General features: G+C 40.3%; 1 protein-coding gene across 1 annotated transcript; it reads left to right on the top strand.

Annotated features, from left to right (window-relative positions):
• The first annotated feature begins 17,903 nt into the window (after nucleotides 1–17,903).
• Nucleotides 17,904–51,370, top strand: N4BP2 (NEDD4 binding protein 2). The gene is made up of 17 exons (XM_009490637.2): nucleotides 17,904–17,992; nucleotides 23,616–23,958; nucleotides 25,829–27,059; nucleotides 27,913–28,037; nucleotides 29,236–29,324; nucleotides 31,085–31,161; nucleotides 32,979–33,134; nucleotides 34,304–36,627; nucleotides 38,017–38,102; nucleotides 38,833–38,875; nucleotides 39,922–40,166; nucleotides 41,594–41,712; nucleotides 43,047–43,185; nucleotides 43,289–43,474; nucleotides 45,711–45,879; nucleotides 47,723–47,846; nucleotides 48,709–51,370. Exons 2-17 carry the CDS (start codon nucleotides 23,742–23,744, stop codon nucleotides 48,752–48,754), a joined length of 5,376 nt encoding a protein of 1,791 aa, XP_009488912.1. The 5' UTR covers nucleotides 17,904–17,992; nucleotides 23,616–23,741; the 3' UTR covers nucleotides 48,755–51,370.
• Nucleotides 51,371–72,089: the final 20,719 nt, after the last annotated feature.

The following is a 72,089-nucleotide window of genomic DNA, read 5'->3' as shown; positions in this document are numbered from 1 at the left end:
CTATCTGAATTTGGCAATGCAGCTCGTGTACTCTGTGTAATATACTATAACTACGCTGTATCAAGGACATAAACACTTGCTTTCTTAAGTATATCTCTGTACTGTTCTTTTTATCTTCCAGACACTGCATGCTTATACCTAATCATTTATATTTTCAGGGAATTGCATGCTAAAATTGTAAACTTCCTTTATCTGAGACAATTAAAAAGGCAGACAAAGACTTTTAGCCAATATGTGAACATTTAAGTCACTGCTTTAGATGTGCTCAGTTTTTGCTTATGGAATGCCATTGATCTATATTTAATCAATATTTTTTAAACTTCCTTCAAGATCTGCTCAGCAGCCACCTCTAATCCAGCACATAGAGAAGAAAACTTGAGCGAACCAGTTTTTTCATCCATTTTCAGTATTGTTTAGCTTGACATTGCCTGGATGCACTGTTAGGCCTGTATCCTTGCTTCAAAAACTGTAACAATACGTTCTCTCACACAGCTTCATAGGAAAAAAGATGTAAATGAAAAAATATTTTGACAAGTCTATCAGATTCTGAATATAGTAAGAGAGAACAGAACAATGTTACTTCTAGGGGAAAAAAACTTTATCCGGCAATAGGTCCTTAAACCCCCTAAGGAAGCAGCTTCATATAGCAAGTAAGAAATAACACTAAAGGAAGTACACACCTGCTGACATAATCTATGAATAAAAAACCCAAGGGCTTTATAGTTTCTTGAATTTAAGCAAATTTGCAGTAATATTTAGTCTGTTTTACCAAATCCTTATTTTGGTGTTTGTGTTCCTTTCTAAAAGGTTTGTCCCTTGACCTGTTGCTAGATATCAGAAATGGGAACACAAGAAAAGGTATGAATGAGCAGGAGAAATGGGAAGGAGCAAAGATGAACACGTGGTAGAGAATCATCTGCAGCTGGCCGAGCATTAGGGCGTTTCATGTGAGCAAACAAAAAATGCAGAGACGGAAGGTGAGATAAATAGCCCTGAGTGAATTGCAAATATGTTTTAAATATTATTATTTGTGACCAGTAAGTACAATTTTACCAAATTCAAGCTGAACTGGAGAAGGCAAATTCTGAGAACAATACGGTTAAATGTCCTGTTACATATCTTAAAACTAGTTACACCTACAGTTCATATTTACTTAATATAAAGGCTCCTTTTGAATTCGATTTTGGCTTTGCATATTTGGAAGCTACAAAAATAATCTTTTCTAAAACTAGCTGAACAAACTTGCAAGAAGATTTTTAACAAAGAGAGCATACTATTAAAATTCAAAGTTAAAAATGAGATTGTTGTGGATTTCTTTTGCCCCCTGTTTACATATGAAGGGGAGTTCCAGGTCAACTGGAGAGCTACATCAAAATATATTGGGAGCTTTTGTTTCTGCGTGCATATGTCCTGCCTGCTGTTTTGATGCTGCCGTGGTTAGTAAATGTCTTATTGCTGAGCCCCGGGAAGAACATCTATGTGACAGTGGCTGTAGTCGCACTTGGGAGAGTGAACCTGCCATCCGCAAAGGGGTGAACCTGACAGTGTAGAGTGTTGACGGGTAAATGAAACAAGCGTAAATTATGGAAGTGTATGTTTTCTATTTCAATCCTAATAATAAGTGTAAACATAATCCAGATAGGGATTTACTTGTATGTGCCTTTGATCACTGCTGAATTTGAAAAGTAGATGTATAACCAGCAACAATTAGGAGAGTCCTGAAATATTTACCTTTAAGAGTCGTCAGAGTCACAAACTGCATAATGCTGCTGAGGAAAGTAATTACCAACATGTGTATGGATGAGGGGAAAACTGGCAATTTGTTCTTCTGCTGAGTATTTAACCTTTTCACTTTCTACTCTTCAGTGCTGTCTAGTATATATAGTTTATTTTTTTTATGTGGAAAACAGGCAAATTCATAACAAACGCTGATTTAAAGATAAAATGCTTACTTGGTTTTGAGGTATGCATTGTTCTCTCCTAACTATTGCCACTGCGCAGAAGAAGAAATCATAGCTTAGAAATTGAAGAACTACATAGGAAATATGAATTACTCATGTTTCAGTGGTCTTTTAAGTTAGTGTGTTCTTTCTTCCAGGTTTTGGGGAATGTAAACAGAGGAATAAAGTCATTGAAAGAGGTCAGTGTTTGATCATCTATTTGAAGAAACCTTAAACATGTTTTCATGATGGTTGTATCAACTGTACTGTTTTGTTTGGGTTTTTTTAAATGAGTTGTCTATTACAGATGGGCCCAGATCCAAATTACACCATGTCTCCTCCATCCTGAATTGTGTGTGCGAGCTAAATCTGGTTACAGATACCAATCTGAAAATCATGAGCTAGGGCAGGGTGGAATGGGGCTTGTCTTAAGATCTGACTCCCTTGTTCTCTGGACTTGGAATTGGCATGAATTTGGCAGGTCCAAACTAACTAATTTTTACCTAGTTCTCAAATAAATCAGAAACTGTAGACTGTCCTGTTACGAGGAGTGACTGTCATTTTATGTCTCTGAAACCCTAAGGTGGTCCTTAGCTTCCTGTGGCTTTCTAAATTTGAGTTTCTTTTGTTGCTGGTGTTACTCACTGGGAAAGAATGTGGCCCCATTTCCAGTGACAGAGGGTGTGAAATGTTAAAAAGTAGAAGTGATAGGTGGATCTTAAAGGAACCAAAAAGAAAAGAGGTCAGAATTTACAGGAAAGCAAAAGAAGGCCCGGTTCAGCAAGGACCAAATAGCCATGGAGTCGTTTTCCTGTCTAAATAATTACGTTCTATCATGTGACAAAGAATCACTGAACAAAGGATTTCCTTAAAAAAAAAAAAAAAGGGTATTCTGTACAGCTGTTTTTAAATGCACATCACTCCCTGCTACCTTCCCCCATCTCCTTGGCTTCTTGTTTCAGCATAAGACATTCAGCATACAAGTTATTCAAGTTTAGAAACTAGTTAGTGAAATTTCATTCATAAATGAGTGCTAGTGGGTTTAGACCATAACAAGTTCCCAATTTATTTTTATAAGCAGTTGGAGTAATTTGCAGACATTTGCGACAGAGGTCAAGCGCAAGGGTTGCTGTAGCTAGCCACTTTTTGTGTGACAAATGGTGATGGAGGAAAACTGACACTAAGCAGGATACCTGCAAGATACTTACATATCGTAGAATTTTGAAGCCATTGAATTGTGGTATCAGAAAATTTTGCAAAATATGAAGGTCTGGATAGGATCTGTACTTGGAAATAAGGCCTCTATGAAACTCTTTGGGGAAAGAAATAAAATAGATTTTTATATTTTTTTAATCTTCTCTTAATTGAAGGTCAGTCACTGTGAGGCAAACAGATTTGTAAATCACTTAGGATTGGCAAGCAATTAACTTCTGGTAAATGAATTGTACGGACAATGGCGTAGAGTCTGTCTTGACAGGTAAAAGCATTTGTTCATTCAAGTGACATTAATAGATGATTGAAATGTGCCTAAAATTCAGGCTCGTACTTAACACTAGATCTACTTAGAAATTCCATTCTGCAGCAAGGTCCAATATTTTAACATTTAAAAATTTCTGAATCAGAGCAAACAGTAGACATCCCAAAACTTCCAGTAGAATGAAAATACTGGATTTTATTTCGAATCACTGAAAAGTTTTAACGATTTTTTTCACCGTATTTTAGTAAGGTGAAATAGACTGGTAACCTTTAACATCACAAAAAACATAAAATATGAAAATATATAAACTAAAAGAGGCCAAAATTTTAGTTGAAATTTAATTACATAGTCAAAAGAAAACAATAACTGAAAGCTTTTTTTGCTTTGCTTTTCTTTATAATGTCAGATTGACTTTTTCAATAAATGGTTTGTTTTCAAGTGTTTAATTCTGCATCTCATTATGACTTGGTCACATTAAGTAAACTTGGGCATTAATATATTTGAGGAAATGCATCTGTTTTGCTCTATCCTTTAGGTGATACAGAATACCTTAATGTGATAAAATCCTAATACAAGCAAGGTAGTTCGTAGTTTTTATGTGCTATCGCGGTGAAGGTAAACAGGTAGGAACATAAGATTATTTTAACCCTGTAATACATATAATATGATATTGTTCCAACTAAAAGAAACAAACTTCTTCCCCTTTCTGCCTCTGCCCCATTTTTCCCTTGGTGAAGACAAAGTCCAACATAGGATGTTTCAGATTCAGTAGCTATCACTTATGTTAGGGACTTGACTCCGCATAAGATATCCCAGGAGAAGCTCAGCTGCCAAGAAAACAAAATGCTGCAGTCTCACTGCAAATTGTTGAATTATGTTAGTTCTGTCTTAACCTAGGAAATTTTAGCCCGGTTCAAAATCAGTGCAATTTCTTCTGCAGCTGTGGCTGTCCTCTTAACAGCAACTGCCTGAAGGCAGTTACCTTGCAGATTGAAAACCTGGAGATTTTCTGTCCTGGGGCAGTTTTGTTCTTACAGCTCTGGCTTTTCCAATGAATGGAGGCCATTAATGATATTGTTCCTTGGAAATATCCCCTTTCTTGATCAGCATACAATTGTTTTGTAAAAAACAGTAAGTAAACTTTCACATCCTGGTCAAATTCCAGGTCAGATAACAGCACCCTGCTTACAGAGTCCCTACAATTTCAACTGGATGGTATATTGATGCCTGTTAACCTACTCTGTGGTATTACATGGCGTAGTTAAACAGCTGTTGCTTTTTCTTTGAGAGGTGTTCTCAGCTAACTGATGTATAAAGTGCATCCCCCATGGTTGTTTTTTTTTTTTTTAACAAGACATTTTGGGGATGGTAAAAGTTATAGAAGTGTCAAACATTATTAATTTCTTTTCTGTTAAGCTTGGCCTAATTACTGCAGTGATATAAATGAAATATGATTTTTTACAATAATACAGATACGCAGTTTTACCACTAGCCTTGTTCTTAGACCATGTCTTAAATACACTGATCTCCAAGATCTCTGATATTAAATTTGCTATGGGATAGGATCAATACAGTTTTTAAAAATAAAGGCAGTGATATTCAACAGATAAGAACATGGTGGTTACAATGAAAGTCAGCTTATTACTTTTTATCATGTGCCAAGGAGGCATATTAAGCATCGTTTGTTTTTCCCTTCTGCAGGAAAGGATCAGGATGGATTTTTGATATCCATGAAATCTGACATACCAGACTGATAAAAACAGCGTAGCAGAGACATCCAATACAGGAATCAGATTCACCACAAATCAAAACTGAAGTGTGAGCTTATTCCAAATTCAGAAGGTCCTTGTAGCAGTGAGGCTTCTGTCAGCTATATAAGCATGACCTTATTCTTTGCCTGCAGAGAAGACAGAGTTAGGTATAATTCTTTACCTCTTGGATTACAGCATTTGCTATCATCATGTCTCTGCATCTCCTTTCCAAAAAACCCAAGCATCTTTGTAGTTCGTATATTCTGGCAATGTTTAGTATACCAGGTATAATAAGCAAATTTTATTTCTGTTCTGCAATATATCTGGAGTATATCATTAAAGTACAAGTACTTTAAATGGAGACTAGTAATACACTGCTTTAGAATGCCTTTAAACAAGAATTTGAAAATTTACAACTATTAACTTTCAGCAGTAACCTTATAAACTCCTTTGATAGTTTACTCATGGGTAGGTGAATCAAAGTACTGACTTGTTAAGTAACTTGCCAATTCATTAGTGGTAATGCTGGAATTAGTGTGACCTGCTCACCTAAAAATGTGATTCTATTGAAACCAGCAGAATTTTTGCTGTTGTCTTCAGTGGGGCAAAAATTGCCCCATGATCTAGATTTTTGCTGCTAAACAATACTAGGTTTTCCCCATTTTAAATAATGCTGAAATAGGACCCTGTATAAAGGGAATTAAGGCATTATTTTAATGTAGGTGTAGTAAAAATGTACTATTTGGACTGAAAAAAATGTATATGTGAATTAACTAACATTACTGCCATGATACCAGCCTGACAGTTTCCACAGTTAACTATGGAATCGATAGCTACATGGAACAGAAGATCATTATACTTCAATTATAGAAACCAGATGTGGAGTTCTTTATGGAGATAAAACACCACAATTCACTATGCATTTGACTTAAGTCTGGAGAGGGGTGGAGGAGAAGAGACAGTTATGTGACTTATTCTGCAAACATTTATTTTTATAAAGCTTCCATCCTTCCCCCCCCTTTATTTTTTTTTTTACTTGGGGAATTAAATTTTTACTTCGGAAATCAAATTCTGGCTGAGGGAAGAGTTATCTTTTGTAGAAACACAAACTCCAAGATCATGGACAAAGTAATATTAACTGGAGACACAGACATTCCAAGAAGCCAAGTTAAACATCTTAAATCAGCATTAAGGTAAATCTGTTGGGGGGGGGTGGGGGGAGGAAAAGCTAACACTTTTCATTTCCCCCAATGGTAAATGAAACCTAAAGCTGGCAACAGAATGTGGAAGGCTCCCTAGGAAGAAGAAGGGTTATAACATGGAGGGACTGAATCAACTTTTGTCGTTTTCTGCAGGAACTAGATGAGGGCTCTTTTCATGTCTCCTTTCTGGAGGATGAAAAAACCCATGATAATTCGGGGCTTTGATTGTATATATTAATGGTCCAAAGTAAAATTCTGAATAATGATAAAAACTATGCTTTAAGTTCCTGGAAAGATAACTTATTTCAGATTTACTGCAGACAGGCATGCATTTTTAACGCACCCTGATTTCTCAGGCACTTTCCTACAGTATTTCTTACTGTATATTCAACATGTTACTGTAAGTAAAAATAAGTCTTTAAAACTGACAAAGTTAAACATGTCTTTCTTGCCACACCAGAATGTTCTTAAAACCAAAAGTTTAGCTGCAAATTGTTATTGCAAATCAAAATCGAATCTAATCTTTTTTAACTATAGACCCTCAAAGACAATTTGAGCATAGAAGAAAGGAAATCACAATTTGCTGAGTAGACTTAGGCTGTATATAATTAGAAATATTAAAAGGGCCTGACATTTCCTTGGTTTTATGGCCCAACTCTGGTAATAATACTGTTTTAATGTGAGTTATAACATAGGCAAGAACATCGTTTAGTATTTTTACTTTGAGAAGGCGGCATTGTAGAAACTGAAATGGAAAATCTGTTGTTAAAGCATTCAGTGAAGACCAGACTAAATGCTTGAGCCAAACAGCAGATTACATGCTGTATGTTCAAGCCACTCCAAGTAAAAACAAGCCAACTATAGACATAAGGAGAGACAAAGGAATGAAAAAAATCCCCAGAGTAGCAGATATTGGGTGATTATTGTGTTATGTTTGAAAAAGTTGTATGAAAACTCAAAATAAAGGACACATATACTTAAAAGAACCTCTGTTACAGTGATTATAATGATCTAGATACCCAAATCCCTCCTATTTAAAGTGTTAACTGTGGTAGTGAGAAATCTGCCAGTACCCAAATTAGTCTGGCATTTTCATGGTGTCAAATACTGTAATATGTACAACTGGCAAAGAACAACATAGTTTCGTGCATCAAGTGCCAGCAGCAACACCCCACTAGCAATGCAGTTCAATGGAGGCTATCAGACTCGAGCGTACTGAAAACCGCTCTCTCCCTCTTTTTTGGCAACCTTAAAAATATAGAGACGCAGTCATTAGACTGGAATTTACATGACCTATTTTTCCAAACGTATGATTAACACATTACCAGCATCACACCCTTAAAGAAAAACGATTTTGTTTCTGATACTTGTCCAGACACTGAACACATGAAGTAAGGAAACAGTTCCTGCTATGTGCATGAAACTATCACTTGGCACCACACGCACATACAAATTCTGATCAAGGCTTTTCCTCCAGATTTTGGGACGTGTACAGTATCGGTGTATTGAATAATTATTTATTTTCCTTTTGTGAGTCATGGCAAGAGACAGCTTTTTTGAAACTTAACAGCACATCCTGTGGATGAGTATGTATATGCTTCACGTATGGTATTAGAAATGTAAACGTTTGTCCCTTGTTTATTTAAATATTGCACACCATGTAACCACAAGATAAGCACTGAAATAGCAAAGTGACAGGTGAATTAGCAATGCCTAAATCAATTCAATTCCTAAACCATTAAATGCTTTGAATACTAATTTCAAAATTTCTAAGATTACTTTTATTGCAAAATATATACAGTCCTACATATAAAACCTATTTGCTTTTCAGTTGCTGTGCTACCAAATAGGCAGCGCTTTGGGACTGTGACCTCCACAAGCTCTAGAGAAATTACTCTGAGCACCCTTCTGCAGTTTTCGTAAGACAGCTATAGTGAGCCACCCATGCATACTTCGTTCACCTTAAAACTAGCTATTATTTTTGCACTTGGTTATTCTTTATTGGCATTAAAACTAAAGTTACATCTCTGATGCAAACAGGTCGGTCCTGGTGGCAGAGGGAAAGAGTCTCCAATGCCCCAGAAGGAAGCAGCAGTGGGAGTACGAGTGACCAAGACACAAAGCTGGCCGTGACTTCTCGGTCTTTCTGGCGAGGCATGTAAGAGTAGGTGCTAAATAAGTAGCGCTTTAGTGGTCTGCTAAAAGCCACTTCTTTTTCTCTCTTTGAAGGAAACTGAAGGGCAAACGAGGCTGGGGGCCTCACTGAATGGGGCCTCGTCCTTGAATGGAATGAATCACAATATGAGGGACCTCCGGGCTGGGAGACAACCTTACTCCCCCCGGGGGGAAATGCTTCTCCCCTTTCACAGGAGTGTCGTTGCTTCTGTTCCCTAGGAAGATCACAGTGGGACACCTCCAGCCAAGGTCCTCCTGAGGCATTGTGCCTTGATGGGAGGTGGTTGAACACAGACGGCAGGGAAGTATCTCAAGACAATGGAGTGTGGGAAGGCACCCATCTCCTTCTGGGAATCAGATGAACAAGCAGGAAGAAGTGGAGACCCTGCCTATTATCTTGCTCGGGCAGGCAGGGAGACAGTGCTGGCAAGGATGCCCATGGCTATGTAATGAAGTCCTATTCTTAGAAATCAGGAATGGGTAAACGTCATCAGTAATTTTCCCATTATATTTTAATGCCCGTTTGTTGACCGTGAAATTTCTCAGATCAACAAGCTTCTATAAAATTACAGAAAAGTTTCCCAGTGGAAGCTCCTCATCTTGAGTGTTGGGGTTTGTATTTTTATTTATTTATTTATTTATTATTTAAGAGCTTTGCCCCTTTTCTTGTGTTGATAAATTCACAATTCTTGTTCAGGTGCCTAGTTCCCTTCATTGTGGCTTCGCAGCAGTTCTAGTTTAAGACCTGCTTATCATCATCCCAAATCCGTCGGAAGCGTATCTCTTTCCTTTCATCTTTCCATGACCTTCCATTGTCCATCTCCATCCAACGCCCGTCGCTTGCTGCAGATGACGAAGCCCTCTCCTCATCAGTTGCTATTCTGTTCTCCTGTGGCAGCTCATGGCCTCCGCTGCAATCACGCCAGGTCCCACCAGACCCTCATCAGCTTCCTTAAAAACTCTTGGATCTCGTGTCTGCCGCTTACATACCATTTCTCCTCCAGCGTCAGCCCGCAGATCCACTGCATCATTCTGGACATTAGGAGCCTCCTCTTCTGCTGCCACGTTAGAAATTGCTTAGTAAAACAGGGCAGCGGCACCAGAAGTTGAACACTCACCCTTTTTTGTTACCCATTGGTAAACCCGTCGCTCCACGGCTAAATAGCTTTCACGACGCTCTTCTCGACCTCTGCCATCACCGGTTCTTTGCTCAACTCACCAACATCCTGCAGCCAGCAACATGCCCTCTACAGGCGAGGGCCTGTCTTTTCACACCGGTGGTTCCCGTACCGCTGGAAGCACACGGTCACCCTTTCCTAAGGGTGTCGGCGGTCAGGTTTTACCGGCAGCCGCTGGCAAAGGTGGCGAGGGCCGCCTCCTGCCAGACGCGGGCCGGCGGAGGGCAGCTCTGCTCCGGGGGAGCAGAGCTGCCCTCCGCCGGCCCGCGTCTGGCAGGAGGCGGCTCCCCGCCTTCTTCTCCTTTTCCCTCTGGAGCAACCCCTCGGGGGGTCCCCCGGAGGACGCCGGGCCCCGCCGCAAGCAGGCTCCCCCCGCTTCGCCCGAGGCGGGGAGCAGCCCCCGCCCAGCGCCAGCCCGGCCTCCGAGGCGGCCCCTCGGGACGCGGCCGGGCGAGGCGGCGCCGCGGGCCCGGGCGGGCAGGGGGAGGGGGGCGGCGCGGAGCCTCCTCCCGGGCTGCTCTTCCCCGGCCGGACGGAGAGCGGCACTGTGTCCCCGCGGCGCACGCTCCGCCGGAGCCTCCCCCTCTCCCCGGCCGCCCCGAGCAGCTCCCCAGTCCCTGCGTCCGCCACCGGCGGAAGCAAGCGAGCCGAGCGGCGGGAGGTAAAGGCCGGCGGGGTCTGGCGCGAAGCTGCGGCACCGGGGAGGAGCCTCGCCCTCCCCCTGCTCCCGATAGGGCGCGGGGCCCGCAGCCGTTCGCCGCGGCCTCCGCCATTTCGGGGGCGGGGAGGCGGGCAGCTCACCCCCCCCCCCCCTCCCTCCGCCGGCGGCCGTGCGGGGGCCCTCCGCGCCGCGTCCCCGCTTCGCGGCGGGCCCGGTGGCGCGGAGGGGCCCCGTCCCCAGGCGTCACGGGAGAGGAGTTGCCTGCGGGTGGGAGGGGAGGCGGCGGGGCGGGTGCTGCGCGGCGGGCCCGCCCGCCAGCCGGGGGCTCGGCCGTGGGTCGCGGGCCCCGCCAGCGGCTGCCCTGCGCGGCGAAGGGGGCCGGGGCCGCGCTGTCGCTAGGGGCGGGTGGGCCCCGCCGCCGCTCGGGCCTGCCCTCGCCCGGGGCCGGCCTGCCCGCGGGCCTCGCGGCTGGAGCCGCCGCTGGGTCGCCGCTCGCCGCCGCTGTGGTGAGCGCGGCGGGCGCTCCTCGGCGTGAAGTGCCGGCGGCCTGCCCTGCCCTGCCCTGCCCCGCCGGCGGCCCTTCCTCGCCCGTCACCCCGTAAGCGCGCTCGGCGGCGGCCAGGCGCCCGGCCTTCCCCTCGGAAGCACCGGCTCCTGCGAAGGGCCGCGGCCCCGGCCCCGGCCTGCCCTGCCCAGCCCCGCCGGCGGCGGTGGCCTGTGTGGCGGCACCAGCCGCTGGGGGACGGGCCGGGGCTGGCGCCTCGGTGGAAACGCTTCGCCCGTTTCTCCCCAGCAAACCTGTGGAGCGCCCGTGAACTTCAAAAGCACCTCCCAAAGAGTAGGGCCCCGCGAGATATATCCACCCCGTGCAAAATGAAATCAAGAGGTTTTTAGCATTTCAAGGGGCTGTTGGTTTTGAACAGTCGAGAAACGCTGAAACGTGTTTATCGTGCGGTTGTCTAAGTTGTGTCCTCGTAGCGTAGCGTTCCCACGTGCTTTGGACACGCTCTGCAGCTTTGCTGATCGAGTGCCGTAAGGTGGCTGGGGCTTCGGAGGAGCCCGACTTCAAAGGAGAGGAAAAAACCCACATATTTACTGTTACTTTTTTAAAACTGTTGTTCTAAACGACTAAGAACAGTTCGACTCTTAAGAAACGCTTAGAATGTTTTTATACAGCGTCTTGACAAAGTTTAGTATGCCTCTCAAGTCTTTCAGTAGGACCTTGCAGTGAAGAAATGAGAATAATTCCTATAGAACTTAGGCAAAAAAACCTCCAAAAGTATTTTGGATAGTTCAGGTAAAGCAAAAGAAGAGATAATCGGGTTGCTTTTCACCCATTTCACCTTCACTGGAATAAAAGCTTTAGATAATATGTCTTGGGATGTGATTGGCGAGCCGAACATTGAGATATAAACCTGAAGCAAATTACAGAAGGGCAGAAAAATTTAAGTATGGTATATGTTTGTAAGCATGAGAGTTTTAGCCCTGATTCATCTGGGTACAGTCACCAGACTGGGCATGACTAGGGCAGGGCTTGCTTGTGTCACGTGTTGGCAGCACTTCCAAGGTGCAATAGTTTGCGTTCCTATAGGTTACGTGAAGAACATGTGAAGGAAATTTAACAGTATCAAAGCTCATCTTAATCCTTTAATTTCCTCTTTATAGGCTTTCTCCTGTTGTGTTTTGATTTGTTTTAACTGTGGAATTGCCCTGTGGTTTTTTGTGGTCTCATTTACACTTTTTTTTTTTGTGAGAAGTTTCCCTTTATTTATTCACATTAGTGCTTTTCAGCTGGGGAAGGCACTGATATAGAGGGAAGCGAGATTCTTAGTGTTACCAGTGTGAAAGCACAATAACACCTGACAAAAATGTTAGCCCAGGCATGGTGTTAGGGAACATCCATGGTATACTTACAGCTGTTTCACTTCATGGTGTAGGTGGATTGCTGACCTGTTACCTTGTCCATTTTACAAAAGAGAATTATGTTGTTTTGAATTAGTGTATAAATATGTTGTAACAGGGACTTCGGAGGGTGGTTGTTCTGAGGTGTTGCATGGTCTCTGTCTTTCAGTCCTACCTGTGTGCTGAGCTGTCTGTGCTAAATGGCTGACATAATCAAATTATTATTTTAAATAGAGGAGTTTTGCATGCAAATTTAGCTCTGGTACAAGTTCCTGAATTAAAAATGCTTGAGTTATAGGCAGTTGCTGCCTTTGTTTTTCTTACAGAGGCTCTGCTACTACAAAAATGTCAGTAGGGCGTTAATTAGCTGCCAGTTACACTGCCTCTCAGAATTAAGTAAGGCCGTACATTGATACTTTCTTCTGAATCCAGCTGTGCTTATAGAAGAGGTTAAATTTTCCAGTTGTTTCTTCTCATGACACCGCTGAGGATTTTTGATCTACTGGTGGGTTGGTTTATGTAACTGATCTGTGCTCCATCTCAAAAATGGCCTGTGTTAACTCAAACCACCATTTAAAACTATTAAATTGACCTGGCTGACATTTTTTAGTCATGTAAGGTGAACTCATGTGAACTACTTTCTGAAGGTAAATTACAGGTTTAAGTCTCTATCAAGTAAGTAATGACAGTTGTTTGGAAGCCGTGAGCTTTTTGTTGGTGTACCTAGATCAGGATGAGGTCATCTATATGTGGTTTACATTAAGCTGAAAACAGTTTTTAGTACATACACAGCTATTAAAGTCTGCTGAACATGTCTGTTCAGCTGGCCTAGTGGCTTCAGCAAGGGAAATGCATTTGAACATATGAAATAGATATAATTGCCCTGATAGGTCTGTGTAATGTAGTTTCCAGCCTAGGACCTGATATGTGATTTTAATTTTTTTTTCCCCCCGAAAATATTTAGGATGTCTACATGAATAAGCTATTCTTATTCCTATCTGGCTTTCTTTATGTGATTTGGTTTCTTGCTTCCTTTTTTAAGTTGTAACTGCGTTTTAAGTTGTAATGGTGCAACTTGAATCAGTATTACGTGTCACTATAGTATGTTCCTGTTTGGGAAATGTGGAGCGGTTCTCATGTTGCTATTGTATGTGGACCACCAGCAAAGTTCACAAACTGCTTTACGTCTCTTCCCAACCTGACTCCTCAGCTTCCTGATGTGGCCACTACTGTTCTGAGGTTGCTGGTTAATAGCTAACACCTTGGTGAAAACTCTGGTTTATGTTCCAGCACGCTGTGTGTGCTGATGCTCCGGCAGTCATGATCTTCTCATAAGTTTCCTGTTCGTGCAAGCGCTTTCTGCAAACCTGAATGCATCTTGATTTTGTTTCTGTATTTGAGCCCATGCTGAAGTCCAAAAATTTCTTGTGCTTCAGCTTTGTCCCAGTGTGCAACAAACCTTCATTTAGAGTCACAGAACTGAAAACTGTATGAGGCTGTAAGGAGGGAAGTGGCAGCTGGGGATCACCAGAATGCAGCACTGTACGCGTGACAGACTTGAAGGTCTTAAGCAGACCTGCGGGTATGAAGAGCTTATACTGCAGAAAGCTGGCCAGACAGTGCTGCCTTTGAGTTCTTCTGTGTATCAGACATAAGCGAAAGGTGTGGAGCTTCTCAGCCTTTGCGCATGGAAGCACCAGAACCAAGACCTGGTCATGTTGCAGAAGCCCTGTTAGGTGTCTACATAGGTCTGAAGATTCATGCTCTGGAGTCTGAGTCTTTGACAGCCTTTGTTCCCAGCCGCATTAGAGTTACAGCATCATCTATAAGAAGAAAGTAAACCTGCCTTCATTTGCATCAACAGCTAAAGCAAGCCAAGATTTGGGGAAGTAGCGTTTGCATTTATTGGCAGCCCTGACTGCTGCCAGTGCAGAAAACTCTAAATAAGTATTCTTTAAATGTTCCGCTTTTCCTTCCTCCATAATGCCACCTGCATGTGTGTGCCTATACTAATAAGCATCACCTGTGATCTTCAGTAATACTCCTCTTACAGTATCTTCTTATCTTGATGGAACCAGTCCTCATGCTTGCTGCTGCCCTTTTGCTGACTTTCCGAGTACTAAAATAAATGCTTGCCCTTTGGCCAGGTCTGAGTCACAGGAAAAAAAAAAACCAAACCAAAAATCCTTATGAAACAGGAAACAGTAATATAGCAGTATTAAAATTAACCTCATTAGGAGAGTCTTGCTCAGCTTTATAATGTCATATTTTCCTTTTTTTATCAACCTCAAGTATTTTGTGCATTAGATTATATCATAGCTTCTTAGCTAGATCTTTCCAGAGTTGCAATTTATAAAAGATTACAAGCTGTTTCCAGCAATTCAGAGAGGCACCAAGTCTTGAATTACAAGATCAGGCACTGCTGTCTGTATGAAGGCTTTTCAGACATGGGTATGAAAATTCATCTGGAGAGGATGTGAAAGGAAATTCTGTTGTGCTGAGGAACTGTAATTTTGCAGAGACATGTTACTTTTATTCACTGACCTTCAGCCTGACTTTTGGACAAGAGTCTCTGGAAACACGGTGTGGGCAAGTTGCAGCTCCGTCTAGCAGGAGTTCTCTTTTCTCTTTCCAAATACCTGTCTCTTTCTCACTGTTTTATAACATGGAGCAGGAATACAATCTTAAGCAGTAGTACTGATTGGAGGTGTGAAACTACAGAAGCACCACCATAACCACGAGTCTGGTCTCCTTTGTTACAGCCTGTTACATTGCTCTGGTGGCCTGGCACAGGTCACGGCAAAGCAGCTGAGCTATGTGGACTTTGCACTGGGGAAAGCCCAGGTAGCCCCAGAGCTCTGCCTCCCGGAAGATTTCCCCACAAAGCTGAGTTTGGCACGGGCACGGGTAATCCTTGCTTCACCATGCCTGAACAGGGCTGTGAGCTGTATGGGAGGCTACCGAAGAGTGTAGGAGGGAAGCTTTAAAAGGATCTGGTATCTCTAAGCTCTCGTGGGGTTGGAATGACATTTTGCAGATACTCTTATTATTTTCTGGGGGAAACAAACCAACCAACCAAAAAACCCAAGCAACAACCCTTTCCACCTAAACAAGGAAAACAACTGCTCGTTGATTTTTCTAGCTCGTCAGGCTGCATATCTGCACCCTCCATAATCCCAAGGCCACTTTTTTTGCCATGTCCCAAGCTTTGACCTTCAACACACAGCAAAAGGAATGCAAGTACAGAAGTAATTCTTACCAAGCAGACCTGGTGCTGGAGAGTGTGCTTACTGGTGTCTCTCCTCCTCCTCCCTCGCTGCTTTAATCATGTGCACCCAGCAGGAGATCTGCCTGTCTCCGAGAGCGCACCTTTCTGAGAGCTAGTCCTCACCTGTACGGAGGGCCTCTGGCAAGAGCAGCTTCCCGGCCGAAGGGGAAACTGCGTGATGTGGAATTCGACAGCTTCTGTCGCCTGTCAAACACCAGCCAGCTGCCACAGCAAGTTGACTTCTCATGGCGTGGCATGTGGAGAAGAGCCTTTGAGTCCTTCCTAGCAGACAGGGCTCTGCTCTTCCTGAAAGTTGTATTTACTTCCTAAGCATCTGCTTCGGATGAGTTTGTGCTGGTTTTGTACTCTTGAACTGTGTGTGTACTTGATGGGCAAAGGTTTTGTTTTGTACTCAAAGCAAAATTTATTTTCTGCTGCTGCCTCAAAAGAATATGTCTCTGGTCCAGGCTATACACAAGGCTTAAAAATCACAAAAGTGGAAAAGCCCCCTAGCAGAGCAGATTGTGTAAAGCAAGTGTATTGAGACATATGCGTCAGTGTCTTGCACTTTGACAGAATTTGATGTGAAAAGACGACCTTAGTTAAAACTGTTGAAATAGCCAAAGCCCTTGGAACAACCAGTAGAAATAACACTGAGTGGGAGAAGGAAAAGAGCAGAAAAGATGCTTGAAGTGTTTTTAAAAGCATTTTGTTTCTAGCTGGGTATAGATTTTCACATTAAATAACAAAGCATTTAGGTGGCCTGTTCTGTTGCTGACTACTGGCAGAAATGGAGGAACACAAAAGGCTCCCAAACAGTCTCCTTTGCTTCTCTTAAGCTTACTGAGAAAAATCTGCTGGAGGGCATTTCCTTTTTTCCTTCCCTTTTTTACCTTGTGATTTTTAGAGAGGGGACTTGAATGTTGTCCAGAAAAAAAAGCTTCTTGTATAAATACAACTAGAGAGTACAATGATTTGGTCTCAGTTTGATTTCATTAGCTGCTCTTTTCTCATGTGCTTGTATTTGAATACTTGCTAGTTTTGCTCCATTTATGAGACTTCAAGGTGCAAGTGAACAAGTGTGGAAATAACCTTTGTATGTTAATACATGTCTTAGTAGAGCCTGATTCAGAAAGCAGAAACCTGAGTAGTGGAAAAAATGCAGCAGAAATAATGTAGCATTACACTGTTACCAGGTACACTTCAGCCTTTTCGTTCTGTTCTAGGCTGAATTTATTTCAGAGATGAAATGTTCTGTAAAATTCGGCCTTTCCTGGTGTGGTTTTTATGAAGCCACATGTTTGAGAGCGGGGTGAACAGCGTTCTCTGGCTGCAACCTGTCCTTTGTAAATTTGGATTCTTATCATCAAGTTCTTGCTTATGTGAAGTGCTGTGTATGTTTTGATGACAATTCTTACTGCTTTGTAGCAGTGGAGTGAGGTTAGATGCAAAATGGGAGGCTGGTTTCTCCATCTCTTGTGAAGACTGTTATAAGGTAGTTGAGTCCTCAACCTGCCGTGGTAAGAGTGCGACAGAATATTTGTTCCAAATTCTTTACCTGATTAGGTGTGTATGCTCGTAGGGGGTTTTGTTGTTGTTGTTTTGGGTTTTTTTAATTTATTTTAATTTGATTGAAAGCACAAGACTCTTGTCAGGAAAGTGAGCTCTAGGCTAATGTGTGTACTGGAATTAAGCCAGGCTTTGAGTAGATCTTCGGTGTGTACACAGTGGATTAGGAGTTTGCAGCCTCTTCAATAAACAGAGGTGCAGTTTTTTTAGCATCGGTAGGGCATTGCAAATTAGTGGTGTATCTGTAAGTAACATATTCTGATTTTGATGTACCAGGTTTTCTTTGCCTAATTCCCCACATGATGGAACAAATCTTTTCTTGACCAGCATGGATATGTAAACCTTTTCAAGATGGTTAAGAACTGTGGTGAAGAACCAAGTGGAATGACAAGTGAGGAAACTTACTTTTATTCCTAACTAATTCTGTTGCCGTTGTGTTATTTCTCTATGTGATGTAAGTCAGCTTTTCTAGATGAGAAATCAGCAGCTGAAATCAAGTAGGTGTTCTTATCCTTAGGAAAACTTACATTTGAGCTCAGCTTGGCATGTTGGGTACTTTGTCAGTAAAATGTTAGCTGTGCTTGATCTACTAAAAACAATTACATGTATTGCTCAGTGTTAAAACTTTTGCTTTAAGTTGTATGGTCTGTGAGCAAAATATCATTTTAATTTGTGTTCTAATCATTCCTTTGTCAGGAGGGCGCATCCACTTCTGCTGACGTCTAACTTGTATGTTTGAAAGTATGGTTTCCTGACAGAAGAGTGCATTATATTTTTTAACAGCAGATCTTTATTGAATGTGCCATCAGTGGTGGTTTTGGAAAGATGAGAAGGGACCTACTGTGGGGCAACTCAGTGAAGCTGAAAATGTAAGTTCTGTGACATTGCTATATTATTTCAATTACAAATACAGAATTTTGTTTCAGTCTCCAGCATGTCAGTATATATGTGTGTGTGTGTTTTTTGAAAGCCAGAAGATTCAAATGAACATTTAATGATAAATATTTTATATAGTTTGAAATTTAAAAATTGTTTAAACACCTCCCCAAAACAAAACAAAACCAAAAGCAAACCAAAACAAAAAAAATGCCAGTCCCAAACCCAACCTCTGTTATGTTTATGGGGTTAACTTCCTTAAATTGATCAGAGAAATTTTAAAATATATGCAAATCAGGCAGCTTTGGTCATGGTGGTTAAATGTTACATTGTGCCAAGGCCGGAGGCTTCCTTTGTCCTTAAAAAAGGAAGAGAAGTAATGTTGATAACTTATTTGTCATTTGAACTTGATCACAGTTAAACCAGAAATGTGCCATGCTGCTGAATGCTTTTAGTAAACCTTGAGTAGTGGTCAGAATATTTTTCTGGTCTGTTTGCTTAAAAAATAAGTTATTGTAATGACTTTGAAAAAATATATTTTCTGCTCATCATTTCCCAACACAGTATCTCTGATTTAAAGAGCTTTGTGAATACTTGAGTATCAACTAACTCACTTAAAAAGTAGTTTAGTATATTTCTTCCTTTATTATGTGTGTTCTGTCTCTTCTTGAATACTAGCTGTTTCCTTCCCTTCCTATAATTGAGATTATATGTGCACTAGGACTTGCAGTCAGTCAGTCCACTCTACTTGAGAATTTTGATGCATCTTGAAAATGCAAGCTGCCATGTGTGGTTTCCAAGAAGACATCCCAGTGTAAAAGATGTACGAGATGTGTCAGGCCTTGATCACATCTTTATTCAGCAACTGCATATACATTTTCATATTACACTGAAAATGAAACAATAATGCATATCTCAAGCCTGAGACTTACCTTGCTTTTCCAGAAATTTTAGTACAGTCAGATTGCGCCTAATACTGTTTTATAGTAGCTTTTGTTTGATTTTGTAAAAATACAGTTCTTCAACAATATATAGTAGTTTTTAGAAAGCAGGGGGGAATTTCTAGCTTTTGCTATGGAAAACGAAAGATGTTTAGCTGGACAAATTTAATGGAGCCTCAGTGTAAACATGACTTGTGCCTTTTAGCTTAGTTTTAGAAAATGCATTTGTAGCCTGATTTTTTGTAATTTCTTCAAAGTTCTGGGAGAATTCTTCACAGCAAGTTTACTGATAAAACAGTACTGGTCAGCAATGAGATGGCTTGTGTATGACACATCTATATTAGCAATTACTTCCTAACAAAAATGAAATCTTAGCTTTTTTAAAAATCTTACTAAAAAATCAAATTAAAAATTGTTTTAGAGGGTCTTGGGGATTTTTTTTCATGCCTTATATTTTTGTTTGGATGGTTTAAATGTTTTGAATTCTTTAGATTATGTGTCATAAGAAAGAGTACACTTTAACTTAATTGTAAGTTGTCCTTACAGAAATTCAAAGTAAAGTTATAATTTGCTTTACCTATGTTGGAGCCTGGAGGTTGGGGTTTGTTTTTTTTTTTTTACATTTTTTTCCCCTTAATGTGAGGAGTCTGACCAGGATGACTATTACACTTCTGCTACTTTGGATTAATTTCTTCTATGGACAACTGTATTAATGAAAATAAAATTGATCCTTTTGGAATGTGTAACTGCAAGGGAATTCCTTGATTTAAATTCACTCCATGCTTTATGGAAGATTTTTCTTATATTTCCTAAGACTAATGCTTCATCAATTAGTTTATTAATTTAGGTATGAGAATGCAAAAAATGGAGGGGGGAGAGAAAAACTTACATATTTTTCCTCTTCTGTATAACTGACAGATACTTTGTATTTATTGAAAACATTGGTGGTCTTTCTTTCTTTCCCCTAGGAAATTATAAACACATTCTTAGAACTAGTTTATGAAATGATTGGTTTTCCTTTCACTGGAAAGGAAAGTTGAATGTTGTTAGGAAGGTGCTGGGATTGAGACTTGAGGTCTTTGTCCATCCTCTTGCTGTGCCAGGTTGGCCACTTCTCTACATTTCATTGTTCTGTCTGTCAAACAGAAAAGAAAATTTTGTTGTGTTAGGTTGATTACATCAGTGCCTGCCTCTTTCTGTAGTGACTGGCTTTCCTGTAATGGATGTTGATCTCTGGCTACGTGTGTCTGTGCCTATAGAATGTCTGTCATGCATCCATCTAGCTCTTTAGGGGTAGCAGTACTGGAACAGGCAACATCTAAGGCTCATAATCTACCATCAGAAATAAACTCTGGCCAGCTAGAAAGATGATGATGTTAAAGTGCCCTGACCTGACAAATCTACTTTTTCTCTTCTAGGTTGGTAGGGTTTGAAAATTACCTTATTTTGTAGAGAATACCAGTATCTTAATATCTCTTTTACTTGTAAGATTGCTTAATTTGGAAGGTAATTTTCATATGGGCAGATTTTTGAACATAGTTTGTGGTAGTTGAATTAAATTGGGAGGAGATCCTTAAAGTCAGGAGATGTGTATTTCTGAAGAACTATGAGTAAAGAGGTGCTTGTGGATTTTGTTTTGCTTTGTTTTTAAAGGTGAAGTTGAGACTGCCACAGGAGCATTGTTTTTCATCAGTGCTGAAAAGAAACAGCTGTTTGTTCTAATTGGATGTGTGTCGAACGGCAGTACCCAGAACTGACTAGCAAACCTCTGAGTATATTGCAGCCTCTGGCTAATTGTCTAGAAATCCCTTCCAGCGTGTTCAGTGCCCCCCTGCTCTTTCAAATCATTATGTTATTACAACTCCATTTTCATCTATCTTGGGGAAAAAAAAAAACCAAAAACCTCATCCACAGCAAACTACAGACTGATTCATATGATGTTATCCAGAACCAATGAATATAGCTGACCTGCAAGTCTGGGTATTGGGTTATTCAAAATTATTTCCTCTTTCATAGTAAACTAATTTTCAAAAGGAGGAATATCTGAAAAGGCAAGTCCCTAGATAAAATCCTGTGTAAAGTTCAGGGCACACTCTTAAAAGCAAGTGAAAATTATTCCTTTCAGTTGAGCATGTTAGTGTTATCTCTTATGTAATATAGTACAGTATGCTTTGTATGCACGCAGGCATCTATTTTTATGTCTTTTTATTGTGCTTAGTAATATCAACAGAAGATATCACCCAGGAATCTGTCCAGGAATTTCATTGAAAATATTGTGGTAAACAAAGGAGATTGTGTCAAAATATCTGTCTGCGATACTGGCCACAGTAAATAGCTTATTTAAATGAAATCCTGGGCAATGCTGATCTATCTTTTTGGTAGGTTTAACAACTTCTACAATTTTACTAAGACTTTAGATAGAGAGATGGGACAAAATGAGGATCAGTGCATTGCCTTGGCATACGTGGATGTAGTGGGAGTCACCAAGGTTTTGACCTGTGTGTAAGTTCTGAGGTGACGGATGTCTTTTTCCCTTCTGCCACCTTTTCCCTTCTGTGATGAATTGTGATAAACAGTTTAGGCCTCAATAATCCTGAAGCAATGCAGTGTAAATTCGCTGGTTGAGATTCATGCAGACTGAAGTATGTGGCTTTGTTAGGTCATCAGAGTAAGGCATCCTAATATATAGTGGGATACACAGCCTAATGCAGGAAATACTTCACTATAGGATATTCCCTTCCCAGTGTAAGGCAATCGATTGTTAAAAATCCTAGCTACAGAGCGTGTTTTTCAGCAGCAGGTCCTTACAGGATTGATCCTTGTAAGAGAGTCAGATTAAAACATTGACAGCGCTTGGAATGTTCTGTTTGAAGTCCCTTGGTGCTCAGTAATATCAAGGTGCATGAATACCTTTCTCCCTTGCAGGATCTTTTCTTTGTAACCTGTTTTAGTGAGGAACAGTCGCACTTTTTAGCACTGACACATTGTGTGAGGTTAGGTCTCAACCTGTTTTAGTGGCTGAAGGATGAATCAATTGGGAATACCAGTTTGAAAAACCATGACTTGCTATAACTTTTTTCTAATTGTTTTGCTTGAATACTTTTTTGTGACAGTAAAGAATGGTGTAAGGATGGCTAATCAGAGAGGTGAACCAAAAAAAGTCTAATGAAAAAAACAGCTGCGATTGTCCCAGCTCAGTCTGGCTACCGAGCATCTTCCACTGTCATTTCTCCTTTATTTTTGGAAGTCTGCTTCTTCCTTTTCCTGTGTATTGTTTTCCTTGTGCATTTCAGACTTCCTTGACCTTTTCATTGTTTCAGGCATCTGTCTCGTTTGTCTGTCTAAGGTCTATATACATATGGTAGAAACTCCTGGGATCCTGGAGTTGTCTGTTTTTCTTACAGAAATCTCTATGACTTGGGAACGTAACAGTACACACTCTTCTAAATGATACTTCTCTTGGTTGCTGGAAGAGATTGCAAGTGAATAATGGAGAAGTGCTGTCTGAATCTGGCACTGATCTGGTATCGTCATTTGTGTGCCAATGATCCAAGGAGGGAAGGACTAAGTGAATTTAGAAGTGCTGTCATTGATTTATCTGCACATGTGTAATTGGTGATCACTGGCAAAATAATCTTTATATAGAAACAGGTATTTCATGGCCTACTCAGTAACTGTTATCACTAAATAGTGACTCTTTGCTGTAATTAACTTCTGATTCTCAGCCTTACCAAGCTTTGCTTGTCTTCTGAGTAATTATTTGTAAAAATTATAAATTAGTTTCTTATGAGAGCTGTGACATTATTTGATATAAAGAAAAGAGTGAGATCACACCATACTCTGTGCTTGTACTTCAATTAATAATTGCTTTCCTTTTCTATACAAGATGAATGCAGTAATTGCAGTTATTATAGATGCCATAATGTTTTAACTAGATGTATGCAAAGGCTTTATGATGGGGGGGTGGTGGACAGAAGCCTCTTCTTGCTTTATGGCTTATAAAGCTGTAAAATGTTTTTACAAATTAAAAAACCCCACACAGGCCAAGGTTGGAAGGCACTTCTGGATGTCATCTGGTTCGACCCACCTGCTCAAGCAGGGTCACCTGGAGCAGATTGCTCGGGGCCATGTTTGGTCAGGTTTTGATAATCTGTATGGTTGGAGACTCCACAACCTCTCTGTGCAACCTATGCCAGTGTTTGACCATTGAAGAACCCTAACTGTTTACTCTTAAAAAATCCAGGGGGGAGACATAAAGGACTTCTGGAAGATTTGGAGATGTCTGTTATGTTTTCCAGTACTTTTTTAAGAGGAGCAAAGTTTCTGAATTTTAACAGAGTAGAAGCGTACCATAATGTTAACTGGTCATCAGTAGGTATTAGCAGAGGAATATTTGTGAACTGGCTGCCTTGCATTGCTTCCTTTACTTTTCTGGATTTTTCTTTTAAACTCTGTTTTATTTGTTCTCTCTTCCAGACACAGATTCAGTATCTAGTTAGTTGGAAAATAAGGCTGCTACTTAGCTGTCAGCCATTTGAAAAGAAGAAAGGCAGCCTTCTAGAAAATGCTTTCCTGGATGCTTGTGTATTTTTTTTGACCTTTTAGCTATCTAAATAGGAGATGTGGAAATGTGACTGTGTATTTTCTTAAAATTTCTCTGTTCTCTTTTTTCCAGGTCTGCTATTTCTGTTATGCATATCCCAGTTATGAGAGGTTTTTTTGTGACTTCTGAGCTTGGTGCTGCTGTCAGCCTCATGTGAACAGACTAAAACGAAAAGCAAGCTGATTTTTAGAAAACAAAATGCCGCGGAGAAGGAAAACTGGTGGGAGTCCTTCTCGGAAGAATGGCAATTTTGACAGAACTGCTGTTGCTGTATCCCAAGGGGACCCAAGCCACTCAGTGTCACCAGCAGTGCATAGTGTCAATAAGGAAGAGCTCTTCAACAGCATGTCAGAAATGTTTTCTGACTTGGATCCTAGTGTGGTTTATATGGTTCTGTCTGAATGTGATTTTAAAGGTAAATAATGTACAGTTGGCATTACAGTTTTGTTCCATACACAGACAGCCCTTAACTAGGGCGACTTCAGAAAAGTTGGTGTGGGTGTTGCAAGCGTATTTGTGAGTTTAGCTTTTAATGAGTAGGTGAGTCATATTATTTTGAAATTTTATAGCTCTTTCCATGCAAGATTCTCCAAGTTTGACAACGTTTCTGTGAGGCTGGTAATTTGCAGTAGCAGTGTGCTCCCTAAATGGAGGTACAGTTTAAGTGGCTTTTCCTGTGACACAGAGCAGGCAGTGGTACAGTTGTGAGGAGAATCTGTTTTTTCCAAGTAGTTTCTGTGCTGTATCTTCTAGATGCACAAACTGTTTCTGCAGGAGGGGTATTTTATGTTCTAGATCACAGTTTTTTAAGACAGTGGTACACCGTATGTGGTCCTGGCAGTGTTTGCTTTTCCTTGAATACTTGAATTGAGGTTTTGTTTTACTTTCTATTTTGCACTGTCATCTTGTCATCACCACTGAGGATTAGTTTTTGCAAGATAAAGTCTGTTAGTCACGTTGAATTCTCTGCAGCCTCGCTTGGACTGTGTTTCTCCCCCTGTATTCTGCCAAGCTACGTACCCACCTCTCCTGACAGACTATTTTCATGTCTGTGCCCATGCTTTTGTGGTTTTGAAATTCTTCTATATACAAGTTCATTCATTTATAATAAAAGTAATGGATGAGGTGCTGGACAGCAACATCCAAGGAGTTATTTGGCAGGGGAATAAGTCATATATGGAGCATTTTAATCAATCTGTATTCATATGATCAGATGTGATTAGTTGAGATTTTTCTAAGACTATTTGCAAAGAAGGCAGACCTTGGCATTTTTTATACGTATGAAAGCTAGGTAGCCATTAAAAGGACTGCTTTTATTGCTGTTTTTACCTTACCTAAATTGTATGGAGTTTATAACTTAATAGCAGTCTGACGCTTGTTGCTATGATTGCTGTTCCTTTTGAAATTGATGGAATTACTGATTCATGCTTTGAACTCTTAATAAGATTTACCTTTACCAAAATTACAGATTTATCTAGAAGCTTATTGGAGACTTCAGTAAACACACCGAGGTCATTATTATGTTGTACTGTTAACCGTAGTTTAAAAATTGAAAGATTAGAATCTTTTCATATGAGTAATAGTAAGTTGCTCTCATAGAGAAGATGGAAGGACAAGGAAGATTTTATTTAACGGGTGTGCAGAAGGAGTTGCACTTCAATGGACTTGGACTTTTTGCTACACTGTGTTTCAGGAAAAACAGCTTAGCTTTAGAGCTCAGATGATGCTTGTGCCAGGTTTTCATTTTGTTCATGTTGATCACAGGCAACCTATACTCCATTTAGTGGCTTTACAAAGAATTAATGCAGATACTGGATTTTTCAGGCTGTATTAGGTATGACATTTTCCATTGGGCCTAGCCATAACGAACATATTTTGCATACTTTTATCTCTTTAGTCCTCAGTAGTGTTTTTAAGTTCATTTTACACTATTTTGCCTATATGAGATAGGTAAGAAATAAGTATCTATTTAAACACCCAGTTCTGATTTTTTTTTCCAGTTAAACTTAATAATTTTTAGACACTAGACACTATTTCCTTAGTAATTTTTATGCGTGTTAGGTTATTATTTTGCAATATGTCTGTATTGAGTTCTGCCTTTACCTCTAATGAGAAACAGATCAAGGGAGTTGCAGAAGGTGTGTTAAAAGATGGATAGGTGAACTGTCTTTTTGGTTGTCTCTCTAGTTGTGATAAATACTCTTTCAAGTAAAAAAAAAATGCATTCACATCAGCTTGTGTTTGTTCAGTTGACCACGCTTTATTCTCTTTACCTTATTCAACAGTAGAAAACGCTATGGATTATCTGCTAGAGCTGTCCACCCACGCCAAAGGAGTAGCATCTTCAAAAACCTTGGGTTTTGATTCAGTAGCATCATCACTAGCTCTTGTTAATCAGCAAAGACCTGTTGCAAATGAAAGAATAGGGGAAAGTACTGCAGAACAAAGTAATTCTGAAGAAGAAAAAGAAAAGGTCCTATCACCTGATGTGCAGCTGACTGAAGAACTGGATTCTTTAATAGAAAATGCCTTTCAGAGATACAGCTCGAGTGATGAATTGCCTAATTCTGCAAAAGACCAAATAGTACAGAAGCACTCTGTGGAACATGATGGCTTTAATGAATTTCCTGAACGGGAAAAATCTGATTCAGGTTGCAATGTCCTACTTTCTCCCCAGGAAACAGTGACAAATAATGAGGTTTTAGAAAACTTCTTCTGTTCTCAGCTGCCAGTGAGTCAGCTGAGCATCCAGACAAGCTCACCAGCTGCGTCAGACACTTTTGCACACACGTTGGAAGATTCTGATTTGTCAGAAATGCATGTTCAGCATGATGTAACTTCAGAAGTCTATGAACAATCAAATGGAGAAATATCATATGGAAATTCTGAACAGGCACAAGATACTGTTTTGGATCAAAAAAGCATGACTGCTGCTTCTGTTGAGTCATCCCAAAGACCTCTGGAACTTGGAGTAGCTGTCACTGGAAATCCTAATTCAGAGTGCCTGGAACAGCATGAAGAGGTAGTGACTGCCTTGAACAGCCACCAGAGCACTTCTCTTCCAGAGGGCTATGTCTCTCTTGAAACATCCAGTTTCAAAACACCCAAGGCTGAAGATTTTCAGCAAACTCAGCAGAGTTATAACTTAAATTTTTCTACACCGCCATGTCAACCTCAACAAAACTGGAATCTCATGGCTCCTGTGTTTTACCCATCCAGTGGAAGTCACAGCTTTGTAACTCCTGTGGCTGTCAGTTCAGGGCAGTGGACACCTGTTTCAGACTGTAGGACTTTGGAAAAAGGACTTTTTTTTTCCTCTCCAGTGGTTTCAAATGCCTGGGATAGCAACCCTTCTCTGAAGGTATGGGGAAATCAAGATAGAAACTCAAAATTGAACCTCTCGCAAGCACAGCAGCCACCTGTTTGTCACATGATGAGAAAAAAGATGCACCTTATAGGTCAAGTACTTGTTCTTCTCAGAGGTGTTCCAGGATCAGGAAAATCATATTTGGCAAGGTAGAACATCTATATTGTGAGCTTCTAAAAGAAATTGCTTAATTGTGTACAGGACTTAGTGCAGGCAGAGACAATATTCTGACATTTTGCAGGCAGAGACAATATTCTGACATTTGTAAATACTTATACCCTAATTGCTGGCTACATGGCAATGTAGCATGATGAGTAGAAATAATTCCAGAGAGCCGAGTTGCTTGCAGCTCCTTGACCTCTAGTGGAAATTGAAATAGGAAGGGTTAGCTTTAACTTCTGTCACTGGCTGAAGGAGTTTGTCAGCAGAGGATCACTGCAGTAGTATTAGGTCTGCTGTGTTCTTCCACTCCCTGTTTGTTTTGGGTGTTTCCTTCCAATAACATGGGTGCAAATATGCCAGCTCTTTATAGGCAGAAATTCCCGTTCTGCTGTTGGAACTCTTTTGTGTAAGTAGTATGTGTAGAGTTTCTTGGGTTGAATTCTTGATTTCTTTTCTAAGTCTCCAAAAGCCTAGATTGAGCTTAGACTCCTTTGGCTGGCACCAGAAATATTGGTGCAATTAAAACTGTATGTGTATTTGTCAGCATGAAAGTATGTCACTAGATGTACATGGAAAAATACCTCTTTTGTTTTGAAATGAGACTTCTAGGGAACCTCTGTCAGCTCTTTCCCCTGGATATCCTCAGCCTTTGGAAATGGCACAAAACTATTATCGATCACCTTTGCCTGAAGGGTGATTTTTTTTCTTCTACCTAAATTTGCTGCTTCCGTTCCAAATAATCTTGGTTTTGTGCAAGAGACTAAATACATATATATATGGTAGCAGATATCAGGGCTGGGGAGAAGAGGGGAAAGCTATTTACTTCTTGATCTTTCACAGGACTTTGCTTGAGGATAACCCAGGTGGAATCATTCTTAGTACTGATGATTACTTTTATAAACATGGACAATACCATTATGATCCCAATTGCTTAGGGGAAGCACATGACTGGAACAGGAAACGAGGTGAGAAATAAATAAGGGATTAGCTTGCTTGTTTACAGTTCAATGCTTATGTGCTGTTTAAAAAGCTGCCTGTCTTGTAATGCCTGTGTGACAGGACAAGCATTTATCCCATCATAGAAGTATTTTTTAATATGTGTGTGGAAAAAGAGTATGAGCACAAACTCAGAAGTCATCTGTCCATTGTGTGTTTTGCAATTTAAAATGTCAGTGTCTTTGTCAAAAGATTGTTTTGTCCTCAGATTTCATCATGGTATGTATTTTGGGTTGTGTCCCATTTCTGGAGTGGTAATTTGTACCATCTCCCAGAAATATTTCTTCTGAGATAAGCCATTACATATGCATATGCAATAAGTAATGAGGATGTTGATACAAATAACACTTAGACAGATATTTTCCTGACCTTGATTATTTTTTCTCTTGAGCACTAAATTGTTGGCAAATTTAAAGCAAAATTATAAGAGCAAGAAAGAATAAATTATTCTTTTTTTTTTTCATAATTGGTTTATTTTTTGATAGTGGCTCCTGCTAAGCTCACTATAGAACAACTCTTTTTAAGCTTTTATTTGCTAAATTTGAACCATGATCACTTTTCTGCTGTCAAATTTCTAACCAGTGGAGAAATGGGTTAATAAGAAATATGTGATTCAACAACTTTGATTGTTCAGACGCATTGTAACATAGCTACAAAAACATGGTGCTGTATCTCAAAGCTAGTGATTCTAAACATTTCATTACTGTGTATTTAAATTACAATAATTCTTTTGATTTTTCATATTTTATACAGTTTACAGAGTGGACTAATCTTAAGACTGTTATAAAGCCAAGAATTTTGTATGCAACAAAGAAGTCCACTTTAAGGTGATCATGTAGGTTTTTTTTAGTTTAATTTACTGATTGATTAGTCATCTTGGTGCATTTCACATCTGCATTTTCATTCCTTGATTATCATACATACGTTAATTCAAATGAATAATGCCATATCTCAGTAGCTTTACATGCAATGGGGGGTTTTATAAATTAAGAGGGCCTTGAAACAGATCAAGCTGTGGCAAGAATTCTTTACACAGTGGTTAATCGTTATAGATTGTCTACTTTAAAAAATATTACAAGTTTAGAGAATTAGTGTAACTGTTACGTGTCCACCCTATTATAATGAAATTAACTATATTGCATTCTTTTGTGCACATGTGTCTTTCAGCCAAAGAAGCATTTGAAATGAGAATCTCTCCTATAATAATAGACAACACAAACATACAAGCATGGGAGATGAAGCCTTATGTTACTTTGGTTAGTATTACAATTTGATGAATGTGAAAATGGGTTATTGTCCAGAATGGCAACAACCTATGATTTAAAATGAGATTGTCTTTCTCAGTCTAGCTGTTATTCCACAAGGAAGTCTGGAGTCAAAAAAGTGTTACATGGAATCATATTACCCAGTGTCGTATTCTGTGCGCATCTTGAGTATTGACCTGGCCTGGTTTCCAAGTGACAAAGCCAAGTGCTTTGTACTTGGAAGCAAAAATAAATATTGTTGAGGAAACTGAATTCTGTTCCTCTTTTATATGATCAGTAAAATCATAAGCTACTTTTAAAACATAATCAGCACTAATTAATGAGTGGTGTTTGATGCTCCATGAAACTTGAAAACTCAGTCTTAGTTTCATCCTAAATATGACATAGAGGCAGATACCAGCTGACCAAGCAGAGGGCTAGAGTTATCAAATGTTGCTAGCTTGCTTGAAGTTATGCAGGTTTACTTAATAATTTTTATTGAAGTGAGGTAATCAAAATAATGCACCTGCACTATTTTATGTTAGTAGTGTAGTGCTTTTATTTAGTGACTAAAAGTTACCAGCTTTTATTTGGTACTAAGTAAATGCAATCTATATGTAACTTCCAAAGTTATGTTTAATGATTTAAATAGCTTGGTGAACTCTGTTATAGGTTCCTCATACTCCAGTTTTCTGGAGCTTCTAACCTTTTCAGTTAATGGTTTCTAAATGGGCATCAGCACTTTGAGACTCTAGCTCTTACTTTGCTGTTGATCGTTCGTCATTTTGGTTGGTAGTTTTAATATTTTTGTTAGGCTTACAGAACTGCATTATTTTATAAAATTGGTTCTGGTTAACAGAGATAACATGCTGGAAGAAATATTATAACGTAGATCTGGGATTTTTCCTACCATGGTATAGAAACACATCAGAGAGTGTAGTATTCTACATATGCTGCATGTGGTAATGGATTAGTGAAGAGTGGGACTTAACACAGGTCATTTTTATTAATAAAAATTTTATTTTGTTATCCTTGCATTTATTAACAATTGTCAGATTAACAGTTCTTTCATAAATTAAATCCTTGATTTTGCTGTATACCGAAATAAAGATACAACAAATGTTCTTCCAAGAAGTGCAGGGTTTGGTAAGGTGACAAGAATTTTTTCTGAAAACAGGAACGGGGAGAAATGGCACAGCATTCACAGTGTTTCTCCTGATTAGACTTTGGGCTCCTTTTCTGTCATGATGAGACTAGACCATGTAAGGACCATTTACTTGGAGCCTGCTCGAGTTTCCCATATAGCAGGAAGGCCGTCCACAATAGCTGTGTTAATGTAATTGAACGGCTTGGTTTGGAACTGGCTCGCATCTGGTCAGCTCTGAATGTAAGCAGTGAGCTTTTCTCTGTCTTGGAGAGGCTGTGTAGACATGTGCATACTATACCTGGAAAGAGGAGATGCTCTGCCGTCTTGACTCAGAGGAGGTAGAACATTTAAAGGGATGATATAAAATAGTGATTTTTTTTTTTTCTGCAATCATGGCACACATTTAATTTTACAGTGAGACACACATATGCATGTTTTTAAAAATCTTCATTTATATACTCAGAAGTGAAACACTGAACAAAAATATGTTATTCCAAATGATTAATTGGTTTTGAAAAATACAAAAAACATCTTTAAAGAAGCAGGCTATACATGTTGTGTGCTTTTTCATAGAAATTAGAAATGGGTGATATGGCTTGTTCTGTTTTATATCTGTTTTATTCAGGCTCAGCAGTTCAAATACAAAGTCATGTTCCGAGAACCAGACACTTGGTGGAAGTTTAAACCAAAAGAACTTGAAAGGTAAGAATGTAAAGGAAAAATTCATATTAGACTGTATATCTTTCACAGTCTATGAACTATGATTTTTAAAAAGGTATCGCTTAGTATAGTGGCTGGTGAAGTAGTAAGATATCAGTCAAGATTTTTGTGATAATAAGTAACATTTTAATATTTTTTTCCCTACAATATTAACTTTTGTGGGATTTTATATGTATTAATGAGGTTTTTTTTCTGTCACTTTATTCTAATTACAAAAGATTGTAATTTATCTATTAGCAATAGATACTATGTAATGTTTTCATGATTGCATTTCTTTTGCATTTAAGGTACAGTGACTGCTCCCTTGGGTTCCTGAGGTTGCAAAAATGATGTCAGGTTGGGGCTGGTTTTGCATCCAGCTGGTCTGTTGTCTTACTTGAAATGTTTCTCCTGTCACTGAATTTAAGGCAATCAGCACCTCATAGCCTGAGGGGGACAACCCCCTGTGCATCACCATTGTTGTTTACCTCTTCTTTAGCAGCACCTTCTTACACAATCATAGAGCCATTACTTACAGCCAAAATAGGCAGGAGATAAACCCTATGTAAGTGAATAATACAGAAACTACAAAATTGGCTGAATGCCAGGTTCAAAGGGTGTGATTTGTGGTTCAAAGTCCAAGAGGGGGCTGATGTCAGTCTAGGATGAATACTAGTGCCACTACTATTTTAATGTCCTTTTTATGACTTGGATGTTGGGACAGTGCATTCTCAGCAGATTTACAGATGGTACTGAACTGAGTAAAGAGAAGGTTAAGGAAGGATTGTATTGTCTTCAGCTACCTTTTGGGAGGTTATAGAGAAGACTAAAAAGATCTCTTCTGAGAATTGTGCAGGGATAGGACAAACCAAACATAAGCAAGTTTGAACTTGGGAAAATTTGATTAGATAAAGAAAAAAAAACCCCAAAACTTACTTTGAAAGGGTGGTCAGGCACTGAAAGAGGTTGCCCAGAGGGTCCATAGACTTTCAGTCATTAGGAATATTCAGAATTTGACAAGACTGCTCTCTGCAACCTGATCTAGCTGTACCTTCTCTGAGTAGGAGGTTGGACTATGTGACCTCCGGAGGTCCCTTTCAATGTAAATTATTTTGTGATTTCATAATACCTGCTGCCATCTGAATTTGCATGCTTAGCTTAAGGTTGGCCAGTTGTCAAGTGAGGCACAGAAGATTATTTGCTCTCCTAAAGTAGAACTTAAACATTTTCTCCTGTTCCTTCAATTTCTTTTTTGCCATCCTTGGCAGGATTCACTTGTTCTAGGTGGAACTGCTGCAGAGCACATTGCTAGTTGGTGTTCAGTGGAGTCAGTGAAAATTCCTAGCCGAAGGGTGTCCAAAATAATAGGTGAACAGATTTTCGTCCAGGCCCAAGGAATTCTTAGTTTAGCAAAACCAGGGAAGGAAGACTGAATTCAGAAATTTTCCATACCGAGTTTGATATGCTGCATGACTGTCAGGATCAGATATGGTATGTTTCTGATACTTATTTGAAGAAGATGCATTATTGGTACAGTTACAGATTTTAGTATTAAGCAAAACATCCTATTGCAGAACAGGGCCACCAGGTGGGGTGGAGAAGTCAAATGGAGCTGCGATTTGTCTGAGATTCTCTGTTTGGAATGCCTTAGTGCACTGATACAGAAAGAATTGCTGTTTCACAGCTTTTGCCCTGGCCCCCTGAATTCTCTTGTTAATCTTGCTGTAAACTTATTATCATTATTATTAAATTATTCTCTTCTGTCATTGTAATATACAAATCTGAAATGTTTCTTTTTTAAATTTGTTTTTAATTCATAGGCGAAACAGTCATGGTGTATCTAAAGAAAAGATCAAAAGAATGTTGGAACGGTATGAACGCTGCCTTACTGTTACTTCAATATTGGATTCTTCAATCCCACATAAATCAGAAGCTGCTGGCTGGAGTGAAGATCCCTGTCAGGAGGAAGGCCATAGGTTAGATTCTTTTACTAGCTTTGTATTCTCAAATAAAAGGCTAAAAATTCAAACTTCATGGCAACGGAACCTGGATAATGCTGTTGAACAGTGAATGCATTAAAAAAATCCGTTAAATAATAAAAAGAAATACACTACATAGTTTTCTTAATTGTTAAGAATTTCAGGATTTCTAGAGATGAGCAGTCAAGGGATTTAGTCAACTTTCTGATGCTTTTTGAAAACCTCCCAATATGGCTGCATGTTACTTTTCAATAAGCCAATCTTGATTGACTTCCTCTTATCTTAGAAATGTGCTGTTGGATGTATGTTGTAGATACAAAAACCTTAAAATCTATAAAATGCTTTTCAGAAGAATGTGGTCCCAAATATGAGCAAATTACTATTTCTGAATTTGTATGTTGGTATTAGATGATGTCTTTGTGGTAGAAGGTGGATTCTTTGTGCTGTAGTAACGAGTTATCTACGTGCTCTTGAGTATATTTAATTTAGACTTATCTAGATTTATGTTGGTTGTATACATTACTTTTGTAGTGGCTAATCTGAATAATGCTGTATATACCTTATAACAATGCACAGGAAATCAGATTTTATTGTAGTTATTATTTCATTTAGTTTTTGCATGCTTAATATATTTGAAATGAAGTGGGCACGGATAATTAATGGAATGTAGTTGATTGTGAAAAATGGTATGACAAGAAATGGCACGTCCTCTCCTAATTAACTTCTGGACTGTCTTCAGCATTGAGCCATCAGGAGAGCGCAACAGTCATTAAATAAAAGCATATTTACCAGGTCTGCTGATCTGGGGGAAATGTCTGGCAGCAGGGTGCTTCAGTACACAACTGAATGCTGGGAACGGGGGACAACAGACTACTGAGAAAGTATTCTTAGCTCCATGCTGAAGTAAAAAGGGGATACTTACCAAGGAAAGTTTTGCTTTGCTTAGCAACTTCTTTTTTATAAAGGACTGTCGAAGTTAGGGCTAAGTCATCTTAAATTTGTTTTCCTCTCACTAGAGTTCTCCAGCTGGATGATTAGTGTCCTAAAAGGTGGTTTCTGGTCTGTAATTTGAAAATACTAAATAGCCAAACCAAAATTAAAAATGTGGACAAGCGCTTAAAGAAGGTTTGAAATGGGTTTATCTTTCATTCCAATTTGTCTTCCAGAGAGAGAGAGGCACATTCTGATGTAAAGGAAGAAAAACCTTTTGCTTCGGATGTGGAGCCTCTTGAATTAGCTGAAGATGATAAAACTCTTCCTGGTACTTCTCTAACATTAGAAAGTAACTGTGATCCTGAACATTTTCAGAAAGAGGAAAAAGAAATAGAAAATAACTCAATGGAACACAATTCTGAGAACAGCACTGTTCAAGGTGACTTGGATGTTTATTTATCAGATTGTGTAGAAAAAGAACTGCCCTTGGAGAAGAAGGAAGAAAAGGGAGAAAAAATAGAAAAAAATACTGAAACAGAAATGGATGACGTTGATGTGACCATGACTGAAGAAACCGTGTGCTTGCATACAGGAGGAGTTGAGGAACACAGTGATAACAACATTCTCAAAGTTCAAACTGAAGTTGAACAACCTGGCGAAATATGTACGGAACCAAAATTAACACAAAGTAGTAACATAGTGGAACAAAGCAGTTCAACTTTTGACACGCCAGGAAAGCCAGAACTGCTAAACTTTCTGGGTGACTGGCCTGTGGAGCAAACAATGGGACAGAGAGTCAAAAGAGCTAGAAGACTAGAAAAATCTTCCCTGAAGAGTGATCCAGAAGGTAAAACTCCCAGTCAGCAGCATCCTGAGTTACGTAAAGAGCAAGCGGGCCTGCCTGGGACCTGTGCTGTTGAAAAAGGACATGAGGAAGAAAATCTAGCCTCTAGCTGTTCCTCTGTTAGTTCAGATAAAGTCACACTGGAATTGCAAATGATAGGACATTGGCCTGTCTCAGGCTCATTAGAACAGAGACAGCAAAGGTCAAGGAGAATGAGAAAGACAAGTCTAAATCAGTCCGATGAAGATAGAAATACTGAAGGTGAGATTAATAGAAATGCTCTTGACACTGTAGATGTGCTTCGTGGGACACCTGTGAACAGTGCAGAGCAAATGGATACAAAGAATTTGCATATGCACCAAGCTGAAACAGTAGCTAGTGAAACAGTAGGTGAGAAGAAAACCCTGCAAAATAAGAGAATGAGGAAACACCACAAATTAGCCCTCACTTTTACAAACAACAATTTGCCCCATCCCAAAGAAGAGGAACGCTTGCCTATGCGTAATGCAGCAGAAGAGAAACATGACATATGCTCATGTAGACAAAAAAGTAGCCATTCACAGACTGAATCGCAGGACTTTGCTCTCTTGTGGAGATTAGAAAAGAAACTGCTTTTTCCTGAGACTACCAAAGTATTGCATGGCAGACTGGATGGCTTCAAACCCAAAGATGTAGATGATGCCTCAGATTCTCAGGAAAAAATACCCTATCGAGTTACATATGATAAAAGTACATTTGTGGAAGAAAGTGAACTTACCAATATTGATGAGTCTGAAAAGCTAAATATGCTATGTAAGCTCTTTGAGTCTGTTTCATTTGAAGCTCTGAAAGATCTGTATGAAAGATGTAACAAAGACATAGACTGGGCCACAGGTCTGCTGTTAGACTCTGATGAGAAGTTATGCAAAGATGTTGATACTGAATGCTTTCAAGTAAGAGAAGCTGAGCCAGTTGTTGCAGACCTTGATTTCAAGGCAAGTACAAACTATGGTGAGAATCTCAAAGACTGTGAGCAAATAATTGGGGCTGGTGATATCTCTGAGCCTTCAGAAGACAAGAGCTCATCACTTAGCATTGCAGAAAGTAGGGCTAGCAAGGCAACTGTGACAGATGCTGATGTGTCTGACTCATTGACTGCTACCTTGTTGAATGATTCAGTGGAACTGAAAAATTCTGGAGATGCAGCCCCTAGAACTGATGCAGGCAGCTCAGCAGCAGGTATCATTGAGCCATCTGTTTCAGGAAAGCAGAAGATAGAGTCTGAGAGTCCTGTTGAAGAAACTATAAATAAGCCACCAGTCTCACAACTTGATGCAGGTTTATGTATACCCATGACTTTGCCTCATGGTCCTAACACAACTTCTACCAATTTGAAATTTGAATTAAATAATGAAAGTGACAGTAACCCTTCAGAAAGCAAGGCAGAGAATTCCAAGGTGATTGCTTCGTCACTGGAAATGGATCATCCACCTCTGGTGGGTCCTAGGAGTGATAAAGAACTGGAGGCAGATGAAGAAACACAGGGGAGTTCCAGGGTGATATGTGGTAAAGAAGTTGTTGAAACTCCAAGCTGGGATGAAACGAAAGCCAAGATACAAAGCCCTATACCAGCAACACGTGCAGCCTTCAATATAGATTGCCTAGAACTAACCTTACCTCCTGAACTGGCACTCCAGTTGAAAGAAATATTTGGTCCTGTTGGCATTGATGCAGGTATGGGCATAATTATATCCATATTTTTATGAAAAAACTCATCTGGGTAAGAAAACATTTCTTCCTTTGCCTTTGCTTTTTTCCCCTTCATGCTTGATTTTTAGGGAACAGATTTGCACAATTCCTTGTAATACTGTTGTTTGCTTTTGTTAATCCAAAAACTGAACTGAACTAAGCATGGCAAAAAATATAAATGCAGTAGTCTGCCTTCTGCCTCTGTCTTTTCATATATGTACGTGCTTTAAAAGCATAAGAAAATATATTGGCTTATTTGCATTTTGAGCAACAGGCCTTTGAGCCTATATTCAAACTATGAAGGGATATTAAGATGACAAGGAAAATGCAAGTTATGACTGGTTAGGAAAAAAGAAAGAAAAAAGAAAGCTTTAGGCACTAGTTAAATTGTGGAAGGAGAAGATGAATGGTTTAGAGAGAAGGTAAAGTGTGGCTATACTTAAAATATGAAAACAGACTAGTCTGCTGAGAAACTATGATTAAGGGAGCCATAAGCAGCTTGAACATGCATCTCAAAAGATAAAGACTGATAGAAAAAGGAAGAAAGGAAAATACAAGGAATATATATCTTGTTTGCTTTCTCTCTCTTTTTTTCTTTTTTTTCTCCTGAAGATTACTTGATGTGAAACCCTGGATACGTGATTTATTGGTGGGTTTGACTGCTGGCCTCTTTGCGTTCCATGCCTACCTCCTCCAAAAACAGACTTTTGTTTTTGATAGCAGAAGGGTGGTTTATTGTGTCTGCAATATGCCCTGCCTTTTTGTTTGATACATATGTACTTCTTGCCTTGTACTTTTTGAAAGGGTGAGAGACAATATCAGGAAGATCTTTTAGGGAAAAGATGTATCATTATGATACCATGATAATTCCTGCTGTTTCCTTTAGAGTTAGACGGGATACTTGGAGTTTGCTTCTCTGAGTTTGTGTATTTGAAGGGAGGGATGTGACTGCTGTTGGGCAATGGTGAGTGTGTTGTGTTACGTAAAAGCACTTACCTGTGGATTGCAATAAAATAGAGGGAATCACAGTTTCACGAATTAAACTGTGGTTGTAAATTAACAGTGGCTTTGTAAAAGAAGGTTCTGCTAGAAAAATGGAAAAAGGAGTTGCTCATGTAGTCATATTTCAACAAGATACAGTTAATTTTAACTTGTTTTTTCCTACCCTTTCTGAGTTTTTGAACACCAGATAATTAATTCTGTGTGGAATGCTTTTTTTTTTTTAACTTGGCAGTTGCTGAAGTTTTTTTCAGGAATGACAGTTTGTGCAGAATCTCCAGAATTCAAATTAATAAGTCTAGGCTACTGTACTTTAATTGCTTAGATAAGTTTTTATAGAATGCTTTAATGAATGTATTTCCTTTCTTCCATAAGGATCACTGACTGTTGAGGATTGTGTGGTTCATATTGATCTGAATTTGGCAAGAGTAATTCATGAAAAATGGAAAGAATCTATTCTGGTTAGTAGATTTCTTGGTCATGCTTGCGTTTTGCAGACCTTTTGTCTCCTTATGTGTTGGTCTAAATATGTAGGATATAAGTATCTTTGTGAGAACAATGATAAAGTATAGTATTATTTTGTAAAATATATGTATATCAGCATGTCATAATAATCAGAGCTGTTGAAAGACAGTTTAAGGGATGAAGAAACTGCATGTCATGAGTGCTTCATCACAAAACCAAGATTCTTAGAAAAGAAGGATCATAATGCACAATTTCACTACAAGACTGATTAAAAACTCCACTGGCCAAAAATCATTGCTGGCTTTTTTGACATGTATGAAGAGTTCTTTTGAACTCTTACTCATATAATGAATAATTATGTACACAAAACATCTCCATGTACATTAATTGAGGAGAGTTCTCTAACCTCCGTTCCATCATAGCCTAATGAAACTCAGAATGCTTTTTGGCAAATTTTTTGTTTGGTTTATTTAATTAAGGTTATGAAATCTTAGCAGTGGGGTATGTTCCTCTAGTTTGATGTGTTTTCAGAGAGAGTTCTATCTTTTAAACTTCACTCCATAATTATTTTTCTTAAATATATTTTTTTTTAAAATATCCAGTCTTTGAGAAATACTGGGAGACATTATTTTGAAGCTGGTTTACTTAGAAGATAACACTTGTGAAGTTTCACTGCAAAATTTATAGCTTACTTACAATATTCATGGTTTTACTATTTTTATTTAGAAGCGTCAGAGGAGAGATGAATCATGTAAGTTGTCTGCAGAAGGTATGTTATGTATTTCTCTTAATTGTAAGAATACTTAGTTCTCATTATAAAAATATTTAATTCTTTGAAACTTCAGTAAGGTTGCAAATATTCTGTCTATTGAAAAAGGATGGGTTCATTTCTTAAGCTAAATTTTTATTTATTGCCCTTGGTTCCATTTACCATTTTCTTACAGAGGTGTGGGGAGAAAAAGAAGTTAATTATAAGCAGAATCACTAGTCCCAGGTAGATGCAAGCAAAAAGCCTATCATTTTGTGTACTTCTGAGAACTTCGAGAAGCTCCGGCTGGGTCAGACAGCTGTTGGTAGGACTACCGTAATCTCTGTGACAAGGAAAGGTGTGGCCAGAGAATTACTAGCAGAGTAAGATTTCTGCAGGTGAGGGAAGGAGGTCAGGAATACAACATGCGCACATTTTTGTCCTTGTCAGAAGAATTGATTGTAGCAGGAGGATGTATGTCCTTGTTCAAACAGTGTTAAAATCTCTAGCAATCTAGTTTTCATTCAGCTCCCAGAAGAAATGTCCCTCTACAGCAGAACTCCACTGCTCTGGGACCTGGGTGTGAAGACTTGGATTGCAATGTGGGTGCAAACTCTGCACTCAAATGACCAAACAGTCCTGTTAGCATTGTAAAAGTGTAAAACCAGATTGTTAAGCATCTGTCCTTAAGTTGTAGAGGAAAGGCAGGTAAACATGTAAACACATGAGTCAATAATTCTCTTATAAAAGCAAACAAACCTCCCCGCTTAACCTATCTGCAGGGTAATTTACACCTGTAAGGTATGTCTTGGCACTTGAAAATTTGGTGAGGGAGTCTGATGGTTTTGCTTTTGTTTTACAAAATAGATAAAGATGACCAGACAGTCTTTGTAAAATAGAAGTGAGGAAGGTGAAAACAATGTGGTGTTTTCTGTTTTTGCATTAATAATGTCATTTTAACAAAACCCAAACCATCTAGGTTGAAAAACTTACCTTAATTGTTTTGGCTTTGCTTGTATAAATAAGCTAATAATTGTTTTGTCACCTCATTTTTATTGCTTTTGAAGGTCCTACTGTGATTCAGCAGACAGATACAGATGACGCAGAAATGCTGTTATCTCAGAATGCAGACAGTAAAATACAGAAGAAAAAAATGAGCTGGGTTTCAGGCTCATCTAACGACATACAGACTAAAAAACCAGCAACATCAGATGTTTTTCCTTTTATGGATCACTGGAATGCTCAGATTCAGAAAGTTTCTCTCAGACAAATAATTTCGGAAGAAATAGCTATGCAGGAGAAACAGGACCTGGTATGGACAGCACCGTTTTTTAATGCAGTTTACATTTGTTACTATTGATGAAGCAGAATATGCCTTACCTGGTGACTCATCTTTGTGCTGCTAATTACAGCCTGTTCTTGAGACGAATGCATGCCAGTTAGTATTGTTGATTACTGTGATACAGGAGTTTGTTTGTGGTAGATGTTTCTGTTTCAAAAATACAAATCTCATTTTAAAATGTAATATTTTGATTGTTTCACAAACAGATCATGGTACATTTCACTGTACAGGTTAGCATTTGTGTTTGGTTGAATTGGTTTTTGATTGCTCACCTGAAAACAAAGATTAGTGTGATTTCCCACACTTTTTATTGTGAAAGTGATGTCAAAAAAAGTTCTTAATTAGCTCCATGCCGTGTCTGTTTAGAAGTGGATTGGATTGATTTTAATTTTTTGTAAGGAGAACCCACAGCATTCCTAACAGATGAGACATTAAAAGAAGTACTTGAGGTCAATCTCAGGTTTCTGTCCCCACTTGTCAGAAAATAGTAATTTTTTAAAAGATTTTTATTAATTCTGTATCTTCCACACAGTTCCCATACCCTGTTTGGCATGTGCATAATACTGCCCTCTACTGCCCTGCAGGTTGTTCTGAACAGGCATATTTATTTGATTGTCTCTGATAAGTAGCTGTCCTAAAAAAGAGGAGCTTTGTTTCTACTGGTATAAAAAGTTGGATGGATTAGCCTGTACTTTGAAAGAATGGCTTGTGGATTCTTTCTTTGAACTGCATGTCTGTGGCTTACTGATAATAACAACTGTGATGTCCACAACTTTATTTTCAGTTTGGATTCATGGAGCTTGGCTTTGTTTTGACCACTTGTTTTTGGTTTTTTGTTTTTTTTTTTTTAAATCTGAGTATTAGAATGATCAGTCCGATTTATTCTGGGCTATAATTATGTTTTCTTCTCAGCATGACTTCACAAATATGAATATTTATTACAGTATGGCTTCAGATGCACCAAACCAAAATTGTTTATGCTGTTTAATAACAAAATGTTGCAACCCCAGGCCCTCAATACAGAGAGGTGGGCTCTGCAGAAGCTTAGCATGGGACTAGATAGACTAGCAGGGAATGCATTCCAAAACTTAAATTCCTCCTAAAAAAAATTCTCCTTTTGCTTTGTCCAAGTTATGAAGGAGCTCCACCTGAGTCACTTCAAATGACTGCAGAGTACTGCAGTGGTGTGTAATGCAACTCACCTGTCCCTACTTTATTCTCATCACATCAGTGTGGCCAGCTGATATTGGCATGTTGTCATTGTTGTGGGTGCATACCTGCTGAGTAGATACTTTTTGAAATCTTAACAAATAACAGTAAAGTTGGATTGGCTCCACTGTTACTGTATTTTGTTCTAATTAAGATCTTGTTATATTTTTCTTTTGTCTTCTGCGTAGAATCGTGTTCCTTCTGCAGCTAGAAAAGACTGTGCCGCTAAACTAAAGGAGAAGCAACTTTTTGAGATGTTTCCAACTATCAGTCAAAATTTCTTAATGGATATCTTCAAGGACAACAAGTAAGAAATCTTTAAAGTTCTTTGTAAATATGGTACTTGGTAACACTCTATAGCGCACAGTTACTGTCTTTAATATTAAGAGTTAAGATACTGCTAAAGAATGGCTTTTTCTAAACTAGCACACTTTTTGTAGATCTAAATAAAGGCAAAACTAGCTCGTCTTAAAAGCAAAAAGGGCATAAAAACTCTATGTGTAGACTTGTTTCTTTTTTTGGGGAGTAGACAGTTTCTCATTGGGAGAAGAATATCTAGCTATTAACCTCTGACTCACTGTCAGTGGAACTGCATATTTGCTTTAGCACTGAGGTTTAAATCAAGTGGGAGAAATTAGCGGGGGTGGTAGTAGTAGGTTCACAGAAAATGGCATCCACCCAAGAGGAGAACAACCATCACCTGATGTCAGCTGTGAGTACTTTCCTGGTTACTACAGCAGCTCTGAAGGAATGAGCCATTTCTCCATCTCTTCCTGCTGACATTCTCTTTCTCTTCTGCATTATATTTCTGGGGTATGGGGCTACCTTCTTAAATCCAAGTTCCTGAGAACTGAACTTTTTTTCAAGAGAAACTTCTTTTTCATCCTTGGCCAATTGAATGTCTGTCTGTACATACGGATATGCGTACCTACTTGTCAGTCTTTTTGCTTGTCCAGGTTGTTACCAAAACCTTTCCTTGTGGGATGTTTAAAATACATCCTTCATCCATCTCTACAGCTCAAACATTTCACAATCTCTTATTTTTCACATTCTAAATTCTCTTCATAGTGTTGCCTTTCTGAAAATCTGTCTTTACTTTTGATCAGTCTTCCTCTTGTCTGCTTACTGAACAGCCAGAAGAATAAAGAAGAAAGAGGGCTTATTAGAAATCTGATGGCAAGTGATTCTTATTTCATTAAATTTAATAAGAAAGCTTGACTGGAAATACAAGGATTTTCCTGCATAATGGTTGCAGAAAACTGAGTTAGTTTTAAACTAGTTTGTACTATCTAACCCTGACCAGAGAAGATTTAAGATGAAGCAACTTATCCAGCCCAAAAAGCAGTGTTTACTTCTAAACTAATGTCTGTTTGATTAAGGTAGGATGCAATTTACTTTAGTATTTCGTTGTGCCCCTCAATTACACTTCAATCAACCAAGCCTGCATGTGTGTTGATGCCAGTAATGCAGTACAGTGAATCTGCAAGCCTTTTTGTAGTAAGGTGGAAAATTCCATTCCAGTGCTTTATTTCCATTTTCATCTATTTCTGTAACAATATCAAGGTTTGTAATATGCATTTTAATAAATGTAGCAGCTATTAATGTATTTGTAAAGTCACAGATTTTACTTATCCTTTACAGCTACTCTTTAGAACAAACTGAACAGTTTCTGAACTGTGTTCTGGAGGCAGATCCTGTAAAAACAGTTATAGCTCAAGAAAGCGTTCCGCAAAATGAAATTGTTTCTTCTTACAGTGCTGCAAAGAACCGGGAGAAGAAGGTATTTTTTTTTTTTTAAATAGTAGTTACAAACATATCCAAAGCTATGTTAATGAAAACACCCTACAATGCATACTTAGCTTCAACATTGCAAATTCCTACAGGCAAAAAAAAGTAAGGAAGAGGATGATCCTTTGAGTGAAATATTTCAAGACTTTGAGTATCCACAATATGATGATTTAAGAGCAGAAGCTTTTTGTCACCAGCAAAAGAGACAGGAATGTTTGAAAAAGGCTGGGGAGGCTTATCGCATGGGTATGAAGCCTGTGGCAGCATTTTATGCACATCAGGTAAATGTAAATATTGTGGTTTTTCCCTGAATTTAGAGAGGTACTTAATTACTGAATTGGAAGTAATAAGAAAAACATTGTGCCTACTAGAGTTGATAAATTTGCTCAATTACTGTTTCCTGTGTAAGTGTTATATTGCAAATCATCTTACAAGTAAACTCCCTTTCACTAGTAATGATACTAATACAGGAAGCTAATGTAACCAAATTCAGTGTGAGACCTCATGAAAGATGAGTCACATGTGCTCGTTTTCTCATAGACCTCACTCTCGCATGCACATACCTGTAACCACCAAGATACGTGTCCATGTGGTCTGGCCAGGTTCATTCATGTGTGACATGGACTGCAGCAAACATCAGTTTTTGAATCCTCCATATGTCCCTGGGGTTCCTCTTCATTGGTGATGAACCGTTTTTTAGACACGTCTCGTACTTTTTTTAGGAGTCAGACATATTAAGATGTGATCTTTTGTTTCAGAATCTTGCTTGCTTCATCCTCCATAAATCTTGGGCAAGACTGCTGCCTTCTGTCTTTGCTTCCTCGTTCTGACTATCTTTATGGTTGCAGTCTGTCTTGGGTTGGGATAAACGTGGTGTGGTATGCCATGCTTTATGCCGTCCATCTGGTTTTGGAGTGTAGGTCAGCTGCTGATCAGTCTTGTGCGCTCTGGCCTTGGAGCACAGACTCTCTGGTCTTGATTCAAGCACATTTCTCTGTATATACCAGTTTGATTACTGTTGATCATTGCTGTTGATCATATTCTTGATTGTAAGTATCAACTCTTCTTGTAACTGTTCCTGTACATTGGTTTCGTGGTGCCTTCACACAAGACCTTCCCATTCACACTTCATTCAGACTACTCTTAAAAATTCTGTTACAAATATATGCAAAGGCTGTAGCTTTTCTCTGATCTAATAGCATATAAATGTTTGGTAAGAATTCACATTATAGAAGCATTTAATTCTAAACTATGAATTGCATTATGACAGAACAAAAAGGTAGTAATGAATCACTTGAATTTGCTTATTATCTTAAAAAAGCTTTCATGCAATTGGTATAATGTATCACTCTAAATGTTTAGATTGTTACTATGCATGTAGGAAATACTGATTTTTGGTCTTTATCATTAACTCTTTGTGTCCTTGGTTTATATATTCTTGATGTTTGGAGAGATTCTAAAGAAAGGTCTGCGTGATTTTAAACAGAAATTTGATTTCAAGTCCTGTCTTACTTTTGTTCTTAGCCATAACGACAAGTACAATCTGGAAATTTATTATATATTTTCTTTTGGTAATAAAAAGGGAAACTAAACTACCTTTATTCATGAAAAATACTTATGCTTGGTGGCCTTAGCCTGTCTTGGGAGTCCTCTGCAAGTGAGAGTTATGGGGCTGGTGTCTCTGGTCTGACACTAACATACTTCAGATGATCCATTTTAAGAAAGTGTAAGACAGACTGTCACTTCTGTTCTCTTGAGCCCTTGTCAGTCCCATACTCAGAGTTAAGTCTTCCATTCCTTTTTAGACTGTGCCTGCAGATCTTTGAAGACATAATATGTTGCTTCAGTCTCAGATACTATCACTCCAAGGTTCATGGGAAATAGTTGATACTTGTTCACTGTGTAATGTGAATAACCCTGTACTGCTCCTTGCCCCCAATTCCAATAGGGACTGTATTGACCTTGTCAGTCATAAAAGATCTGTCAAAAATACTAGGAGAGATAATAGGCAACTATTACAGAAAAAAAAAAAGTGTTTGCCCTTGGCTTGTCGGATTTTTAGGGATTGCATTCAGAAGAATTAACCTCAACTGTAACACTTAGCAGGTTTTTCCTGACATTGTTTCATTAAATTTTTAGCAAAATACTTTCAGAAAGTAAAATTCTATTTGTTAAGATAATAAATCTGAAAATCAGCATGGAGTGTAACTTTTTAACTTATGTAAAGACCTTATGGGTTTGTGCCTTTTCTGGATTTTTTTCTTCCTTGTAAGGCTTTTGTTATAATTTCTTCTTTGTGCCAGCTTTGAGTAGTTTCTTAAGAACAGATTTCATGAAATCTCCTTGTGAGTAGGTCTCGCTGAGCCTCTTCCAGAAGTTCTGTTGTGATTATAAATTTTACTGCTTCCAACTGTGACCTAAAGGCACCCTGCCAGTACTGTCATTTTGAACCCAACAACCAGTGTGGAGCTTAGATTATGTCTCGGCGTGTAATAGTTGCTGTGCTTATGAATAAAGGGTCGCCTTCATGAGCAGAAGATGAAAGAAGCCAACCATGCTGCTGCTGTGCAAATCTTTGAGAAAGTAAATGCTTCCTTGCTGCCTATGAATGTGTTGGATCTGCATGGTCTCCATGTGGATGAAGCTGTGAATCAGTTGTCCAGAGTGCTGCAGGAAAAAAGTGAAGGTAGGAATGAGCTAGTAATTCCTGCCCCCTAAAAGTTATTCTCCTCATTTTCTACTAAGAGATCACGATACATGGCAATATCAGAGGGAATTAATGTAATTTAATAACGTGTAAAAACAACTGGCTTTTGTGTTTTATTTTCAGAGTTCCCTCATGGATTTGTTTTTCTTTGACATGGCAATGATTCTTTTTGCTCTCTGTCTTGCCCTCCCCCCCATGCTTCTTTGTAAATCTTCCTTTTCCTTCTGTTTTATCCTTTACTTTTATTTTTTTATTGAAGACTTGATCCATCCTTCCTGGCATTTTTAACAGAAGTGGTAATGCAAATATTTGTGTCATTGTTGCATTGCTTTGTCAGAACTATGTTGCTTTTTTAATCTTTAAAGAAAAATCATTAGGTTGGAATTCTAACCACAATGATTATATTGTCTTCAACTTTTACATGAAAGTGTGTGATTTGAGCTGTCTTTCAGTAACTTCCATATTGATTTGTCAGCAGGATCTCTTGAGATCAGAGTACTGCTGTGTCCATAAATGTCATTTTGTGCAGTTTTGCTTGAGGGCTTGTTTTTTCTCCCAGTGGAGTGCTCAAGTCCTTCATGAGCGTTCTTGCTGTAAAAAGATACATTTTCTGCATTATTAGTTTACCCTGTAAATTTAAGCACACTAGGAGTGCTTTTATAAGAAATATTTCTTACGCAAGGTACCACTGCACAAACCTGATTTTTTTGGAACATCTATTCCACACAGTAGAGACAACAGTGTTCAGTGGGGCCTTAGATAATCCTTTTCTTTCAATATACATCAGAGATAATGAAATTGCATTATCTTGTGCTATTCCTAAAATGACATTTGTATACTTTAAGCTGTAACTTAATGCTTTTTAGAGCTAAATTTCCAGAGCTGCACTTAAATCAGGAGTCCTGTAATGATGCTAGGGGCTCTCTGTTCAGTCCATTCACCTAAATCTAAAAAAAGTTCATTTCAGTGTGCGTATGTGGGAAGGGGATCAATACTGGGCACTTAGTGCTGGCAGAATTAACAGTGAACTAATATAAAACCCAAATAAAGTTAAATGAGAGAGAGAGAGGGTAGCTGAGGAAAGATGTTGTGTGAACTGATAATCTCAAACTGGCAAATCTTGGCTTATTGTGAGAATCCAGTTTAATTTATATTTTTTCCTCTTTTTCAAAGTCTTCATCAGTTTAGGTTGCTGTGATCTCTGGGAGAAGAGCAATTTCTTTTGTTATCAGGGCTAGATGCCCTACTAAAGCTCATGAGATGTGTTGATCTGTTGATCCACGTGCTCCAACATAGCAGAAGTTAGTCCAAATAAGTGTGACTTAAATGTGAAAAACTGTGTGGGTTTATATTTTCCTTCTTCTTCCTTTCTTTATCCAATAAAATATTATTTCTTTATTCATATTAATTTAAGATAAAATGTGAAACAAGAGAGAGAAGTGTCACTTAAAAATTAACTAAATTACACCCACCTCTTTTAATTTTGCAGTTTTAATTTACATCACAGGATGTAAATCCCAAGTGAAGATTAGATGATACAAACAGTAAAGCTGCTATGATATGAGAAGGATTTTGTGATGATCACAACATGCATATTGCAAGCAATCTAGATTTAGAAACCTTAGACTATATTTTTTCAGAATATCTCTTTCAGAAGGGAGGAAAAATGGCTATGTTTATGTAAAAGATCCATAGCCAGCATGGGAAAGCTAAGTTCTAAATCACTAGTGAGAGTTTTCAGAAGAACGGATGGAAAGGTTATACTGAACGCCAAGTCTCTGCTGAGGGAGAATTTTAACCGTTACAATCCCTGCTGTTACAGAGTACCAGCAGACTGGTGGTAAACCATATCTCTCTGTTATCACGGGAAGAGGAAGCCATAGTCAGGGAGGAGTTGCTCGCATCAGACCAGCAGCTATCAGATACCTCACAAGCCACAACTTCAGGTGAGTTTAGATTTTTGTTACTGATACATTTTTTTCTTAACCCACATTTAACTAACTGAAAATTGAAGTTAGTTTTAGAATATTGTTAAACTACTAAATAGATTAAGGCAGGTCTGCTGTTTCAGATTAAAGTAGGTCTGCTGTTTCATAAATCCAATGCAACTGTGTGACACAAAACCATCTTATACAGGGCACTTATTAAATGTTAGATCCTGTACTCTGAGATGGATGAAAACACTATGCATTAAACTTATCTAACATAGTTTAATTACATATTTCCATTCAAGGTTGCTAGCTTTACTGTGAAAAGTTGTTAATCCTGCTTTTTATTGGTCTCCAATACCTGCTTTAGCTTTAGCTCTGCTTAGCACAGCTGCTTGTGTGAGACAGCAATTTAGCAAGTTTGGGCAGGCATCAGTGTGTTTGCTGCTTTGTCTTTACAGGATTGTATGAAGGTGACTGTGAAGGTGGGACTCAGAAATAGCAAAGACTTCCCTTCCCATTTCCTTCTTTCTTTTTACAGAAGACAAGAAAATACGTTTTGAAATAAGAGGGAATAAAAGGGGAGCAGGAAAAGAGGAGCAGAATGAATATAACCAAGAATATTGGGCAGCTTTTTTTTTTTTCCAAAAAAAAAAATCTTCCTCATAGTTCCTGCTGTTTCCAGCTCTTCACCTCTCCAGACCCTGTAAAATCCTTCTTCACTGTCACATTCAGAGGACATGATGCCCATTTCCTGAATCTCACATGCATGCATACTTGACTGAGAACCTTATCACTTTCCATGTGTTTGATGAGGGCTGAAGGAGATGGCATTACACATAGCTTTCATGTTGAAGCTTCGTCTTCTCTTGTTTCACAGGTTCACAGAAATAAAACCAGGCTGCCTGAAAGTCATGCTGAATTGAAGGGTTGTGGAGAAGAGGACTATAGAAACTGAGGTGTCAGATTACAGCTAAAAACTTTTTGAACAACTGCAATAGTATTTTGTAATCTGTTTTAAAGGATGATATTTTATTAGAAATGGTCTCAATTTGCAGCAAGTGGTTTTGTCAGTATGTTTCCAAGAAAATTTTTGTGTGGAATGGATCCTTTTTTGAACCTGCAAAAAGAAGACACAGGATTTGAAGTCTCAGAAAAGCAGATTAAGAATTCTGCTGAGCAGTATATGATGTTTTAAAGGGAAGTTAAGGTACAATTTTTAAATATAACTGTTGTCTTGGCATACCCAGTCTATGTCTTTTGACCCTCACACATTTTAATTGCTGTGGATTCTGTGCTTTTAAAACATGGTACCTTGTACAAAGTTATTCTGTGATTCAGAACTTTGTGCTAACCTCTTCAGAACAGCACAGGGGAGGTGGGAACTTGGCAACTACTGATATTTCAAACCCAGTTACAGCTGAGTGCTAAATATTTCCAGGTTTCTTCAAAAGTCTGATGTAGTCTTTTTAGTGGTTATTTTGTGATGGGTTGACCACTTCTATTGTCCTTATTCCATTCCAAACTTCCCCTGATATTGATGGAAGTTGCATATAAAGGACTGTGCATTAAGACCAGCTGTGTGTTCGGTAATTTTGCAGACTTACTGTGATCTGTTAAAGGGAAAAATGCAACGCTGTAGTTCAAGCTCTACTTACACATAGCTAATACTGTAATTTTGCAGGAGATGCCCTTTTTTCAACATCTACGGGATTAAAAGTGTTTCTTCCTTTATGGCTTTTTAAATGGAGCAAATTGAGTACTGTTTCATTTTACAGGTGTCTAATAGTGACATGTCTTCATTCTGTGTGTATTAAATTTGGTGATTTCCTTGTAGAAAATATGTTTGTCTGTGAGACATACTAAATGTATTTTTAACATCAAAGTGAATGCTAATACTACAGTAGTAATTGCCTAACTGGAAAATCTGGGAGTACAAAAGTTATTCTGTTGTTGGTGGTGTTGCATCAGCATCTAGAAATACCTGTGTAAAAAAACCCAAAACAACAGAAAAAAAGCCCCAAACAAAAACCCCCAAAATTAAATATAAACATATGTACTTTGGCAGGTGTTTCCAGTAAGCAATCAGAACACCTTTTTAATAGACATATCTTCTAGAATGCATTACTACTTGTAATTACATCTTTGCCACTTGAAAGGCATACAAATTTTTTACTACAAAACATTTAATTTTTGTTTTAAGGCTTTTTCAGAACAGATATGAGTTGTGTATTAGGAATAATATTAATAGGTTAAGGATTAATGGGAGGGTTTTTTCATTTTAAACCACTTTTGCAGTAAATTTTATCCAGAAACACATAGAATTTATGTGTGAATCCATGTGTGTGCAAGTTCTGCCATTTGTGTGCATGGGTAGTAATAAGCAAGGAACTTCTGTGAGAAAAGCTGTGCACAGAAATAGGTTTCACTTGAAAATGTGTCTGTATAAGTTGCTGACAAACTGAAAGACATGATGTTTCCTGAATACCCGTATTTGCTGTAATATATACACAGTGAATGCAGTGTACGTAGATGTAAAAATGAGTTTGCCATGCTTCAACAGATACAATAATCTTTTCATGGTGATTTCAAGTGGAAGAATAACTTGAATAATATTTGATCAAAGCAACTCTTACTGGAATAATAGACTGTCACAATAAGTTTTATATTTTTGGTGGGTACTTAGTTCATCTGAATTATGTCCCTTCTCTTTTTCTTTCTCTGGGCTGCTCTGGTAACCAGTGGGTGAAATACAAAAGATCTGTGCTCCCCAAACAGCACTTAGCAGAGCTGTTTCTGCCACCGCATGATGTCCTGTGCAGTGAAGCCCATGCTCCATCCTCTGTGACAGTGCCTAAAATGGACTGAGATGTCATTTAGGCACTTGGACTTGAGACAGCAGTTCAGACTCTCAACTGTCCAGGGTTGCAGATGTTAGAATTGCCTCAGTGCAGCTAAGATCTTTCTTTTGGACTAAGGAGCTTCCTTCTGCTCCTGAACAGGTTTGCCTTAGTGCTGCTGTTTATAATGAATGGAGGGGCAGCTCTTTCAAGTGTAGCCCCTGTTGGTTGGCCTGGGTGGCTGAGTTGCCCAGCAAAGGTCCCAGTGTATGCTCAGAAGTGTTGCGTGTTGAGCTGCTGGGTGCCCAGGCCCTATGGTGATGTGCTTGTAAACAGGGAAGTGTCAACACTTCTGGTTGTTTTAGGAGGTGGCCTGATCACTCAGCATGTTCACACCATTCCTGACATGGACAAAGGCAGCTTAGATTTCAGTTCAAAAGACAAGCAGAAAAAGTTGTTGTCTTGCCCATCTGTTCATCATAATCTAGTTGTTGACAAGTTTACCCTGGAGATGAGAAACACAGCTTTTTACCTTCTGGGCTAGCAAGGGGACAGCTGTTGCCCTTGACTCTCACTTCCCCAGAAAATGCTCTAACCAGTGTGCTCAGGAGTATTCTTGGAGTCACTGCTTCCTGAGCCTCTTTCAAAATCACCACTGCAAGCTAAAAATGCAAGATAAGGGGACAAAAGAGATTAAGGAATAAAAAGTGCATAGTCAGTCTCTGGAAGAGGGCTAGGACTCTTCAGAAAAGAAGCTGTTTCTACTGAGCTTCAATGTCCCTCTTTTTTTTTTTTGTCTCTTAGCTTTATTTGGATAAATGCATAAAAAATGTTCAGGGCAAAACCTCAGCTCCACCCCTTACTTAGGAGGGTTTGTTTTCTCCAGTCTGTCAAAGTCAGCGGAGGAGTACATGGCTTAAGAAGAATTTGGAGTACTTCTCTCTCTCCCTCTCTCCATTGCCCCTTTGGGTACAGGTTGAGGTTCACTCAGGTACTCAGAATACCCTGTCTGGTTATAGGCTGATCATTTGCCTCGTATAAATTGTTTGATTATAGGCTGAACTGTGATGGGAGACAATGGTTTAAAATCGTAACATGGGCAGAACCGGTCTTGCCTTTATTGCAGTTAGTGACAGAGCCTCCATCAGCTTCAGCAACTCGGGGTTAGGCATTGCAGCTCCAACTCGGAGAAACAGGATGAGCTCAGTCTTTTTCTTCTGTAGGAGTTTAAGCATGTGCTTAGAAGCTATGCTGAGCTGGATACAGAATGGAGCAGAAGATCAGTGCACAGAGAAAGTAGACTTTTATTAGTAAGGATCACTATGCCTTCAGCTACTTGCCAAACTGTCCAGACCCACCCTGAACTTATTGTATTTCTTTGACTGGTTTTATAATGTATAGTGGGATGAATTATATCAAATATATTTGTTTCAAAATGGTATGTCAAAGTGGGTTACATTTTAGAACTTCCAGCTTTTCTGATGTCTTTTGCAGTTACATCAGTGAGAGTCCTGAGGTATTGTGTAAATTCTGTATCATCTTATACTTTTGATTATAGTAGCACGTAGCAGTATTGCCACCAGCACTCTGAAATAATGTGCGACTGTTAAAATACCTGTTTTGTGTACTACTTTTTATCCTGTTCTTCAACAGCATGTGGTTGTGATAACTGGTAGCCTTTAATATGTGACTTCTGGTTTCTTTTTTACAAAACATTTTAACATCCCAATTTGTAATTCAGGAAAATAATCCTTTTTTAAAATACAAAATTTAATGCTTGTGCTAGCATTGATGAGTAATCTTACAGTAAAGGAAAAAAAAAGGCCCAGAGGTGCAATGAAGAAGGTTGTTCTCCTAAGTAATGTGAGTATTTAAAAATATATTTCAGTTGATTGTGAAAGTAGTATGGCAAAAGTGATTTTTTTAAAAAAATATTTCAAGATACCCTGATGATACTTTAATGACTTCAGCTTTTGCTTTTAATAGTGTATGGTACAATTTTATTTAAACTTATACGTTTTCATAGGCCTGTTGAAGGACACCTCAGGCAGTTTAACTGGCATTTTTTTTGTGGCTGTTGGAAACCATTGTGACTTGGGAATGTCCAGATGCTGTAGTCATAACCTAGAACATCACTAGAACTAGAACATCTGGAACATCACTGTTGTGAGTATGTACAGTGTCGGGGAAGATCTTTACATGCCTAGCAGAACATGTATTCTAGAAGGTTTTACTTGAGGAGGTGAAATGTAACCAGTTTGTTATTGAATCTTGCCAAAAATATGGTGGGTACAGAGGAGAGTAATTTCATTGTTGATAATGGCAAAGAAGGATCATCACAAATGTAAGATGAGAAATTATACATAGACTTTACATTACTGATGCTTATGTCTTCAAATGCAATTCACGTTTCCAGAATAATATTGTCCTCTTTGCAGAGCTGAGGAGATGAACACAGTAATGAAGAAGAGTTCATTGACTTACCATGATTCCCAAGTTTCATGTTCTCATAAAAAAAACCAAACCAAAATAAACCCAAACCAACCCCCCCGCCCCCCCCCCGAAAAACTACACAAAACCCAACCAAAGCCCAAATGTTCATGCTATTTCAGCTAAAAAAACTGTACAGAGGATTAAATGACCTATATGTGAATATGCATGTGAAAAGACCTAGTATTGCAGCTATCAGTTGTAAAAGCTGTTAGGACCAGCACATTGGAAGATATCAATGTCTATTTTTAAATTAAAATAACAAATGATTTTTTTATTTGTATAAAGTTGTAATTTTGCTGTTAACTATAACTTTCATTTTTTACTGAAATACAGTTTTGTAATTTGCGTTTAGAATTTCTAATGTGAAAAGGAATTTACAAAATCTAGTTTAATAAAGGATTTTTGCCACAAGTATAGCCTTCTGTCTTTCTGTGGAAGACTACATTTCAGCTTGTATCAAATTTTGTCAAATAGTAGTCTTGGAGTTCTGCATGAAAGCCACTTGCCTTGACTTCAGGATACCATCTGTAGGGAGATGAAGCAGCCATCTGCAGGCGTAAAAAGGAACAGATTTGTGGTCTGATTTTAAGTGTTGCGAGTGGGAGCTGAATGCTCACATTACTGAAAATGAGGGTTGTGGTTTCAGATTTTTTTTAGCCTGAAGTAGCTGAAGAGATGCTGCTCAGGCCTAGCTTATTTTGTGGGAGAGTGAGGGCAGTGGTGTGTGTCAAGGCGGGGGGGGCGCAGGTATAACCACTGTGAAGATGAGAGTTTGCGGGGTGGAAGCTTCTTGACAGACCTCATTTAGCAAGACCCCTTAGGTCAGAGGCAGTGACAGGTCGGGTCCTGAGGAAGCACGATGGCTGTTATCATTGTGGATTCAGAGCCAGTAAGCCCGGCTTTTCCTAAGCCTGCCCTGTGCAGATCAAGTGCAGATATTCCTGTGTCGTGTTCCTGGAAGTGTGGAAAGACACCTGAGAGCAAAGTGCTGGCTAGAGTCCAGCCTGTTTTATTAGCTCAGGTTAAGGACAACTGGCTTCGACCCAAGTTAACTCCTGCAGAGTCATTCCTATCACTCCATTGCCTTGTAGCTTGGGTAGACTGCAGAAACAAGCCAGGTTTGTGCATTTGCACAGCAAAGCCCTAACTAATAAGCTGTTCAAGAGAGCGGGGAAAACAGGTTTTGGGAGCACATGAAAGCTTGGCAGATGCTGGCTTAGATATGACATGGCTGACTCTGAGCCACAGCTACTAGACCATAAATTGGTGAATGTCTGGTTGGTTGTGTGCTCCTTACTTCCAGGACTCCCTGCTCTGGCAGTGTGGCTCAAGGTCCAGCTTGGGGATTAGTCCCTCAAATTGTGTTTTAAAGTGGAGGTACTGCTACTAGACTTGCCTTCTCTTTGGGGGCAGGACAGCAGTTCAGTGTGGAGACACAGCTTGACTCCTACGCTTGCTAAAACCGTCCATCCTGATTCACCAGCTTCTGTTTCAGTTCATGCCTTTATTTCCTCTACGTGCTGGGCTAGCTCTGAGCTCCCCTCTGCTTGCAGCTGGGAGTTTTCTCCTTGACAGCGCTCTCAGGGTTTCTGAGAGTCTTCCCTGTTTAAATATGAGAAGTGCAATATTTTAGTGTGTCCTTACTTCTGGAAATGATTTGAGCTTTAGGGCTGAAAATTGAAGCATTGTAAAATAAAAATATTGCTTGAGGCAAACAGAAATTTTCAGCCCAAATCATTAAAGTACAATTAAAGGTTTTGTCTGCTGGTGGAGTGCATTGAGCAGCTTGACAATAGGTGGTGCCCTTGCCAACAGCATAGAGCGGCGGTGGCAGCAGCTTTTACCGTCCCCTTACCAGAGCTGTTGTTTCTCTGTGTGATGTGCACTAAAGGATGTTATTACACATCACGTGCTGTTCTTTTCTTCCTCAGAGGGAGAATACTGTATTCAGAGTATTGTTTTGGTGACATTTTTTTCTTCTTTACAGATGGGTGGGGTAGAGTTTGTTTTCAAAATATACTTGTTGCTCTGTGCTAAAGATGGGCAAGACGAGTTCATTTTGCACTCAGATTTGAGGATGATAACGTTGGGGTTTCTCAGTTAGCTACCCTGTGTTTGTAGGTTAGTTGTCTGGATGCTTGGACAGATCAGTCTGTTCAGAGACTGACACAAAGACATTGTGCTGTTTGGTGAAGTCCTGTGCCACTGTGGGTGTTGCTGGCGTGACACTGAGTCTTCCTGAAAACCCTCGTGGGGAAGGACCCCCTTGCTGTTGCTTGACTTTCTGCATCACGGGGCCTGGCAGGGCTAGCAATGGCTTCTCATTAGTTGCTGTCATTAATTGTGCAGGATAGGTCAGGAGATAAACTTCCCTTTTTCCTATAGCCTGAGTGGTTTCTACAGGGCATGGAGCTCGGAGGTGCTGTCGTTTGAGGATTAGCTCAGAGAGCCTTTCCCATAAACAGGGCCTGTGTTTGTCCTGGATGACAGTTAGGAGCTTTGGCTTTCCAGGAGTGTGGCATTTAGCAGCTGTCTCTTGGTAAGGAAGGGCCTTCCTTACCAAGCTCATGGTGCCCCTTTCCCCTCTCCATGCTTCTGCCAGATCCAGGAGTCCTTACCACCCCCAGGGCCAGCCGGTCTGCCCTGTGTCCCCGAGTGCTAGAGAGCCCTTGGGATGCTGAATCACATCTGCAGCCTTTCTCTCCCACACCTCAATGGAAAATACAACAGGGAGATGGCGAGGGAAACTATGGGACACAAAGATACCCTGTAAGCTGTAAGAGTCTTTTGGGGAAGATCTATGGAGGCATGAAGATGGGCCACATCTGAGGGGCAGTGTTGCCAGGTGCAGGCACAGGCCCCGAAAGAGCTGTGGAGAAGGTTGGCTACTGGATCCAGAGGTCAACTGGTACCAAGAGACTGCTGTGATGAAGAAGAAAGGCCTAATACAGCATCAGGGGCTTTATGCCGGAGGATGATGGTGGCGTAGAGTAGGGGCATGCCAGTGAATTGAGGAGATGGCAAATAGTAGAAGGGATCTGCAAAAGCTGACAGGCAAAGGTGTTGTGTGGCAGGTGGGCAGTGCAGAGGTGTCCGGGAGACCCTGAGGTGCTGCAGGACCATGTAGTAAGGTGCCATGCATGGATGGGGCACTACTGCTGGGGCAGCCCATTTCCCTCAGCTCCAGCAAAGCAGGGCTGGTGTATCCAAACCAGCATCTCAAAGCAGGCTGTCGCTGGCGTGCGCCATTCGGAGGTCTTGCTGAATTAAACGTAGTAGATAGGGCTCAACATCCTGTAAGCGACTTGTTTTGTACCGCGTTCAAGTTTTGGGTTTTCTTTTAGCTTTATTTATGTATGTAGCTTTCATATTTTAAGAATGCTACAGATCTTCATCTTGGCTGAGACAAAAACTGTGCTGCAGACTTTGGGGGTGGGGAGGACTTGCAGTTTTCGTAGCTTTTTGGCGAATAAATGGGGCTTTTGGCATCCATTCCACGATGGCTATTTAGGCAATCCCTGCCACTTCAGTGTTTGAAAAAGGCAGCCACACATCCCCAGTGCCACCAGAGGTCCCCATGGCCTGAGACCCTTGTGCTGCCGTGCTGTGTGATCTTTAACTCAGGCTGTGAAAACAGAAAGGGCTGAGGGGGAGCACATGATAAAAGCCACCATCTTGCTTTCCTCCCTATTGTGCTAAGCTGGTTTTGTGTCCTCTGTCATGGCGTTGGGTCTAAAACTAGATTTGTGTACTCCTTGTGAGTAGGGAATGTTTTCTCATATGGCTCAGGAGACATCTTACATGACTCGGGGAATAACAGTAAAAATATTAAATGCTGATGCACTTATTTGGTGTGATCAGGATGTGATATCTGCAACTTTCTTTGAGCAGTAGGACATTTGAGTGTGGTAGTGCTGCTATGATTACTGGTCTTTCTACAATCTTGGTAAGCGACTGTATGGATCATTATTATTTTTGTATTTTCTTGAGAAACAGGACTCTCCTCCGTAGCTGGTTGTACACGCTGGACAGGAAAGCAAGCAATGAAAATCCTCTGCCTGCACCACAAATTTAATCAATCTGGTGTGTAAATGGTAGTCCTGTCAGGTCGGGCTGTGGGAGCTCTGTATAATGGTGTTTGCTCTCTGTCAGCTAAGTCACAAGGCATTGCCTCAGATTCCCACCTCTAAGTTAGGGTAAAAGTAGTCTTCCTCACCCGTGTGTCCTTCTTGCCTCCCCAGATTATCCCTTTTTACTGTCTGCGCAGTGCCATATAGGCAAGCCATGGGTGACTGGGAGCTTCAGCTTTTTGGCATTTATCACGATAGCCATGTGAAGTGGCTATCTCGATACCCTGCGGATAGAACAGAACGTCCCTGGAGGGCTGATGCACCCTGGCTGGCAGGGGGGCTTCCCCCAGAGAGCGCTTTGGGAGCAATTCAGAGCACCTACATCAGGCTCCTGGTCTGAGCCTTCCTCTGGGGAAACATCCCCAGGTTCAGAGACTAGAAAGGAGAAACTGGCTGGTGAAGCGGGGAGCCTGAGACTGCACAGTATGGCTATCCCCATCTCCTTCTTCAAAACAGGAGGAAGCGCATGCAAAATAAAAACAGCTGCTGCCTTTCATCTTGCTGATTTTCCCAAGGGGAACTCCAATGTCTTCTGACTTTGCTGGGGCAAGAGGCCTCGTTTGTGCTGGCACTTCTTTTCCTGACAAGAGTAAAGTCCAGGTTGCAGAAATGACGATGCAGGGCCGCGCTGCGGGGCGGGAAGGTGCACAGGTGGAGCGGGGCCCGGGCAGGAGCGGCTGCTGGGGAGGAGGGAGAGAGGAGCACCCGGTCCCGCTCGGCGCGGGTGGGTGCCAGGGAGCTGCGTGCTTGGCGTTCGCCTCGCTGGTGGTTCCCCCGGGGCCGGGAGCCGAGCTGCCCTGCGCTGCGGTTTCCTGGGGCGCGGTGCCGCGGCTCTGGGGAGGCAGGGAAGGGGGAGCCCCGGGGGCAGGCAGGCCACAGGGCCTGGCCTGGGGCCGCCTCGCAGCAGGGCTGCTGAGAAAAACTGCTTCCTCCGGCACTGCCCTGCTGTGACAGAGCTCGGCTCCTCGTCCTCCTAGGCAGAATAAAAAGAGGAACCGGCGTTTCCGCAGCGCTTCTGGCCTCTGTCAGCATTTTCTGCCCTGGCAGCAGCGCTGGGGAGGACCTCTGACCCTTGGGCAAGGCCCTCAGCCCCTCTGACCCTTGGGCAAGGGTGCAGAAAGCTGGCCTGGCCCTGAAGCCATGGAGCAGCCTCAGGTTGGGTGCGATTTCACGGAGGAAACCACTGGAGCCGCCTCCACTGGAGGAGCAAAAACCACTGGGATTATGTCTGCATTAAATCCAGATGGGGGAAGGAAGTGTGAATGTCCCTGGGGAGAGAGAAAATTGCAGAAGTCAGACAATTTACAGAAACAGATGCGGGCTCGCACGCTCTGCGTGTGGAAGTGTTGGCCGGTGGGACAGGTCTGCCCCTCAGACCCCGGGGCTGCCGAGCGGGGCCTGCCTGTCCTGCCGGCCCCTGCCTCGGCTCTCCTCCGCCGGCCCCTGCCTCGGCTCTCCTCCGCTGGCCCTGCAGCCCTGGCCACCCCCTGCCCACCTGCCCACTTTTGCCCTCTCCCTGCCAGCTCTGGGGCCGGCAGCCACTCTGTGCCCCTCAGGGCTGCAAATATCTCCTAAGAGCCCCAGCAAAGAAAGCAAAAAAAACACCAGTGGGCAAACACAGAAGAAATCTTATTCCCAGAAAAGGGCAGATGGGTATTTTGGGGATTAGTACGTGATTTTGGGGAAGAAGATTGAATTTGTTCTCAGCGGTGTGACTGCTTTTATGCTAAACCGTCTCAGAACAAGAAACAGAGGAGTTAAGTAACCCTCAGTGCAGTTCACAAGCACACTTTCCTTTCAAGAAAGGGGAAGTAGGTTTTCATATTGCCCTGGAGGAAAGCACTTCCCATACATTGGCCTAACTGCCCGTTCTGCACTGGCGTCATGGAAGGAATTGTGCTAGGAAGTTAGCACACCGGTTTCTGCTTATCAGATACCAAGAAAAAAAGAAGCATGTAAACGTTGGTTTTGTCACACAGCATACGCTGCTGACAACCTGATCTCAAGAGGAATATCCCAGAGAAATAGCTAATCAGTAACCCGTACGCTGGGGGAAAGTAGAAGTAGTGAAGAGTAGTTCTGTAGTAAAGGCTGTAGAAGGCTGTGGTCTCAGAAAGTGCAGAAATCTCTGCCTGCCTTGGCTGCACAAGCGTATGGGTTTAATATATGGAATAAAGCTGTATCAGTCTTGAAAAGAGGCTGGATAAATGCAGATGCCCACACCCAAATGTTAGCGCCAAACCCAAGCTTGATCATCATTTGCGCAACTCAGGGGTTCTTTGTTGTGGGCTCGAGAGGTCTGTGCTGCTCAGGCATGCCCGCATCTGAGTCGCTCGGTGCCTTGCGCCCATCTCAGCACTGTTTGCACCCAGAAACTGGGTGGCCCGGGGCCAAATCTTCTGGAGCAGGGGTAGCTAGAGGGCTGCTCTGCGGCCACCTGAGGCATAGGACAAGCCTGTCACTGAAGGCAGCTCCATTTCTGTGTTACAGGGAGGATGGATCTGCTTTTGCAGGGCGGATTAGCCAACCCGACCCGCTAGGTATGCTGGCGGTGCCTGTGCTGTGGCTGCCCCACGCTGCCCCTCTGCCTCCTGACGGCCCTGCCGGGTACGGGATGGCAACCAGCGGAGAAGGTGGCCAGAGCTGGTCCCTAGCTGGCGTGGAGCCGCTAGCAGCGCAACGCCTCTCCCTCTGCGCAAGGGCTGCGCCGGCTCCTTTGGCATGCCTCAGGGAAGAGGCAATGCCTTGGCAAGGGGCTCAAGAGTTGAGCGTTGAACTTGCTCTGTAACTCAGGAGGGAGGCAGGAGGGTCCATGGGGAGGGGGTGGCGTTTCAGGCATGCTCCTGCATTTAGGCTCCTCTGTCAGGCACGCTCCAGCCCCAGTATGCTGGGGGGCTTTGACTCTCCTTCTGAAGACCTCTAGTCCTCCCCACACGATGTGTCAGGAACTCACCTCACGCTAGGTTTTGGATTCTGTTTTATCACCGCATACTTCAGTTTGTGCCGCTGCAAAACCAAAACTGAGGGGTGTCTAGCCACCGCGTTAGCTTGCTGAGGAACCAGAGCCTAAATTCAAGGCAAAGTAACTAATAGTTTGAGACTTTCATCAAAATCCATGTAGGAACTACTTGTGAAACTGCATTTTCATTTCCCCTTTCAAATTTAGTTCTCTGACCGTGAGTAATGCTGCAGAAGGTGCTGGGCCTGGTCTACTTTAGAGACTTTAGCAATGCTCTCCACCATGCTGTGAGAAAACTCCCTTTCTCTGAGGGATGTTCCTGGGAAGGGAGTGCTTTCACCCCCAGGTTGAAATGGGCCTGGGCAACCTACCTGATTTCCCCTATACTGCCCAGGAACCCAAGGGAAAGCAAATAGCCACATCCCAGTTTTCCCAACACAGAGCTGGCATCTTAACCACGTACGTTTTTCCTACCTCCCTTTGCAAATGTTAACAAAAAAAAAAAAAAGGCTCTTTTTTTTAACCAAATAAGCATACTTCTTGTGTGTTATTTATATCTCTGGTGCAGTGCCTAGACATAAGCAACAACTAGCTTTATTTTGTATAATATAATGATCATCTAGGACAGAAGAAAGGCTTGTAGGGCTAAATACAATGGGTATCAAGAGTGTTATGGTTTAATTCCTGAGCATTGCACATACCATACTATTTGAGGCAGACCAAAATCAGAGCTGAGTGAATCTGAGAACAAAAAGGAAATCAGGCAGCGGGGACAGGAATAGTTTCCTTCCTTGATCTCAAACCCCTTCCTAACATCAGCAGCCTGCTGGTTTCTCCAGGTGAGACAGAAATCGGTGGATTAAGAGACAAATGCGACCATTCATTGTAAGGTGGCCTATGTCTTTAACCCCTTGTTAATGTTATTTTACATAACTGGTCATAAACCCTTAGTTACTTGAGGTTTAAGACTTTATTTTTTGCTCTCAACTTACTTTTCAATGCAAAAATATTTTGCAACCCTCCACTCCACCCCCATAAATATTTTCCACAACAAAATGTTTGTTTCTGAAAGTCCCAGATAATGACTCATACTGAGTTTAAAAAAAGGAGAAGCAATGTATTTTTTAATATATTAACAATATTCTCTCACAGCCAGATGTTCCCCTTCATTGCACAGCATGAAGAGGTGAAAAGGAGCAGAAAAACTCCAGTAAGAAAGACAAAAAAAAAACCCCAACATAAAACCAAGGAGCAAGAGAAACATGTCAGGCTGCAATATTACACCTAACTTTGGAATTGCCTATGTGTTGTGCAGAGGGTGTGGAGCTGGAGGTCTCTTTTTGGAGTTCCAGGTCACTAGGAAGTGGAGTCATGGAGCAAGTGCATGAAGCGTGTGCATTCCTAAGAAAGGTCTCCAATTTTTTATTTAAAAAACCTCAGAAAAATAGAAGAAGCAAAAATAAATCTGACATTCAACTATTTTTAGGAAGTTATTGGGTCAAGATGCTCCAGAAAGCACAGTGGAGGGAAATGGGTGGAAATCAACATGTTAGAACACGTTTCTTCTTCTACAGTCTTGGTTTTTCGCTGAGCTCACTTGATTCAAAAATTGTTTATGAAGTATTTTACAGATGGATGCGCTCTTTATCCAAAATGCAAACTGCTTAGCCAGATGGCCTCACATCTGGATTAGTCTGCAGCAAAAACCAGAAAAGAGTAGTTGCATTTTTAAGCAGCTGCTATTGTAGCAGACCTAAAACGGGTGATGATCACCGAAGACATTTATATCAATATAATTTGCGAATGGTATTTATTTCTCTACTTGTGACAAGCCGCAGCGTTCTGGTGGAAACATTTCAGAATGTTTGCGTGTCTGATTTTCTTTATCACAATCGCAATGGAAACTTATTGCCTGATTGCATGCACTGGTATTGGGAAACCCAAAGCCGGTTAAAACCAGAAGAATAGGTGTTTAACGTGAAAATTAACACAAGTTCTCACATAGACTGATAATGTGCTGAAGCCCCTTATCCAAAATCTTGTCTCAAACTGAAAGGAGGATTGAAGCTTTTAAGAAGATAGTATTCAAAAAATGCCTTCTGTGAGCCACCTTTCCTTACCTTCATCCCTGTTGATAATTAACCGAATTAATTTCATTTCATAGGGAAAAGAAACAAATTGATTCCCCAGCCTAACTGTGCAGCATTGTTCTGCAAGCTTCGTATCAGCAGGTTTACAGCGTGTTTACACAGGTTATATTCTTTCAGCAGCTATTTATATTTTCGGCACAAACTGCCTTGCATCTACACATAAATTATCTTTTTGTTTCCTTTTTGCTTTATCTTGTAATTTATTTTGTTGTTTTTTAATCATTCTTGGAAGCGGTATGACTTTATCTTGGAATGCATTGTACTGTCATAATGCTAATGTGGACAAATTCATTAGCTGTCTTCAGAGAGTTCCCATCCTGCAAGGAACACAAAATGTATGGCTTTAGATCTGGATCAGGCAGTCTGTTCGTACTGCTTCATGGCTAGAGATGGTCTGAAATGGCTTCACTGAGCCCAAAATATTTTCTGAAAAGGACTTGGGTTCCATTTCTCTGCTTCCAGGGCCAGTTTCGAGGCTGTGTGGGAACCCACTGCTCATGCCTCTGACTGAGGAGCAGACAGCCACTGCGCTGGTCATCGGGGCCCCTCGTGTTCAGCTCCGGGGCAGCTCTCCTGCTGTGCCAGGGCTCTTGGGCTGCTTCAGGAGTATGGGACAGGAATGCCCTCCCTGCGGTCTGACTGCCTGATCATCCAAAGTGGACAACCTCTTGTGCTCACAGCTCCTGGAGTATAGACTGTGGACCTGGCACTTGAAATCCTGAAACTATCGTCAGAGCTTTGCTTTCAGTGTTGTGGTAGGAAAGATGGAAGTGATGAGAGTGTGGCCAGCTCAAGTTGTCTATGCTGGGAAAGGCGGGAGTCTCCACGCCTGCGGTCCCTCCTCCTTCCCAGCCTCCTTGTGCTGATCAATCCTAACCAATGCTACCGGGGAATCCTCACTGAATTAAGACAACCCCAAGTTCAAATCAGCCCGAAAGTGCCTGCCTTGGGTTTCGCTCACAGTCAACTAGACGTGTAAACTGTGGTTTTTTTCAAAGGCAGGGCCATATTCCAGCTTGCATAAAAATATTCCAGGTTTCATTCATGCTACTGGAATGTGAATCGCACGCAGCACTGGCGGGCAATTGTCAATCTGCTCCTTTTCTGCTAGCACATATAGGAGCTGCTGGGCTGCGCTATGCCATTAGCCACTGCGGCAGAGAGGAGGCGGCTGTAGGAGCAGCAGACTGCAAAGAGAAAGCTTTCTGCAGCCTGGAGGTTTTGCCCCCCTCCCCCATCTTCAAGGTTTTTACATCTGCTCCCATAGTCACCAAAGAGAGAAAGACATACACACTCATATACCAACCCACAACAAAACCCACACAGGCAGAGCTGAGGAGCTCTCACCAGGAAGCTGACTTACCCTAAACCACTCCGCTATTTCTCGTCACACTACATCTGGGTTTGCTGTCACTGCTGCCTCCGGATGAGCTAGACCCAGTTGCCAGGACTAACTTGGCCTGTATGTGCAGTGGTCTCTGGTTACCTCTTGAGATTTTGGTTCTTTTTTTTTTCCTCTCAAGAATATAATTGTTCTACTCTGCTAAAATAGGAGTCCATCTGAAAAAGCCAAGAGCACAGAACGTCACTCTTCTTTTTTCGTTCCCCTATCTCGTCTAGAATAGTTGACTTCCGTAACATTTATTTCCAGCAGCCGCTTTCAGCTTCCTGCGTCTGGTGAGTTCTTTGTGTTTTCTTTTTTTTTTTTTCTAAATGTCTTAATGTGAATTGGTATTCTGAATCAAATTCAATATCTTTAGTTTCACTTTTATTAATAAGTTTGTGAAATTAATTCACATAATCAGTTTTACTTTTAATACCATCTGGTAAACACTCAGTATTGTGATATCCTGTTAAACAGCAGTCTAATGCTGCCCCAGGTCATGTATCTTCTGGATTTTCCTTTGTTCCAGAGTTTGTTTCCACTTCAGCGTAAAAAGGCCTTGTATAAAAGTAGAAAGCGGCATGTGATGGGCTGTGCCATGCCAGTATTTTCCATGTTAACTGATGTAAGAAAAAAGAGAGAAAATGGGAATTACTCTAAAAATGGCGGGTCTGATTTGGTCCCCTTTGCTGTTGTATGAACTATGAACCCAGGAGAGATATGTGTAAACCTGCAACACCTCAAAGGATGGCTTTCTTCCCCATTTGTGAAGTACATCATGGCTATGAGAAAACCGTTCTGCTTCATCTTAAACGTTCCCAAGCAAATTTAGGTGAAGATTTTATTGTGAGAATTTGAGAAAGGTGAAATTTAGGTTCTTAGGACTGAAGTGAGATTCAAAGTATTTTTAATTTGCCAACATATCTGTCACTGGCTCTGGTTCCAGCAGCTGCCTGGCCCCGCTGGGTCTAAGAAGTGCCTCTGCCACCTTCTGAGATGGAAGGGCTTCGTTTGCCATCTAAATAGCCGCAGCTGTAACTCTTTGCTTTCATCTCACCCCCATGGCTTCTTCTCCTCTGCTTTCTGAGCCAACCATGGCGTGCTCACGGTGTGAGCTCATGGTCTCCCTTAGAGAGCAGTATGTGTGTGTGTGCGTGCGTGTGTGCACATCTGTGCACACCCATTTCTAGATTCTGCTTACAAAACCTGCATCTTAAAATGCTCTTGCAGTGGTGGGATGGTCTTGTCACATTGCCAATGAGAGGCAGTTAATCTAAAAGGTGAATGAGGAGGAAGCACACAGAGGCTGGAACCATCCCTCTGACACAGGTTCCCGCAAAATTCTGAATGTGGCTTTAAGATTTTCTAACTTCTTTCAGCCGTGTTTCCACCTGTGGATGGGGTGGGAGTGGGGCTGTGGCATCTGGAGGAGGCCAGCTTTAACACAGGATTTATCCTGAAGAAAATACTTGCAGAGGAAAAAAGATAGGATGAATTAGATTAGCTAGTTGTTACCAAGCAGATCTGTCAGCGTTTTTTTTGGTGTCAGTACATGCTTGTCTGCTGCTGCTGTCAGAATAAGTTGGGATTGTGCCCTGCATTGTGCTGCTTCGTTTTTCACATTTCCAAAACCCACCATTTAGAATCAAAGGATGTTTACAAATGTTCCAGTAGAAAAGACCATACACGTATACTTATTTGACTTTAAAACGGGATTTAATCTCATTTTTCAAAGACAGGTCTGAAAATGTATCACACAAGTGAACTCCAATTTACCAGAGAAAGCGTGCACAGACTTGATGTGAACACCATGTTTGAGACTTGGGCAGTAACTGCAGGGTAGAAAAGCCCCACATGCACTTGCTTCCTGCTAAATTGAGAGAGTAGGCCTTGGTGGGGCATAATACCAAGCTTTATATTCACTATATTCGGTGCTACAAACCAGGAAAAATAGTGGGTTTGTATTTATAGAGAATCTGTGTTTTTATAAGTAATCTGTACTTGCTATCTAAGTTCCAGAGCAAAGAATTTAAATAAAATGGACTTGATTCTCATGTGTAGCAAGACACAAATTCATAGTCCATCGGCAGGGCAGAGTGGCTATAAATTACTGTCATTTAATCCCATCTTAAAGGAATTTTACCATGCCAAAGCAGTGTGAGATGGCTTCATGGCAGAAGAGCTTCAGGCCGCACAGGAAATGGCCTCAAGTTGCATCAGGGGAGGTTTAGATTGAATTTTAGGAAAAATTTCTTCATGGAAAGAGTGGTCAAGCATTGGAACAGGTTGCCCAGAGAGGTGGTGGAGTCACCATGCCTGGAGGTGTTCAAAAAATGGGTAGATGTGTCACTTCGGGACATGGTTTAGTGGGCATGGTGGTGTTGGGTTGATGGTTGGACTGATGATCTTAGAGGTCCTTTCCAACCTTAATGGTTCCTAATTTTACTTTCATTAAAAAATAATCCAGCCACCAAGCCAGGAAACATGAAATTCATTATTACTCTGCCCTTAACTGGTTTAGTATGGACTTGGTAGTGTTAGGTTAATGGTTGGACTGGATGATCTTAAAGGTCTTTTCCAACCTAAACAATTCTATGATTCTATGACTGCCTATATCAGAAAACACTCCCTATAGCTACATGCAGCACAGTAAAACCATGAAGTTGGAGCTATACTTCCAGAAACTTACTAAAAACACTTTTCCAGCCTGGTGACCAGCTTTCTCAAGAAAATGTTTATATGTAGAAGTTTCACAGATTCTGGCTCAGCTGCTCCATTGGGAGTGTGAATTTGGGGATGAAATGAAAGTGCTCTCGCTGCTCCATAAACCCAGCAGCCGAGAGACTGATGCTAAAGTCGAATCAGCTGGTAACAGCTGCCAGCACCAGTGATATCACGGAGCAATCTCTTGTACAGCGAGGGGCAAGCCATAGAAATCCTTAAAGATGTGAGTGGACGCTTCGCAGTATACGAGAGCACACAGGAAATGAGCAGAAATTGTGGTGGCGGTCTTGCAGGCTGCGCCTCTGGCCTGTCTTGTAGAGCAGCCGGGCTGCACCAGCGGAAGCTGCTGAGAAGTTTTTCTTGGTGACACTTTCTGATAACCAGCTGGGAGGACACCCAGGCAGAGAGGTGAACTTCTGCTGTTTCTCCTCTTGCTTTTGCTGTGCAGCTCTAGATGCACAGCAGCAGCTGTGTTAGGAGCTTTTAATGAAAAATATTGTCAAGGAAAAATACCTCTTCTCTCTAAACACCCCCATTTTCTTTGTAAAATGTTGGTTCTGTGATTCTATGGTTTTCATTAAGAAACAGTTGAATGTTACTGAATGCACCGTTCAAGCGATTAATTCAATTTGGCGTTGACCGTACAATGAAAAATTGCAGGACATTTTATAATGCTTTTGATTATGGTTTGAAAAGAAATGAAAGAAGTAACTGTGAAACTTGCCTCGTTCAAAGTCTTAATGTGACATTTCAGGCATCACGCTACACAGCTTAACATCATTTCCAAATTAGGTTCTCACTTTTTGGCCAGAGGTGTATGGTTTTATGAAATCAGCAGTTTTCAAATGTTTCCATGCTTTGAGCACAACTTACAGCTGAAAAATGTCTTGGGATAACCCCAGTGTAGTAATTAAGAAAGGAAGTTGGCTTCAGCTGTCTCAAGCCCACTATTAAAGCGTTATGGCTTTAAAATACTGGACACGATCACACAAATACAACAAAGCAATGTAATAACAGAATTTGTGGGCTGTAGCCTGCCATTAGCTCTTCTCCGCAAAACCAAATACTGTTTCATCTGCACTTAGCAGAATTTAGTTGTGCTTCAATCTTTATGTCAGTGAAGAACTGAAAAACCTTCCTAATCCAGCAAAAGTGTCAGTCTACAGTGGAAGGGGAGACATTTGGAGCCAGCAAAACCTCTGTAATGCAGCAGTGAGCGTGAGCACTGGAAGTCACGGGTACAAAACCTTGGTGTATCAGGTCTAAAATGAGCAGCTGCCAAAGCAGCAGGGAGCAATAGTCCCAGCAGTCATGTTCTGCTGGAGGCTGTGCCGGAGGATCGCCGTGACTGCTGGCACGGCAGTTGCAGGATAGCTGGGAACATGGTCTGAACGCTTAGTGCGTGCGCGTGTTCCTCACAGAGTGGGTATGAGAGTATTTGCGTGTGCCTAGCCCCGCTTGTGGCCGTGCCCTGTGTGTGTTGCAGATTCTTTGATCTTTCCCAGCCTGCACAGTCGCTTGCTGCTGTGTCTGTGTCGTATTTCTTTTGCACATGGAATCGCATTTGGTCTTTGGTTGCAGAGGCCAAGGAGAAGTGTAAATTCCTAAGGGATGAGTGTGGGGTTGAATTTGGCATGCTTGTCTTTACCTGACGCAATGTACGAGCCCACTGGAAAGCACACGTGCATTCTGCTATGGTTTGGGGGTTTCCCCAGCGGGGGGCCATGGTGACCTATCATATAGGAAAGACCCAGCATGTGCCGGAAAGGGAACGAACACCTCTCCTGGCAGAAGCTGGCACGAAGGGTTGTGGTTATGTACCATGCACGATGCCGCTTGTCACACACAAGTGTGAGCGCGGAGTACTAGTCTCAATAACTGACACTTGCCTGGTTTAAGGTTGTTGTACCATTTGGTGATATCTCTTTTCCTCATGAGTGACACTGAGTTGCTTTTGAAGGTTATCCTGGATTATGTCGAACTACAGATAAGAATGGCTCTCCTAATATAAAAGTGTGAGACCAAGACCCCTACGTAGTTAGGGGTCTGTTTTGGTCACCTGTGCACACGGGCATGGAAAGAATATGAAACCTCTCACTCTAGCAAGAAAACCATTCTTTCCTTTTGTTGACAGACATGCCAGTGGACACACAGTTTGCAACTTGCCTTTTTTTCATTAAATGACTGGGCTTAAAAACTAGTAAAGCCTTTAGAATTCAAAGTTATTGAATTAATTACATACCGAGTTATCTATTAACTTCCTCTCATCATCTGTGCGCTTGTGTTTTTCTCACTACAAAAATACATTATAAAACATCTGTCTTAAAAATCTCTCACGTAATTTCTTTTGTTTCTATCAATTTAAATGCAGGTTTTAAAATTCATGTATCTTTCAGTGGAGTTTTAATTCTGGATGAAAAGCCATTGGGTAAAATATCTCTGAGTTTGAATCAAGTCTGCCAGGATTCAAAAATAAAGCATGGGAAATGTTCTCATAACGTTCAAGCGTAGCTCTCCTAAAATATCTCTCTTTTCATATGTGTGATCATTTTCATGCAAAATATGTAAAAATCAAGAAAATCAAGGAGAACTTTCTATGCTTCCCACTGAAAACCAGAAACTGTGCATTAAGATTTATTGTAGTGTGCGGATTTGCATGATCTTTAAACCAACTGAAAGCTTTAAGTATCTGAAATGGCTTCTCAAAATACTGAACTGAAGAATGAGTGAGGACAATTTATATCTTACTTTTGGTGGTAAAGAGTAGAGCCTTTTCTCTTCTAAACTTATTCCATATGACCCAGTGCTGTCTGCAGTATTATATGTTTTATATAAAAGTGACAAGAGATTAAGGTTATACCGGAATCGGAGAAAAGTGAAGGAAAACAGGCCATGAAATAAATATTCTGCTCTGGCTTACAGATACATATGTAAGATATAAATCAATGTAAAATCTGAACTACCAGGTATAACTTGTGCTAATTCCAGAAAAAGGAAAAAAAAAAAAAAAAGAAATCTTGAAAGCATGTTCATTTGAAATTGGGCTTTAATTGTAACTAAGCATAGGACGTAGGCGATTCCATGTAGGCAAGTAGGTATTCCCATTTATTGTGTTTAATTTAATTTACTACAATTAAGGAATTCTACATAGTGAGAAAAAATATTTTCCTACCTGTCCTGTAAATACATATTAACTCTTATTTTATCCTTGTGCTGGGTACAGTGCATGAATAGTGAGTTGTGGAATAGATTGTGGAACGCAACTCCGTTTTTAGTTTATAAAACAAATGAAAAGGATAAAGACCTTAAATCGACAAATGCAGGAAAAGTTATTATAATTGTATGTTTTATATTGAACCTTCTACTTGCAAAGTGATTGAAATTATTTCCAAGCAAGCCCTCCAAATTTTTAACTTTTTAATGTACGTGCATGCAGACACAAAGTTTAAGAATGAACTTAAAAAGGTGGCAGTTTCCCTCTGGCTGAAATCTAGACTATGATTTTAAACAGTGTAATATATACAGAGACAAGAAAAAGCTTTTTGTTGCTGGCAATTCTAAGGGGAAAAGCTAAAATTGTCAGCCAGTTTCTCAATCTAATAAAATAAATAACCAACCAAATTATTGTTGCTTACTTTACTAGCTTTGCTCATTAACTCAAGAAGTTTAACATTAATCACAGCAAAACTAAACAGTGACATGCAGTAAATACGCGTTCTTCTCAAATAAAAAAATCAATATGTTTTAGCATGAAGTCATTATTCTGAATTGTTTGATCCACTGAAGCATCATTATTTGCTGCTCAGAACACCTATATATTCAACACATTTTATTCTTATCACAAAATATGCAAAAATAATGTTCCATCAAACATTGGATAATTCTGTTCTAACTAATATTTTCCTCTTCCGCCTTTACCTACCACTGAAATCAAACTTATGCAAATACATAGCTTAATGAACATGGAGAACCTCCTTCTCCTCACCCTGAGGTTAGGGGGAGAAGATCTGAGCTTGAGAGTCTCCTTATTTTGTGGTAGGCCTTTCATAAAGCCAGAGCAACCTTAAACCTGAATAGACCTCTGAAAGTAACCTTGGAGATCTTGCGAGGAATCTGTGGAGGACAGTGAAGAAATGGTAGGACAATTTTTTAAAGACTTTTTAACATGGGGGAGTATGTTATGTCACCTGTATCGCTCATATATTAGCTATACTGTTAATATTGATTACTTATTAATGTTTAAGGGATCCGGTCAAGATCAGGTACTGTGCAAACAAGGGAGAGGAGCAGAGTCCTACCCCAGGTTAGAGCCGAAAAACCCTGCAGTCAGCCCCCTCCACTGCAGCGGGCTCGATACAGGCTCCGAAAGAGAGGGAAGCCCTTTTGCCAGTAAATGCAAGTGTGTATGTGGAGTGGCCAGGTTGTTAGTTTTAACATTGCACCAGGTTACACATCTGCGGGATTTAATATAAATCCATGCATCTTCTTAAAAACAAATCATTGTAACATATTGTAAAGATGTGCCTAAAAAATTTAATGGCTGCATATGCAGTAGAAATGTGCTAATTTACAATGTGTGACTATGTAATTTATGTGTATGTGTAAGCCTCTATTATCTATGAGTTATATACCTATGTTATTGCAAATCCAGATTTAGCACAGCAGTCATTTCTGCTTATGTGTATACAAATACACATGCGTACTTATATGTAGAAATGAAGTAATTTAAAGACCATGGTTATTTCAATAATGCATCCATTCTTTGATGCAAAACATGTATGCAGGTTTTCAAACGACAGTAAGATGTCTTACACTGAATATGTGTCTGTTTTGTACAGCAATCTGCAGCAAACTCTGCTGCGAATGAATATCAGTGTATGTATATATACGTGTCTATATATGTATATAGAGATACAACACATGCATGTACATATGGATGTCATTTTTTGTACACGGATGCACAGATTCATTATTGCAACAGTTACGTTTTGAAATATACAGATTTATTTTTTATATTTGTGTGTGTGTGTATATATATATGCATATACACTTCTATGCATCCAGTCTAGCAAATAATGCATAATGCTGCAAGAAATTACAAATGCTTATTTAAAACTAAGAAGTATTAGTTGTGTATGAAAGGGAAATGGATACCTCATGACGATTAAGCCTGTATGTGCAGATGGTCAAAAAATCCCCAAACAGAAATAGGGAAAGGGCCAGCCTTTCTGGAAAGAGAACACAATCATTGTTGAAGGTTATAAATGAAAGAGGACTTCACATTTGGTGAGCCAAAAAATTTTTGAGGAGATTTTGAAGAGTTAAACCTGTAAAAAAAATCTACAAAAATATGCCATAAGTGCCTTTTTGATCCGTCTCAAACTTCAAGAAAGGTGAACTGTATTAAAAGAGGATGTGGCATGAAAAATTTGAAGTGGTTTGGGGCCCAAAGTTGCAAACATTTCCACATGTGAATAATTCTACACACAGAGTAGTCTCATTGAAGTAAATTACTTAAATAGCATGCATTTTATAATATCAGTCCTTCAGTTCGGCTACAGTGCAGTTAGACTTGGATGGA

Source organism: Pelecanus crispus, chromosome 4 (assembly GCF_030463565.1).
Source record: "Pelecanus crispus isolate bPelCri1 chromosome 4, bPelCri1.pri, whole genome shotgun sequence".
NCBI classification, from domain to species: Eukaryota; Metazoa; Chordata; class Aves; order Pelecaniformes; family Pelecanidae; genus Pelecanus; species Pelecanus crispus.
Note: the sequence above shows the minus strand (reverse complement) of the source record. Positions and strands in the feature narration are given on the sequence as shown.

Bases quoted from the DNA above. Each gene is read 5' to 3' on its own strand.
- N4BP2 (XM_009490637.2), top strand. From the start codon at position 23,742: ATGCCGCGGAGAAGGAAAACTGGTGGGAGTCCTTCTCGGAAGAATGGC. The intron at 38,103-38,832 runs GTTAGTAGATTT...ATTTTTATTTAG, and splicing joins AATGGAAAGAATCTATTCTG to AAGCGTCAGAGGAGAGATGA. The intron at 38,876-39,921 runs GTATGTTATGTA...TTGCTTTTGAAG, and splicing joins ATGTAAGTTGTCTGCAGAAG to GTCCTACTGTGATTCAGCAG.